Source organism: Bidens hawaiensis, unplaced genomic scaffold, assembly GCF_021521415.1.
Source record: "Bidens hawaiensis isolate Kalapana, Puna unplaced genomic scaffold, B.hawaiensis_p1.1 tig00011307_1, whole genome shotgun sequence".
Classification (NCBI taxonomy): Eukaryota; Viridiplantae; Streptophyta; class Magnoliopsida; order Asterales; family Asteraceae; genus Bidens; species Bidens hawaiensis.
Genome location: NW_027491881.1, coordinates 296,287 through 368,375, shown reverse-complemented (window position 1 = coordinate 368,375; position 72,089 = coordinate 296,287). Strand labels below are relative to the sequence as shown.

The 72,089-nt window shown below is 36.2% G+C and overlaps 1 protein-coding gene across 2 annotated transcripts; it reads right to left on the bottom strand.

Moving 5' to 3' along the window:
• Positions 1 to 36,232: 36,232 nt before the first annotated feature.
• On the bottom strand, positions 36,233 to 44,928 carry LOC143537707 (protein phosphatase 2C and cyclic nucleotide-binding/kinase domain-containing protein-like). 2 transcript variants are annotated; one of them, XM_077031412.1, is made up of 15 exons: positions 43,859 to 44,928; positions 42,827 to 42,958; positions 42,528 to 42,761; positions 42,320 to 42,445; positions 41,783 to 41,845; positions 41,593 to 41,675; positions 41,273 to 41,504; positions 40,133 to 40,440; positions 39,537 to 39,624; positions 39,389 to 39,455; positions 38,482 to 38,759; positions 38,328 to 38,393; positions 37,510 to 37,631; positions 37,246 to 37,402; positions 36,233 to 36,685 (listed from the first exon to the last, which is right to left on the bottom strand). In XM_077031412.1, exons 1-15 carry the CDS (start codon positions 44,864 to 44,866, stop codon positions 36,440 to 36,442), a joined length of 3,210 nt encoding a protein of 1,069 aa, XP_076887527.1. In that variant the 5' UTR covers positions 44,867 to 44,928; the 3' UTR covers positions 36,233 to 36,439. The 2 variants fall into 2 exon arrangements, with proteins under 2 accessions (XP_076887527.1, XP_076887528.1); XM_077031413.1 differs by having other exon boundaries at positions 42,528 to 42,758.
• Between the last annotated feature and the right edge of the window lie 27,161 nt (positions 44,929 to 72,089).

The window sequence follows — 72,089 nt, the reverse complement described above, 5'->3', positions numbered from 1 at the left end:
CCATTCAAAGACAAAGACAATGTCTTTGAGTACGATTCCGAGTGCGACTGAAGATGGAAGCTAACAAGACAAATACCAAAGATTAGAGGGAGATTGTTAGGCCCATTTTTTAGTTAGTCTTTCGTATTTGTATTTAATGTTGTGCATGTTATGTTAGCTTGTTGGACTTGTTCTTTTGTATGTTTGAGCCCAAGGCCATTTGTATTTGAGCCCATTGGGCCGTTCATAATGAAAGAATGGTGTATGAGATTACACACTATATATAGAGTGTGTAACTCATACACAACTTAACCTTTTGCAAAACCTTATCTTTACAACCTTCAAACTCTCTCTTCTATCTCTCTTTCTCACGGAAATAACGAACACCAAACAAGATCCAAGATCTTGGTCCTCACTAGTGATTGTAGCTAGTTAGTGTAGAGGTTGATCGAAGATAACTAGTAATAGTGTTGTTTGATCCGGTCATGGGACCTACAATATCAATATTTGATAATTATCTCTTAATATGTTCGTGAACGTCTTATTTAATGTTAATGTTACGGGATTTTAATACTTCCAGAAAAGTTAAAATTAATCAAACTATTAAGTCATTTTATGATTTCTTAAATTTTGACATACATATTGTTTTTATTTCTAATTTTATTTTCACTTTGTGGTTGATATTCTTTTCATGGTAACAGTGTCACCAAGTGGATTCATAAATATTCAACTAACTTTCTTTATATTATTTTCTATGATAGTATTTGAATGTGATAGGCTAAATCAAGAAGAGTTTAAAGATCATGACAATGCTTACATTCTTATTTGATCATTCTCAAAGAAAGTTTAGTGGGTACTTAAGTAAATGAAATAGTTTCATAATATTATAATTATTATGCATGACTTTCAACACATTCTATTTGTAGAAACATTTCAAAAACATAACATTTATATAAAATTATTCGTTCTTATAAATACAAAATTTACAATATATTTCAATATATTAACATATATTTATAATTGACGTCTTCTTCTATATAATTGTCTCCCGTGCAGTACATAGGTCACTAAACTATAACCTACTAAAGCATATATATTCGAAAGATTTTCTTAATGTTACAAAGTTTTTGGGCATGTAACATGTGAATTAAATAGATTTTGCACTTTTTTCATAATTTATAGTTTTGGTTCATGGTTTAAGTTATAAAGATGATCGAACTTGTAACTTTACTCTTACAAATACCTTACAATTCATATAGAATTATATTTTATTTTTTTAGAAATACAACTTTTTACAATTCATTCTAGTGTATAACATATACATATATATGACATATTATATATTTAACACCTGTTTGGTAAAAGGTTCTTTGATTTACTAATCCGTGTTGAGCATTTCTCTTTTTATTTTAAGATAATATTTTGTCTTACAACCAAATATTAATCTTTGTGAATTTATATTTTAAATCCGTGACATCACTTTTTTTCTAGATATCATTTTTATACACACAAAATGTAATATAATAATATCGATATGAATATTTTATTTTTAAAATGAATCACGCCAAATTTTGGTTTGCCACTTAGAATTGATAGTGCATAAATATATCAAAAACTTAATAAAAAGTCATAAATAAATATTATTATATGAAATAACTGAATTTACATATTACATATAATAATTGTCACAACTCAAGGTGGATCTTTAAAACATCATTTATTATTTTTAATATTTTTTATGAAGAATCTAAATTATAAATAATTTAATTAGATTATTTTTAGCACAACAATTTTCTTACTCAACGACTCATAATCAAGTTTGGAAATGTTAGATAAAAAATAATGAATTAGTTGAAGACAATGTTGGATTCTCAAAATCATTTGGTTCAAGGATACAAGATGGTAAGTTATTGTTTTAAAAATGATCCCGGTATGGATTTACATTTGTGCATTATTGTAACAAGGCAAAAAGATGCAAGGACTTACAATATGCCAAAAACTTCTAAAGTTGCTGCGTTAATCGTTGGTGATATTTGTGACACAATAGATAAGTGCGATATAATTGTAACAACTCAAAGCAAATCTCTAGCAAGAGATGGAATATATATATATATATATATATATATATGAGAGACCTGTTTTTACTTATGGTCAACTATATGTTGTTTTATCAAGAGTGAAGAGTAGAAATTGTATAAAATGTTTATTTTGGATAAGCAATGTAAAGTTACAAACAAGACAACAAATATAGTTTATAAGGAAATATTTAGCAGTTTATGAATTTGTAATTTTTAAAATTTTAAATTAGGTTTCCAAACAATGTATTATGAATATTCTTTTTTAATAAGTTTATGTTTTAAGTACTTTGTTTACATACGAATATGAATTGCAATTATATCAAATAATTCTCCCAATAAATATATATAACAAACTTTTATCATCTTAAATATGTCTTGTTGACGATTTATATATTTCCACATGTGTCGTACAGGGGTGAATAACTGATGGCCAGGTCTAAATCATGTATTTATTTGTACAATTTTGTAGTTTTTAGTTGGTTATTCGTAAGAACTTTGGTACTTCAAAAGTGCTTTCGTGGTTCAGGTTGGCTAGAGTTAAAATACATATTGGAGGCATTTATGAGTATGCTTTGGAGTCTTGAAAAGTTCGGAAAGGATCACACGTGTTCTTGATTAATAATATATAAACAGAATGAAAGAAAAAGCTAGATATATAGATATTTAGTCTTTTAGTTTAAAACTAATAAAATAATTTATGTGATAATGGAGATATGGTGCACCTGTATACATTCGATATTCATTGGAGTTAAAATAGAATGTCAGATAACTTTTGTTACATTTTGGGCTGCACAAGTAAATTGACTTCTGGTGGGCCACGAGCAAATATGACTAATGACCCAAGACAAGAGAATTGATAAAAAGGGGTAACAGGGCTGACACACTTGGACGTGAGGGAGGCGGCTGATTTTTGGAGGTGAATATTTCTTTGGACGACAGGGGTTTTTGACGAGGGAGAGAAGGCAGCCTAGGGCTGCGTGTCACACAGATCAAGACAGCATAATCATAATGAGGCAAGACTAATCTCGTTGTAACTTTCTTCGGGTAAATGGTTCATATAGGTTAAACACTCAATTTTGTTTGTTTATGTATTGGATTTGTTTATGTGATGACAAACATATAGCAAATTGAAGTATTAGTTAATTAAAAAGTTTGTTGGTGTTTTGAGTTCTTTCTTTACTATCATGCGGTTGATGACAAAACCTAGAAGCGGGTTGGGTGACTAAAGGGGGTTAACTTGATACTAGTTGTAACACCCCGTAACCGCAGCGGAAACGTACACGGGATGCAACAGACACATCTGATATCAACAGCATTGTTTATAAAGAAAACACCACTACATTAATTTAAACGTATTACATTGTTCTGAGTTTCATAACCATCTAAGCGTTATCACATAAGTGTTACCGATAGTACATTAACATATTTAATGCAAAATATAGATCTCTAGACTTCCACAAAATAGCACACAGCATCGAACACATATCACTCATTCCAATTTGAGTGTACCTAGAAAGCATGTAAAGAAAACGGGTCAACTACGAATAGTTGGTGAGTTTCACTAATTTAAATAAACCATGACAAATCATTATAAAAATCATAAATAAGCGATGTAATTATACTGAGTTCACAAGTGAAAACTCTGTTAACCCCGAAACACATCAAATTACCCCTGGGGACACTGTTAACCCAGAAACATATCTAATAACCTTTGGGGACACTGTTAACCCAGAAACATATTTAATAACCTCTGGGGGCACTGTTAACCCAGAACATTTCCAATATCCTCTGGGGACACTGTTAACCCAGAAATACATTTAATAACCTCTGAGGACACTGTTAACCCAGAACACTGTTTCGGGCCTTACAATATTAGCAACTCAGTTAATTACCATCTTAATACATTACCGTACGATTTCCGTACAATAAACATTATATAAATACATTCGTTTCCATGCGATTAGCATGTACTTAAACACTTTGATAGAAACATGCTTTCCGCACCGGGAAAATATTTAAAATAGTTCAGTAAAAAGGGGCTCGTGAAAACTCACCTTCTTGTGAGCAAGATGTACTACGATGCACGGCTACTGGTACAGATCTGTAATACGATCCCCAAATCGTTACTACACAATTTCTATCAATATAACTTAAATTCGTGTTAACCGGTACTTCTGGGGACACTGTTAACCCAGTACCGTACACGATCCGGGGACAATGTTAACCCCGAAATACTTTTCAGGGCTTAGATTGTGATATCACCTAGAGTTCTTTAGTCAAAACTACCGTTAGTTTGTTTTCTTGTTTTGCGTGCCAAGCACGGTTATCCGTCTTTATGTTTACAAAATGAGTTTGACCACACACGACCCAAAAATAGTTATTATTGATATTTTCATTAAAGTGGTGAAATTAGAGCTCGGTTAGACACCCCGTTTGGCCGCGGGGCTCGTTTCCGCCTTTAATACACCGGAAACGGTTAAATCGGGTAAAATTACCCAAATCATCCGAATTATTTTCGGATGATTTATTTTTACTTGATTAACTTAGTTTCATGAAAATAATCCATTTTTAAGGTTTTTATGCACCAGTCAGCTCGCTTAGGCGAACTTCGCCGGTTTACTCGTTTTAAGCTTTAAAAGTTTGTTTTTAAGTTCCATTTAGCACAAATAAATATCCGTTTAGTCTCGGACCTTGAAATTTTGTACAAACCATATTTTGACAGTAAGGAATTTTATAAAATTTTTCCAGAAATAATTTTTATATCTAAGGTTTATTTAACCATTTTTAAACGTCATTTAAACACCAAATATGACGAAAATACCAAACGACCTTCGAAAAATCCCAAATTTTTCTGGGATGACCCCTGTCACCCACATAGTTCCCTGTAATTTTTCCAGAACCAAAAACTTATTTTTCATGCCATTTTTACCAAAACTGAGCTAGAAATCCCTAGAACTCGTTTTACCGAAAAGTCTACTTAGACTTCTCCAATGAACCTGAAATTTTGTGTGTGACTTTTATATGTTATAAAAAGCTTATCTTAAATTTTCCAGAATTTTTCATGATGTTTAGCTATTTTTCACCATTTTTGGCCAAAATAGAGCATTAAATTCACCAAATATTCATCCTTTATCCAAAAATTCACAGATCTCATATTTTCATGTGTAGATCATCTCTGTGAGATTTCGTGACCCAACTCTAGGTCTATCACAATCTGTCCAAAATAACTAAATCATACGAAAACCGAACTACTTTGTGTTTTCTAGCGTTAGATCACAAAGATCTTGGTTTCTAGCCTTTGCTAGCCACTAGATACAACACTTACAAGCACAACAACACCACACCAAGCAAGTTATACCCACAATCAAGCCATTTCTTTCATGGTTTCGATTAAAACATCAAAACAAAGATTTTGACCGTAAAAATTCGTTTTTGACCCTTTTAACTACTTTCTTAGACCAAGATCCTTTGTATAACTTGTATACATCACTTGATCCTCCAAGAATCGGTTTCATCTCGGGTTTTCACCCATTTTTCATTTGAAACCTCATTTTCTCAGGATTATGGAATCAAAACTAAGAATCAACCATTAAAATCATGTTTTTACCTTATGATTCTTGTTAAAAATCAAGAGTTTGGATGAAGGTTGAAGAGAGTTGAGAGGATTTTGGAGTTAGGAGATTAGAAAAAAGAAAATGAGGTGTGTATGGTGAGGCTATGGACCGATCGGTCCATAGTAAGGTGGGGAGGGGGGCCCACAAGTCCAACCATGGCCACACATTTGGATTGTGTAATCCAGATAACGTTGTGGATAATCTGGTTCAGTTCGTTTTTCGGTTAAACGCTTAATTCGGCTTAAACGAGGCTAAAACGGTCGTTTTTCGGCTTAAAAATAAAATTTATATAAAACCGATTTAAAATCTTTAAAAACTTAAACCATGACATTTATTGACTCAACACATCATATTGTCGGTCATTGTGCATCTTTTTCGGCTTGATCGATCGTCTCTTGCTTGGTTTGATGTTAAAGGTTTCGTTTAACGTACCGACGTACTAATAAATCGAAATCCTTTTTCTGTGCTATAATTCACTTATCCCGAAGCCTTAATACTTCGTAAACCTTACTAAACATCATATATTCCATCTATGACGTAATCCCCGATTCGTTCGGGTTTCAATAATCGTTCATCGGTTAATCGTAATTCTAATACGACTAACTGTTCATTCGAGTATAATTCGTACTGTGAATCTTATATACTCGTATAAACACATTATAATTCATATATTCAGTATTGAATAACACGTAAATAGTATATTCCGGCTAGGGTATACCTGAATTTGCCGGAATCGTTACATTCTCCCCCCGTTATAAAAATTTCGTCCTCGAAATTTTACGCGTCAACTACTTCCTTTTGAGGAAATAGGTGTGGGTATTTCTTCTGAAATTCGTCCTTTCGTTCCCATGTATATTCTGGGCCTCGTTGCGAGTTCCATCTAACTTTGACCAACGAGATCTTATTGTGTCTAAGTTGCTTGATTTTCCCGTCTACTATTTCTATGGGCTCCTCTACAATGTTGAGCTTATCATTTATTTGAACACCCTCTAAGGGTAACACCGATGTCTCATCCGACAGACACCTTTTCAGGTTCGACACGTGAAACACGTTGTGAACTGCACTCAGTTCATCAGGCAGTTCTAATCGGTATGCTACAGGACCGATTTTTGCAATAATGTCGAATGGTCCAATGTATCTAGGGGCTAACTTCCCCGCATTTCCAAATCTGACTACTCCTTTCCAAGGTGATACTTTCAAATACACTTTATCACCTTTCTCAAATGATAATGGTTTTCTACGGGTATCGGCATAACTCTTCTGCCGATCCCGTGCGGCCTTCAGATTGTTCTTAATTTCAAGAATTTTGCTGGTCGTTTCCTGGACCAGATCTGATCTAATAACCTGTGTGTCGCCCACTTCAGTCCAGCAGAGTGGTGATCGGCATTTCCGACCATACAATTCTTCATACGGTGCTGCTTTTATACTGCTATGGTAACTGTTATTATAGGAAAATTCAACGAGCGGGAGATGTTGATCCCAATTTCCCTTAAAATCTAGTACGCATGCACGAAGCAAATCCTCAAGGGTTTGAATGGTCCTCTCAGACTGACCGTCGGTCTGAGGGTGGTAAGCTGTGCTTAGATCAATACGCGTTCCCAGCGCTTCTTGCACAGCTTGCCAAAGTTTGGAGGTGAAATGGCTATCCCGATCGGAGATGATCGAGATGGGTATACCATGACGAGACACAATTTCATTTATATAAATCTGCGCTAGTCTCTCTATGTTATAATTATTTCTAATAGGAATAAAATGTGCTGATCTGGTTAATCGATCCACGACTACCCAAATTGCATCATGTCCTCGGGACGTCTTGGGGAGATGTGTCACAAAATCCATCGTGATCTGCTCCCACTTCCATTCGGGAATTTCCGGTTGTTGTAACATTCCCGAAGGTTTCTGGTGCTCCGCCTTAACCCTCGCACACGTCGTACACTTGCCGACGTATGTGGCTATATCCTTTTTCATACCCGGCCACCAGTAGAACTCCTTCACATCCTTGTACATCTTATCCGAACCCGGATGTATGGAATATTTTGATTTATGCGCTTCGTCCATGATTAATTCACGAAGGTCATGGAGGGTCGGGATCCAAATCCGATTTTTAAAGTAGAGAATTTCGTCCTTGCGCTGTTCGAAATTATTCTCGTTACCGAAAAGTCCCTCTTTTTCCAATTGTTCCTCTTCCAACGCCTCGCGTTGAGCGACTCGAATCAAATCCGAAAGGTTCGACTGGACTATCATCCCCAGCGCTCGCACTCGCAATGGCTTAACCCGATCCTTCCTACTCAAGGCATCGGCTACGACGTTAGCCTTGCCGGGGTGATAACGGATGTCACAGTCATAGTCGCTTAATAATTCGACCCATCTTCGTTGTCTCATATTCAGTTCTTTCTGATCGAATATGTGTTGCAAACTTTTATGATCGGTGAAGATGGTGCACTTTGTACCGTAGAGATAATGTCTCCAGATTTTAAGTGCGAAGATAACTGCTCCCAATTCTAAGTCATGAGTAGTGTAATTTTTCTCGTGTACTTTTAACTGTCGGGAAGCATAGGCTATGACTTTATTATTCTGCATCAACACACATCCCAATCCTCTACGGGATGCGTCACAATACACGACAAAACCATCGTCTCCGTCGGGGAGACTTAAGATCGGCGCTTGGCACAATCTTTGTTTTAGCGTTTGAAACGCCGCTTCCTGTTCTTCTCCCCAATCATACTTTCGATCCTTTTGAGTCAGGAGGGTTAAAGGTTGGGCGATGCTGGAAAAGTTCTCTATAAATCGACGATAGTATCCAGCTAAGCCTAACAATTGGCGGATTTCCTTTGGCGATCTAGGCGCTTGCCAATTCTTAACCGCTTCAACCTTACTTGGATCAACGTGTATTCCTTGGTGATTTACAACGTGACCAAGGAATTGCACTTCTTGTAGCCAGAAGTTACACTTGGAGAATTTTGCATACAACTTCTCCTGATTTAGAAGCTCTAAAATTAATCTTAAGTGTTGCTCGTGGTCTTCTTTACTCTTCGAGTATATCAAAATATCGTCAATAAACACGATGACGAATTTATCGAGGTAGGGTTTACAGACTCGATTCATGAGATCCATGAATACTGCTGGTGCATTTGTTAGCCCAAACGGCATAACTAAGAACTCGTAATGGCCGTAGCGAGTCCGGAATGCGGTTTTTGGGATATCCTCCTCCTGGATTCTAACCTGATGGTATCCCGATCTAAGATCTATTTTTGAGAAGTAGCTCGCACCTTGTAGCTGGTCGAACAGATCATCGATTCGGGGGAGAGGATACCTATTTTTGATTGTCAACTTGTTCAGCTCCCTGTAATCAATGCACATTCTAAGGCTTCCGTCCTTCTTTTTCACGAATAGTACCGGTGCACCCCACGGGGAATAACTAGGACGTATAAATCCTTTATCCAACAATTCTTGCAATTGGTTGGATAATTCTTGCATCTCTGATGGTGCAAGTCGGTAGGGTGCCTTAGCAATAGGGCCAGCTTGAGGTAATAGATCGATTCTGAATTCGACCTGTCGGGTTGGCGGTAATCCAGGAAGTTCTTCTGGGAAGACTTGTGGAAATTCGCGTACCACTGGAATATCGTCCACCCGTTTTTCCTCAGAATCAGTGGCCGTCAGGCTCGCTAGATACGCCACACATCCCTGACGTATATATTTTAACACCTTGAGGTGGGATATAAATGGTATCATGGTGCCGGATTTTTCTCCTTGCACTAATACCTCCTCGTCATCCGACACCCGGATCTTGACGATTTTCTTTTCACAGTTTATTTCTACCCTGTTACGTGCTAACCAATCCATTCCCACTATCACGTCAAAACTACCCAATTCTACCGGTAACAAGTCAATCAGAAAGGATTGTTCGTTCAGAATAAAAAGGCAATTCCGAACTATCTGATTAACTATCATGGTTTTACCGTTAGCGACTTCTACGGTGTAAGGTTCTATGGTTTCACCAATAGGAAGGTTTGATATCGAAAGGAATCTAATGGAGACAAAACTTCTATCGGCGCCTGTATCAAATAATACAGAAGCGTAATGATCAGAGACGAGGAATGTACCTGTCACTACGCTGGGGTCCTGGCGTGCCTCGTTCGCCCCCATCACGAATGCTCGGCCTCACGCCGGATTGGACGACGATGCCTGACCCGCGGGTTGCCGCCCATTTCCTCCCTGGTTCAGCTTCGGACAGTTTTTCTTGAAGTGATCTGTGCTACCGCATTCAAAGCAAGCACGACTGGTGGTCATCACTTGATTTCCTTGTGGGTTTTGCTGTCGGGCTGATTGGGTCCTAAATGGCTGCGCACGGATAGGTTGCGGTTGCCGATTCAAGTTGTTCAGGTTTGTCCTACAGCTCGGTGCGTAGTGCCCAATCCTGCCGCACCGGTGGCACACCACCTCTTTGCACACGCCACCATGGTGGTAACCACATTTCCCACACTTAGGAAACGTTCCCTTCTGCGGTTCTTGCCTTCCGCCCGAACTAGTCATGGCGTAGTTCTGGGCAGTGGGACTAGCACGTTTACCCTGCTGCTTTTCCTGGGTCCTCTGGTCATGTGAACTCCGCTTCCCCCCAGCGGACTCTCCTGCCACCTTCAGTGACCCGCTCCTTACGAAATCATACGTGACGATACCAGCTTGCGTCACCGCACCCTCATACGTCTGGTGTCCCCCAGAATTGACTATACTCCTTACAACTGGAGTTATCCCCCAAATATAACGCTCCACCCTCTTCGACTCTGGGGTGACCAACCATGGTACCAAACGCGACAACTCATTAAACCGGTTCGTATAACCCAAATGGTCTGCCCCATGCATCTCCAGGTTCCACAATTCATTTTCTAACTTTTGCAATTCGTTTTTCGGGCAGAAATGTTCCAGTACAAGAGCCTTGAGCTCCGTCCAGGTCATGCGGTTTGTCATCGCCTGGCCCCGGGTCTGCACTATCGTGTTCCACCATGTCAAGGCATGGTTCGTGAATGTGCAGGTAGCATACTTAACAACACAATCCTCGGGGCAGTTGCTGATATTCACCACGGATTCTATTTTCTCGATCCATTTAACTAATCCATTTGGTCCTTCAGACCCGCTAAACTCTAGAGGTTTGCACAACATAAAGTCCTTGATCGAACATCCCCTGGATGCACGAATCGGTTCCGTACGGTTCGTCTCTACCGTAGGTATAGGGCCATTACTATCTGTAACGACCACCCTAGGCGGTGCGTCATTACTCGGAATCGTGTTATCATTCTGCGGAGGATTAGTATTTCGTTCCCCGTCATTATTGGTGGTCGTTTGATTGCTCGGAGGGGTTGGATTGGTCGAATTGTTAATACTGGCGGCGATGCGCGATACTATATCCGGTATCGCCACCTCCAACTGGCGAGCAATCAGACGGCTCACGTCCACTTCCGACAATTGGGCTGAACGTTTTGGTGCCATTCTACACAACATCAAGAAAATATATATAATCAATACAAGTTCCAATCATAAAACACAACAAACATTCCATTCATTAATAAACGTTAATACATATTACACAAACATCCGTTCATAATACTTTCCTGTCACTATTACATTAGTTAAGTTTTCATACGCAGGGCCTATGTCGGCATCATCTCGACATAACCCGCAACGGGTCAGTGCTTGAATGATACCCAAAAGTATCTATACTGATATGCCCCAAAAGAGACCCACCCTAAGGGCCAGTGGTTGTATTATAACTAAACAAGATTCACTCCATGTTAGCATCAACACTAACTGCTTACACAGAGTATCAAAAAAAAATGGTCCCTGTCTATTCCCATCCCAACACAACTAAACACGGTGGTAAACCAACCCCACCAATATCGCCACCAACACCACCAACACAACCATCATAACCCGGACCCGCATCTCCATCCGGCCGAGCATCCATTGGGAGTATGAGCACTCCCTCTTCAGTTGGGCAATCGCATACTGATGGTCCAGTATGCAATCACCCAAGTACATCCTCCTCTGGACTCCCACCGTCAGGGCGGCGGAATGCTCGTTCACCTGTTCGGTGAGCACTCGGAGCCAGGCCGCCGCGTCCCGTTCCTGTCTAGGAAGACCCCACACAGGTGGAGTCGCAGGCTCGGGCTGAGAGCGGGAGGACTCGCCCCTGCGGGTAGCAGGTCTGGGTGGGGGCGAGATAGGTCGGACATGTGGGATACTGATCCGCGCCGTGAGGCGGGGTCCGAATCCGGGGGGTGTAGGGGCGGCCTGTGGTGCTGGTGGGGTCGGGGATCTGGCAATCCTAGCTGGGGAGGACTGGCCGGAACTCCTAAGGCTAGCCTCGCTAGGCTCTGTGCTAGATGCTACGAGTGGGCTCCCAGAGTCCCCGGAGCTGACCTCCTCCGGGTCCTCCTCAATCGACAAACTGGGGGTTCTTGACATTTTACCTGCACACAAGTTAACAAACATATAGTTCTTTCCATAGTGTAAATCATAATCAAATTAATATACACTTACTTATACAACTTGACCACATAACAATATTATCACATATTTGCACGTATGTTGCCAATTTTACCTATTAAAGTCCCCCGTGACTTTCCCTGAATTCCCTCGTGCAGACAAGTATGTTATTATGTTCCGGACCATAATAACCCACTTGTCCATCCAAGTTCATCCCGATCTCGTCACAATATATTATTAGTTGATATTCAGATCCTATAATACTTGAGCTACTGGTTATATTTTAGGTATCTTTAAAAGACATCCTAATTCTTTATAACCAATGGCTCTGATACCAAGTTCTGTAACACCCCGTAACCGCAGCGAAAACGTACACGGGATGCAACAGACACATCTGATATCAACAGCATTGTTTATAAAGAAAACACCACTACATTAATTTAAACGTATTACATTGTTCTGAGTTTCATAACCATCTAAGCGTTATCACATAAGTGTTACCGATAGTACATTAACATATTTAATGCAAAATATAGATCTCTAGACTTCCACAAAATAGCACACAGCATCGAACACATATCACTCATTCCAATTTGAGTGTACCTAGAAAGCATGTAAAGAAAACGGGTCAACTACGAATAGTTGGTGAGTTTCACTAATTTAAATAAACCATGACAAATCATTATAAAAATCATAAATAAGCAATGTAATTATACTGAGTTCACAAGTGAAAACTCTGTTAACCCCGAAACACATCAAATTACCCCTGGGGACACTGTTAACCCAGAAACATATCTAATAACCTCTGGGGACACTGTTAACCCAGAAACATATTTAATAACCTCTGGGGGCACTGTTAACCCAGAACATTTCCAATATCCTCTGGGGACACTGTTAACCCAGAAATACATTTAATAACCTCTGGGGACACTGTTAACCCAGAACACTGTTCCGGGCCTTACAATATTAGCAACTCAGTTAATTACCATCTTAAAACATTACCGTACGATTTCCGTACAATAAACATTATATAAATACATTCGTTTCCATGCGATTAGCATGTACTTAAACACTTTGATAGAAACATGCTTTCCGCCCCGGGAAAATATTTAAAACAGTTCAGTAAAAAGGGGCTCGTGAAAACTCACCTTCTTGTGAGCAAGATGTACTACGGTGCACGGCTACTGGTACAGATCTGTAATACGATCCCCAAATCGTTACTACACAATTTCTATCAATATAACTTAAATTCGTGTTAACCGGTACGTCTGGGGACACTGTTAACCCAGTACCGTACACGATCCGGGGACAATGTTAACCCCGAAATACTTTTCAGGGCTTAGATTGTGATATCACCTAGAGTTCTTTAGTCAAAACTACCGTTAGTTTGTTTTCTCGTTTTGCGTGCCAAGCACGGTTATCCGTCTTTATGTTTACAAAATGAGTTTGACCACACACGAACCGAAAATAGTTATTATTGATATTTTCATTAAAGTGGTGAAATTAGAGCTCGGTTAGACACCCCGTTTGGCCGCGGGGCCCGTTTCCGCCTTTAATACACCGGAAACGGTTAAATCGGGTAAAATTACCCAAATCATCCGAATTATTTTCGGATGATTTATTTTTACTTGATTAACTTAGTTTCATGAAAATAGTCCATTTTTAAGGTTTTTATGCACCAGTCAGCTCGCTTAGGCGAACTTCGCCGGTTTACTCGTTTTAAGCTTTAAAAGTTTGTTTTTAAGTTCCATTTAGCACAAATAAATATCCGTTTAGTCTCGGACCTTGAAATTTTGTACAAACCATATTTTGACAGTAAGGAATTTTATAAAATTTTTCCAGAATTAATTTTTATATCTAAGGTTTATTTAACCATTTTTAAACGTCATTTAAACACCAAATATGACGAAAATATCAAACGACCTTCGAAAAATCCCAAATTTTTCTGGGATGACCCCTGTCACCCACATAGTTCCCTGTAATTTTTCCAGAACCAAAAACTTATTTTTCATGCCATTTTTACCAAAACCGAGCTAGAAATCCCTAGAACTCGTTTTACCGAAAAGCCTACTTAGACTTCTCCAATGAACCTGAAATTTTGTGTGTGACTTTTATATGTTATAAAAAGCTTATCTTAAATTTTCCAGAATTTTTCATGATGTTTAGCTATTTTTCACCATTTTTGGCCAAAACCGAGCATTAAATTCACCAAATATTCATCCTTTATCCAACAATTACCAAAAATTCACAGATCTCATATTTTCATGTGTAGATCATCTCTGTGAAATTTCGTGACCCAACTCTAGGTCTATCACAATCTGTCCAAAATAACTAAATCATACGAAAACCGAACTACTTTGTGTTTTCTAGCGTTAGATCACAAAGATCTTGGTTTCTAGCCTTTGCTAGCCACTAGATACAACACTTACAAGCACAACAACACCACACCAAGCAAGTTATACCCACAATCAAGCCATTTCTTTCATGGTTTCGATTAAAACATCAAAACAAAGATTTTGACCGTAAAAATTCGTTTTTGACTCTTTTAACTACTTTCTTGAACCAAGATCCTTTGTATAACTTGTATACATTACTTGATCCTCCAAGAATCGGTTTCATCTCGGGTTTTCACCCATTTTTCATTTGAAACCTCATTTTCTCAAGATTATGGAATCAAAACTAAGAATCAACCATTAAAATCATGTTTTTACCTTATGATTCTTGTTAAAAATCAAGAGTTTGGATGAAGGTTGAAGAGATTTGAGAGGATTTTGGAGTTAGGAGATTAGAAAAAAGAAAATGAGGTGTGTATGGTGAGGCTATGGACCGATCGGTCCATAGTAAGGTGGGGAGGGGGGCCCACAAGTCCAACCATGGCCACACATTTGGATTGTGTAATCCAGATAACATTGTGGATAATCTGGTTCAATTCGTTTTTCGGTTAAACGCTTAATTCGGCTTAAAACGAGGCTAAAACGGTCGTTTTTCGGCTTAAAAATAAAATTTATATAAAACCGATTTAAAATCTTTAAAAACTTAAACCATGACATTTATTGACTCAACACATCATATTGTCGGTCATTGTGCATATTTTTCGGCTTGATCGATCGTCTCTTGCTTGGTTTGATGTTAAAGGTTTTGTTTAACGTACCGACGTACTAATAAATCGAAATCCTTTTTCTGTGCTATAATTCACTTATCCCGAAGCCTTAATACTTCGTAAACCTTACTAAACATCATATATTCCATCTATGACGTAATCCCCGATTCGTTCGGGTTTCAATAGTTAATCGTAATTCTAATACGACTAACTGTTCATTCGAGTATAATTCGTACTGTGAATCTTATATACTCGTATAAACACATTATAATTCATATATTCAGTATTGAATAACACGTAAATAGTATATTCCGGCTAGGGTATACCTGAATTTGCCGGAATCGTTACACTAGTAGACTGAGTAATTGAATTGTATAGGTTTGAAGACAAAAGCCCGTCTCAATATCTACTTTAACTAATTTCCAACACCATGTCTATGTGGTGTCCAATTAATCAAACGAGTTTTGTGTGAAACCTAGAACCTGAACCCGGAGAAGGTTGCATTTTCTTTAAATTGTTTTTAAAATCAATCTTTTAATTTTCTCTTGACATCGTTTGTCCATCTTAGTTAATTAATTTTATATTAAAAATCAAACAAACTTTGTAATACTGACCACATGCTTCTCGTGGATACGATACCCTACTTACTCTAACTATTAAGTTTAATTGGGTTTTTGAATGACTAAAACGACGGTCATCAAAATGGCGCCATTGCCGGGGAGCTAGTGCGCTTAGTGTTGCGTTACTTGTTTGATTAAAAATAAAAGAATATATATATATATATATATATATATATATATATTTAAAAAAATATTTTCCTTTTTATTTCTTTTTGTTTAAGTTTGGTATTACGCGTGGTATTGCTTGTCTTTGCTTGTGAAGGAACTTATTATCGTGTTGGCAACATATGTGTAGTTCGGTTATGAGTTATTACAGTAATCAAAGTCCACCAGGTAGCCCATTGTACCCGCCATTCTCACAAAAACAAAAATTTTCTAACTTTGACCTGCCACATCCTCAAACCAAAAACCAATATGAATATGAAGAGTTTGATGAGATTGTGCCTTCAGTGCCACCATTTAATCAAAGAGGTAAGAATCCGGTCAAATTCGGTCGGCAAAGGTATAATGGTGATCAACAGAACGATTATGGAGGACATCAGGGTCAGGATGAGTATATGGATGTAGTGCATAGGGCGAATCACAGAGCCCCAGTTAGAGGAGTTGCCAGTCATTTTGTGCCTATAGTACCAAAAAACGCCCCACTGTTCGAGCCACCACATCAGAATGCAAGATCTTTTGAGGCACCAATTCATAATTGTTATGAAGGAGGTCAAAGTAATTATCAAAGAAACTTTCAGATTCAAGGGAATTGGCAAACGGGTCAGCATGAGTCGAATGATAACTCCATCAATGAAAAATTGGATACAACTATTGAGTTAATGATGGATATTCAGAAAGGCAACGAGATTAGAGACAAGGAAATCGAGGCATTGTCGCAGCAGGTTGGACAATTAACTGAAGAAGTGGCAATCGTCAGAAGAGACCAAGGCAAGCTTTGTATTGATACTCATATATGTCCAGCTCATAAATCGTCTACCACAACGAGTGTCCACATAAATGAGGTAAGTACTCGTCCTCTTTCTGAAATTTCTATTGTTGAAACTCATTCACCACAATTTGTTGAGGGTGGAGTGAATGATATAACCGTGTCTAAGGGTGATAGTGAACATGATCAGGAAGTTAAAAGTTTTACAAAGTCTGAAAGTGATTCAAATAACATGTTTTCTGAAATTAGTAATTTGAATGTGAAAGTTCCATTTCCAATGGCTTTACTTGCACCAATAAATTTAAGTAAACGGGAACCTATGAGTGAAAAGTGGGAAAAATTTTGAAAAAGTGAAAATATATAAACCGTTGCTTGAACAAATTATAGCGAGTCCTGATCATGTTGAGTGTTTAGAAGAGTTAAGTACCCACAAGCGACGTCACAAGTTTCCTAAACAACTTGATTTAACTGCTAGTGTGAACGCCGTTTTGATGGGTACCCTTCCCCTGAAACTTCAAGATCCAGGAACACCTATTATTTCAATACAAATAGGTGATTTTAAATTAGACAGGGCTTTGTTGGATCTTGTGTTAGTGCATGGTTCTGCGTCTTGAGTCTTTGTATTTATCGTTAATGTTTTTGTTTATTAATTAATGTAATAATTAGTTTATTTAATAGCCAGATCACTAAGTTAAAGGCTAGTTCGCTAAGGAATGTTAGCGAACTAGCCAAGTAATGTATTCCCTCCTGATTCGTTAGGGGATGTTAATGAATCAGGGGGTGTTTCGCTAAGCTTATGTATGTAACTAAGGAGAGGCTGGTTCACTAGGGGATGTTAGCGAACCAGATAACCTTCTATATATAGTGAACTCCTGTTCACGTTTTTATGGGTGAGTAATAGTGAGTAATAGTGTGTAATAGAGAGTTTTAGAGAGATTAATTAACGAATTGCTGTCCACACTCTCTCTCAAGCTTAACCTAATATTATACAGATAATATATACACATACATAACATTGAATCAAGGTTAATTATGAGCTAGATCCTTAATTGTATTAATCGTATATACACAGATCTGAGATCTGTTTGTTGTTACTGTTATTGATACGAGTTATTGGGTTCCAACAAGTGGTATCAGAGCTGTTGGTGCTCATACACTTGATTTGGTTTAATTGTTATCGTTTTTATTAATTTTTTTTCTGTTTTAGAGTTTTTGAATCGAATTTGGTTTGAATTGGTTGAATTATAAACGAATTGGATTGAATTCGTGTTGGTTAAGGTATTGTAGAGGTTCGGATTAGAGGAATTGAGGTGTGGTTTGGATTTGTTTTGTCTGGTATTGATTTCGGTTTAAGTCTGAAACAGGGTTGTGTTTTGGTCAAAATTGGTTTGGCTATTTATGTTAATCGGTTACGAGATGATGTGTATTGGATTAGGAATTTGATTACGAGAAGATTGATAGGTTATTTGTGCGTTTTGGTTGAGAAACGAAGTAGTATTACAAATCTGGTATTTCTGGGTTTCTGGGTTTGATATTCAAAATTTCTGGAAAATTGCTTTGAATTTTTGAAGATTTGAAGATGAACGTAATTCGCTATCATCTGTATGGTGATTCGCTATATGTTTATCTGTGATTCGTTATCAATTTTGCTACTTCGCTACCCAGTTCGTTAATCAATTCGAGTGAGTTATTGGTTCGTATTATCTAGTTCGTTAACTAGATTAACCGATTCGTGTGACACGTGTTCTTCTTGGAATTTGTGTCCTAACAACCTTTGCCACGTGGCATAAGGTGTTAGAGTTTGTTACAAACTGTTGTAACAACCTGATTCGCTATAGTGTGATTCACTAATTAACTGTAGCTGATTCGTTATCTTATTTCGCTAAGCAATCCTTTGTGATTCGCTAAACTAATCCTTTGTGATTCGTTTGGTCAATTCGTTAAGTTGACTTGTCATTCGTTATCTGTTTCGTCATTTGGTTGATTAACCTTATTTGTGATTCGTTAACTTTCAATCTTAACTTCGTTAAGACTTGATTCGCTACACTATTCACAGTTCGCTATAACTGTTCACTAATTCGTTAACTTGACTTGTGATTCGCTAAACAAGTTTCTCATTCGTTAAGTTACTTCGCCACTGATCGATCTTAACTTCGTTAAGGGTTGATTCGTTAGACACTGTTTATAGTTCGCTACAACTGTTTGCAGTTCGCTACAGTTACAGTTCGTTAAATCTTAATCCTTATTCGTTAAACCTTTAATTTGTTTTAAAAAAAACTTTTCAAAAATGGCCGGCATGTATGCATTAGCGTCTCAAAACATGTTGATGCAACAAATGTTGCAACTTGATACCGAGATAGGTTCGCATTCTAAATGTCCAAGATTGATGAAGTTCAGTGACTTTGCCAAGTGGGAAGCTCGGTTTCGTGCACATTTGGGATCTGTTCATCCTGATTGTTCTTACTGTCTTGATGAAGTTTATGTGGCACCAATGATTGGTGATGATACTATTGGGTATACTCCTAAAGCTGTTTTTCAATACTCACAAGAAGAGAAGAAAGCTTTAGAAATCGAGATAAAAGCCTATTCTACTCTGACTATGGCATTACCAGAAAATATCTTTCATCAAGTTGGTAGTATCAAGAGATGTACGTCTTTATTTCAAAATCTGCGTATGAGAAGCATGGGAAACACAGCTAAGAGTAAGAAAGTGATGCTCAAGTTTCAGTTTCGAAAATTTAATCTATTGAAGGGAGAAATAGTTGAAGAGATGACTACAAGATTTAGTCATTTAATTGCTGAAATGGACAAGATGAAAATAGAAATTTCTGAAAGGGATAAAATTGACACTATTAAAAGTGTGCTTCCAAGTTCTTACTCAACATTTCTAATGGTTTTGAAAAAGAATGACTATTTTGGGAATGAAGACTTGACAGCACTTGAATTTCTACAAAAGATCGAAGCTAGAGAATACGATCTTAAGTGTCAAAAATCCTCCAAAGAAAATCAAGATCCAGCTTTCTATGGTGGAAGTATGCCTCTTAGTTCAACGATCTCTCCAATCACTGCTTTTCTTACTCATGCTGCAAGTGAACAAGAATCAACTATGTTTAATGATCCAAAAGTTTGTTTCTACTCTGCTGGTAATTCGGGTGGTTATGGAAGTTCAACTAATACAAATCCATTTGCTACATCACCGAGTGTTAATATGAAGGAAGATGAGCAAAACTTTGCTTTTCTGACGGCTTTTATGTCTTCATATGAAAACTTAGTGAGTAGTAAGATTGCCACAAGTGATTTAACAGATGAGGACTATGATCAGATAGATCCAGATGATCTAGAAATCATGGATTTAAAATGGAACATGGCTATGATCGTCCGTAAAGTTAAAAGATTCATGCACATAACTGGAAAAGATCTTCCAGCTTTAAACAAGAAGTTGGGTTTTGACAAATTAAAAGTAAAGTGTTATAATTGTCAAGAATTTGGGCATTTCGCGAAGGAATGTGACAAACCAAGGAAAGAATACACTGGTCCTCGTGGTCAAAGTTAAAATGCTTCTACACCACGAGGAAGTGATACTGAAAAGAAACCATCTTCTTCTACAACACAAGCAATGTTAGCAGATGGAACCGACTGGTCACAACGGTTACTATGCAATGATGTTCAAGCAAATTTGGCTATGTTTGGGTTACATAAAGATTGTCAAGATGCAACTGGTAGTGAGATGTCTTCCGATAACGATTCTGGATCTGATTCTGACGACTCTTGCGACAAGCCTTCCGAATCAATGTTTGCTTGCATGGCCAAGATTAACGAGGTTAGTAATTCTATTTCTGCTACTTCATTTGTTAAAGCATCATGTGTTGACTGTGAATCTAACAAATCTAAGTTAGAAGCATTGAAAAATCAAAATGATAGTCTAATAAGAGAAATTTCTTCTCTTAAGGATACTTATCGACAATCTCTTGAATCTCAAAGGAGATCTCGAGAAAATATTGAAGCATTGTCGACCAGTAACCACGATCTCAAAGCGTAGTTATCTGTGAAAATGACCATTAATGACCAAAAGTTTCGGGAAATCTTGAAACATCGTTCTAAGATAACTGAGCTTGAGAATGAGGTTCTTGAGTTGAAGAACAAATTGGGGAAATTTAGAAATTCATCTTTTCTATTAAATGAAATCATTGAGGTATCTGGAAAACAAAAGGATTCCAAGAAAGGTATTGGTTTTGTTGAAATTCCACCACCTTTCCATAATGATTATAAAATTAATCCTTTTTCAAGAAAAGAAGAGGATTTGATTCAAAAAGAATCTGTGATTTCTGAAAAACCTAAATTGGTTAAACCTGAAATTGTCAAACCCCAAGTTGCTCCTCAAAAACCTCTTGTGGAAAGTAAAAAGGTCTTTGTTGAAAATGTTGACAAAGTGATTATTGAAGATGTGTTTGAACCTGAGATAATACACAAGAATAAGAACATTCCTAGTTCTAATCATATTCTTTGCGAACCTCAAGAGTTTGAGGAAGCGTTGTATGGTTCATTCAAATCTCAAGTGAACAAGGAAGAAACTGTGAAAACCAAACCAGTGAGGGCAAAGAAGTCAGTTAAACCAAAGATTTCTGACGAGGACTTAAATGCGTTTCAATAATCCTCCGAGTTCTAAGTCTTCATTAAAAATTGAGTTTTTAAGTTAAAAGGAATGGACATCATGTAAACTGAAAAAGATATTCCAATAAGTATCATCAAACCTGAACTTATTGAGAGTGTTTTTGTCAATGAAACTTCAAAAATTCAAGAACTTGAACGTGTGTATGCTCAAACAAAAACATCAGTTCAATCTGACCCATTAACTAAGGCAAAACAAATTTTAAAACAAGCTAAGAAAATTAACTATGTGAAGTCAAATGAGACAGATACACTAAAAAGTTTTTTGAACTGTTCTAATTTAGATTTTTACCTAAAGAAGAAATCTGAATTATCTGATGAGTTTGCAAAAAGTATGACCAAAAATGTGAGTCATCATCAACCGTCTGCATCATTCATTCCAAATACCACGCAACAACATCGTGTAGACATGCGAAGTTGTTTCTTATGCGGTCAACAGGGTCATGTTGTGAGGAATTGTAGTCAGCAGAACTATCAGAATCTTCATCCTTTTATAAAGGACAAATCTAAGCCAATTCCATTGGTCAAGGAGATTTTGAAACGACCTGTGTCGCATGCTGATGATACTCATATTTTGTTCTCTAATGTGAATCCTCGGAAGGTTCTTCATGTCAATGAGACACATGTTCAAGTAAAACCAAAATTCGTTCCAACTGAACCCATATGTCAGAACAAGAATTCAAACATTGTTCAGGCAGCTTACTTAAGACGAAAGTCTAGGAAGCCGATAACTTATTCACAAGTGGCTGAACAAAAGTTTGTTCAAGTTAATGATCAAAGAGAAAACCAAAAGGTGCCCAAGACCGAGGCCTGGGCTGCCTTTTTGAACTAATCACTTTTATTTGTGTGTAGGGTTCATCCAAGACCATTTCTGATGAAAACTGGATTATGGATAGCGGATGTTCTCGTCATATCACTGGGAATCTCGACCTGTTAACCAACGTAAGAAATATTCAAGGGGGTTATGTAGCGTTTGCTGGGAATTTCTGGGGGCATGATAACACAAGAGGGTGAAGTTTCAAATGGTCACATTACGTTTGAGAAAGTGAATTATTGCGACAAAGTTGATCATAACTTATTTAGTGTATCGCAGATTTGTGATAAAAAGTACACTACGATATTTACTAATAAAGAATGTCTTATCTTGAAACCGGGTTATGTTATTCACGAGGACATGGTTGTCATGCGATCACCACGATCAAATGATATTTATGTCTTAAATATGAGTTCTAAGGTATCCACATCGATCGAAACATGTTTTGTCTCGAAAGCAACTGAGAAAGACTCGATTCTATGGCATCGTAGAATGGGTCACATACATGTCAGAAAGATGAATTATTTAATGGCAAATGACTTAGTTGAGGGTGTCTTGTTAAAGAATTTTAAGTTATCCGATCACTGCGTTGCATGCAAAAAGGGCAAGCAGAAGAAGAAGAAGAAGACACATCCCTCTAAGTTATTGAATTCCATTGATACTCCTCTTGAACGACTTCATATGGATTTGTTTGGTCCTGTGAATCGTGCGAGTATTTCTGGAGACTGGTATTGTCTTGTAGTGACTAATGATTATTCAAGATACTCTTGGGTGTTATTTATGAGTTTGAAGGATCAAACACCGGTTTTGGTACAAAACCTTATTACTAAGATCGAATCACTGTATAAACAAAAGGTGAGGAGAATCCGAAGTGATAATGGTACTGAATTCAAAAACACTATATTGGATTTCTTCTGTATTCAAAAGGGAATTCACCGAGAATATAATGCACCTTATGTACCTCAACAAAACGGTGTTGCTGAACGGAAAAATAGAACTCTGATTGAAGCTGCACGCACTATGCTCGCTGATTCAAAGCTTCCTGTCCAATTCTGGAATGAGGCAGTGAATACAGCTTGTTATACGCTTAATCGAGTTCTAACTGTGAAATGACTCAAGAAGACAAGCTACGAGCTCTTAAATAATAGAAAACCTAATTTAAAGTACCTGGAACCATTTGGGTGTCCGTGTACAATGTTGAAGAAGGATTCGGGTAAATTTGAAGAAAAAGCTATCGAAGGGTATTTCTTGAGATATGCATCTCCAAAGAAAAGGGTTTTTAATTTCACATCAGGTTGTGTTGAAGAATGGTACCATGTGGACTGTCAAAAGTACACAACTCCTTCTCAAGGGAAAGGTCCAGACTGGATGTTTGACTACGATAGTTTATTTAATTCATTTACTCCTTCGACTGAACACATCGACGAAGATCTGGTTCGAGCATACTTTGAAGATCATTTGACCATTCCAAGATTTTCAAGTTCTAATGATGTTGAAGCTCAACAAGATGCTCCAACTGAAGAACCTCAAGTTGTTTCTCCAGTTGCTATTGATAATGTTTCTGCTTCTTCTGATGATGATCAAGCTGAAGATCAAGTTATTGATCTTGACAGTGATAATGTTTCATCTCCCGAGTTAGGTGACCATTACACTAACTTATTTGATAATGTTGTTGTTCCTGAGAATCCCATTCTTCGGATTCATGGATATCATCCATAGGAAAACATCATTGGAGAACTTGATGTGGGTGTTCGTACACGTCATCAAGTTACTTCGTCAAGTGATAATAACATATTGTGTGCTTACACTAACTTACATTCTTCGGGAACTGTAAATCTTACTAAGTTTTCCTGTTTTCTATCTCAAGTCGAGCCAACAACTCCTCGTGTGGCTTTACAAGATCCTTCTTGGGTAGAAGCTATGCAAGAAGAACTACAACAATTTTCTCGTTTAGGTGTTTGGGATCTTATTGATAAACCTGCTAGAGTCAAGAAGGCAATTCCGACTAAGTGGGTATATAAGTGTAAGAAGGATGATCGTGGAGTAATTGTGAGAAACAAAGCACGTCTAGTGGTGCAGGGGTTTCATCAGCAAGAGGCTATTAATTACACAGAGGTATATGCTCCAGTTGCAAGATTAAAGTCGATTCGAATCTTCCTGGCATATGCAGCTTATAAGAATATCAAGGTCTATCAAATGGATGTTAAAAATGCTTTTCTCAATGGTGAATTACACGAGGAAGTGTTTGTTTTACAGCCTCCTGGTTTTGAAGATCCTGATTGTCCGGACCGTGTTTACCAATTAAACAAGGCCCTGTATGGTCTACATCAAGCCCCGAGAGCTTGGTATGGCACGATCGCCGACCATCTGACTGATAATGGCTTCAAATGAGGGACTGTCGACTGCACTTTATTTCATAAAACTATTGGTGACGATCTTCTCCTAGTCCAGATTTATGTCGACGTTATTAATTTTGGGTCTACAAACGACACATTGTGTAAGGAGTTCGAGAAGTCCATGCAAACAAAGTTAGAGATGAGCTCGATGGGAGAGATGAATTTCTTTTTAGGGTTGCAGGTTCACCAGTCTGCTCACGGAATTTTTATTCACCAGACTAAGTATTTGAACGATGTCTTGGAACGGTTCAAGATTACTGCCGGAAAAATCCCTTCTACTCCTCTTCCAGTGGGTCACAATTTATCACCGGATGAATTGGAGGATACCGTTGATCCGACCCTTTATCGTGCCATGATCCGTTCTTTAATGTATTTAACGGCTTCTCGCCCTGATATTATGTTTGCTGTTTGTCTTTGTGCTAGGTATCAAGCAAGTCCACGAGTGACTCACCTAGCTGTAGTCAAGAGAATTCTTCAGTATTTGAGGGGAAATCCAGACATCGGGTTGTGGTACCCCAAGGATGATACTTTTGATCTTACTGCCTACTCAGACTCAGATTATGGATGATGCAAGATCAATTTCAAGTCTACTACAGCGGGATGTCAATTTTTAGGAAACCGGCTTGTTTCCTGGCAGTGTAAGAAGCAGACAACGGTCTCCACTTCAACCGCCGAAGCTGAGTATGTTGCAGCCTCGAGTTGCTGTTCCCAGGTTTTGTGGAAACAACAACATCTTCGCGACTACGGTTTGAAGTTTCTTACTACTCCTATCCAGATTGATAATTCTGCTGCTATTAGTATCACCAAGAATCCCGTACAACATTCTAAAACAAAACATATCAAACTTCGATATCATTTTATACGGGATTGCTATGAAAAGAAATTAATTGATCTTGAGAAAGTGCACACAGATTTTCAAAAAGCCGATCTGTTTACTAAAGATTTTGACAAAACACGTTTTAAATTTTTGCTTGATTTAAACGGATTGAAGACCCTCGCTGATATCCTTAAACAAGGATGACTATCTTTATTTTCTGTCATATTTTTCTTTTAAAATTTATTTTGGTTTTAGGGGGTGAAATTAAAGGAACAAGAAGAGTTGATTTTACAATTAACTTGTAAAGAAGATGCCATCAAGAAACTCAATAATGACGATGATGATCCTGACGAATCTGATGCTGGAGGTGAGCCTAAACAATCGCATGGTTCATCCTCTGGTGCTGGTGTTAGTGGCGGTGATGATTCGAGCAAACAAATAATTATTTATCAAGATCCAACAGCTGCCAAGCCAATTGAAATGATTGCAGCTAACACAGTGATATTTGTTGATGGATCAGGGGTGGTTAAGAGTGTGGTGAATAGAGATGAGTTAGAGGTTGGGGAGTTTGCAGAAAGATCGTTAACACGGACGCAGATTTCAATTTTGCTTGGGCTGAATGACGATCAGTTGACTGCTTTAGAGACTGAGCCCGATGTCGAAGTGATAACTGAGGAGGATTTGGAAGTTGATCCGTTGTTTATGAATACGGATTTTATTTATGAGAATGAGGACATTGAGATGGAGGATGTGACAGCTGATGAGTACCCGGACTTGTATCAACACACGAACGTTGATCAAGGTGCTCCAGTATTTCATGAAGAAGTATTTAAAGAGACTGAGGATGAATTGGAAAAGGTTGTGCAGCGAACAGTACCCTCACTCAAAGAAGTGACTGATGAGGACGTAGAAAGATGGTTCAAACGTCATAAAGTGGGTAAAATTATCAGTGCATATCGTTATGTAGATCAAGAAAGAAAAGATACTGCTGCTGCTTGGGTTAAGGCTAATTAGGTGGCTACCTTCAGACCGTTTCTAAGGTACATGGGGATATTGTCTCCTGGCTCTATGATTCTGACCTTAAAGTATGTATAGTCAAGTGGGAAAAGGGTGTCCAATACTACGAGAAGATAATGGATGTTCTGACATTACCGCGGTGGGATATTCGTACCCTCGCGAGACGTCCATTTATCAATCGTGGGGGTTACCGAACAGCTGAGTGGTTTCACCAACACTTACTGTTCGAGGTCAATCATGGCTTCAAATTCTTCAAGCCCCAGGTCCCAAGACGTAAGCGCATTGACGAGATTGATCCAAGGACCGGCTGGAAGAAACTTGTCTTGAAAGTGAAGCCGCCAAAGACGATGAAAAAGGTTCCTGTGAAGACAATGCCTCAAGATATTTATCTGCCTTTCAACCGTTGGTACTATGACAATCATACTGGCGAGGCCGTTATTGTTCGTGGTCGAGGACTGCAGACTGAGCTCATCAAGATAATCGACCCGATGTGGTTGGTTAATTTATCAGAGACAGACAAAGATGTGCTACACAGGAAGCAGATTTTGATCGAGCGCCAAGAAGATTACGACCTGGCTATGCAATTCCAACGAGTCGTTTGTGTGTGTCATGAACATGGAATTCATAGTTGCAGAGACTGGTAGTCCAAGCGCTTCAAATAAGTTAAAGACAAAGAGCTCAAGACGAGGGGGTGTCTGTTAGTGCATGGTTTTGCGTCTTGAGTCTTTGTATTTATCGTTAACGTTTTTGTTTATTAATTAATGTAATAATTAGTTTATTTAATAGCCAGTTCGCTAAGTTAAAGGCTAGTTCGCTAGGGAATGTTAGCGAACTAGCCAAGTAATGTATTCCCTCCTGATTCGTTAGGGGATGTTAACGAATCAGGGGGTGTTTCGCTAAGCTTATGTATGTAACGAAGGAGAGGCTGGTTCGCTAGGGGATGTTAGCGAACCAGATCACCTTCTATATATAGTGAACTCCTGTTCACGTTTTTATGGGTGAGTAATAGTGTGTAATAGTGAGTTTAATGAGATTAGTTAACGAATTGCTGTCCACACTCTCTCTCAAGCTTCACCTAATATTATACAGATAATATATACACATACATAACACTGAATCAAGGTTAATTATGAGCTAGATCCTTAATTGTATTAATCGTATATACACAGATCTGAGATCTGTTTGTTGTTACTGTTATTGATACGAGTTATTGGGTTCCAACATCTTGGAGCTTGTGTAAGTATTTTACCAGGGAGTTTATATGATCAGTATGATTTTGGGCCACTACAAAAAGTTAAAACAATAGTGGTGTTGGCCGATCAAACTCCCAAGTGTCCTAGGGGGATTGTAAAGGATGTGATTGTAAAAGTTGGTGAATTCTATTATCATGTGGATTTTCTCGTGCTTGATTGTGTAAAGAATACACAACCGACTGTTATTATGGGTAGACCGTTTTTAGCTACAACAAAGGCTATTATTAATTGTGCCAATGGAACTGTTAGAATGAGGTTCGGAGAAAAGAAAATGAGTTTAAAGGTGTTTTCTAATTCGTTTAATCATAAAACTGACAAGTGTGGATCTCCAGAAAAGAAGAATCAAACAGTAAAGAAAGAATGTTTTATGATTGAGAGGTTAAATGATGAGAACGTAAAGAAGAAGTCAAGAAGGAGAAAAAGAAAAAAGGTGGAGTTTGATTGTTACAGAGAAATGTGTAAATTCTATGATCTAATCTAGGACAAAACTAATGATGAGAATGGAACAAGTTTATGAGCGGAAGGAGGCAAGCACCCAACGAGACCACCATGAATGACACATAAGGTATGGACTGGCTGAAGACCTTAACAAAAAATTAGCGCTAACCGGGAGGCAACCCGGCCTTGTATTCAGGTACGTGTATATTATGTTGTATTTAAAACTTTGTGGGTGTAGTTTTCTATAAACCCTCACGAGACCTCTCTCGTCCACCCGGGCTACCGGGGGGTTTAAAGGGCTTGTTGCATATGCTAAATGCAATCGTGATTCCTATGAAAGTGAGTTAGGTCTTTTAACACTTATACTAGTTTAACAAATTTAATTATGAAATTTATTTAACTTGGCTTGGTAATCAAAATTAACGGTTTTGCAAACGGTTTAAAAGACCTATCCTAATGGTTGTGAGAAACGTGCTTCTACACGTGTGAGAGTTTGCAGATGCTGTTGAGTGAATTGAGGAGCCAGTTTCGTTGAGCGCAAGCAAGAGTATATTTGAGTGGCTTATTTTCCTTATCAGGTGATTTTGTTTTCATAACTCATTTTGTTTTCTTTGTTTTATTGTTAAAAGTGTAATTGTATAGTTGTATAATTTTTAGGACCATCACATTAAGCCCGGTTTTAAAATTAATAAAATAAGAAATAAATTTAACCCCGTCCTCGTTAATGTTCTTTTAAATGCTAAATTTTAAACATTGAGGACAATGTCAACCTCAAGTGTGGGGATGGGGGTAAAATTTATAGTGCCTTGATTGTGCGCAAAAGCCGGAATTGTAAATAATTTATTGCTATTATTAATGCCAAGTAGAGGTCTTTGGTCATGGTCAGTTTTTAAGCTTCTCGAAAGTCTTCCCATGCAAATGTTTTTCAAAAAGAAATTTTGAAAATGGGATCGTTTAGGCGGGGATAACAAGTCATGGGGACATGTACACATGTTTATATCGTCAACCCTATTCCTCTGGTACGTGTGTGAGTTGACCCAATAAATATAATACACATATAATATATAATACACACATGTCATTTGAGTGCATTCATTGATGTCATGGATTACGGGATCGTAGTTGGCAAAATGCAAAAGTGATACAGGCAATTAGGTTAAGCCTCGTCTGGATGAGCGAGAGTGTGGGTACTGAGGTGTTGGGGCCTCATACATTATACATATGGGGATGGTTAAAGTGAGGGCGGGGGGGTTGGGTCCCTTAGAAAACCTTTCTTGGACTTATTTTTTTCATTTTGTTAACCCCGATATTATGTTACGAGACGATCCGGCTTACTAGGTTTATTTGTAATTGTATTTGTTTTTGATTTTATATCTGTATTTGTTCCAGTATTAAGCATTACGTTATTATGCTTAAAAAATTGAGGAAAAAGCCAAAAATATGTCTGTGTATATTCAGTTATGTATTCAGCAGTTCATTTATTTAGAAAAAAAAGGAAAAAAAATAATAAAAAGTCAAAGAAAAGCTCAAAAAGAGTCAATGTTCTAGTCAGTATTGGTTGTAAATGAAAGTCAGTGAGTTTGTTTAGTTATTTAGTCGTTGGAATAATTTAAGTCATTGTTTATTTAGTTGTTTTGTAATAAGCCGGATCGGATCGTCTGAGCTACTTCAAAAATTCCCTTGCATACCCTTACACCTTGGTCCCGTTACAACACTTTTAAGACCTCTTGATTTGCATTTGTGTCAAAGCAGCTTTATGGTTGAATATTTGCTTATGAGTGATATTGAGAGCAGAGTGATACTAGCACATCTTTTGCTAGTCCAGATATTAAACCGAGAGGAGAGATGTTATATAATGAGGGGTATGACCATGTGTGCCTTAACCGGAAACAAAGTACACTCGTTTGGGCGGTTCCATAGTTTTAAATTGTAACATTAAATTATTTGGTGGGTTATCAACCTTGATAGTGTCAGTTCTTGGGAATTGGGTCTGACGTTATACCTCACTAGTATTAATCGTGGTAATTTATGAATCATCGATCGATTTATATGTGTTGCATGAGAGTTTGCTTGAGGGAAAGCAAAAGATAAGTGTGGGGATGTGATGGCCAGGTATAAATCATGTATTTATTTGTACAATTTTGTAGTTTTTAGTTGGTTATTCGTAAGAACTTTGGTACTTCAAGAGTGCTTTCGTGGTTCAGGTTGGCTAGAGTTAAAATACATATTGGAGGCATTTATGAGTATTCTTTGGAGTCTTGAAAAGTTCGGAAAGGATCACACGTGTTCTTGATTAATAATATATAAACAGAATGAAAGAAAAAGCTAGATATATAGATATTTAGTCTTTTAGTTTAAAACTAATAAAATAATTTATGTGATAATGGAGATATGGTGCACCTGTATACATTCGATATTCATTGGAGTTAAAATAGAATGTCAGTTAACTTTTGTTACATTTTGGGCTGCACAAGTAAATTGACTTCTGGTGGGCCACGAGCAAATATGACTAATGACCCAAGACAAGAGAATTGATAAAAAAAGGGGTCACGTAGAACAGGGCTGACACACTTGGACGTGAGGGAGGCGGCTGATTTTTGGAGGTGAATATTTGTTTGGACGACTGGGGTTTTTGACGAGGGAGAGAAGGCAGCCTAGGGCTGCGTGTCACACAGATCAAGACAGCATAATCATAATGAGGCAAGACTAATCTCGTTGTAACTTTCTTCGGGTAAATGATTCATATAGGTTAAACACTCAATTTTGTTTGTTTATGTATTGGATTTGTTTATGTGATGACAAACATTTAGCAAATTGAAGTATTAGTTAATTAAAAAGTTTGTTGGTGTTTTGAGCTCTTTCTTTACAACCATGTTCGGTTGATGACAAAACCTAGAAGCGGGTTGGGTGACTAAAGGGGGTTGACTTGATACTAGTAGACTGAGTAATTGAATTGTATAGGTTTGAAGACAAAAGCCTGTCTCAATATCTACTTTAACTAATTTCCAACACCATGTCTATGTGGTGTCCAATTTATCAAACGAGTTTTGTGTGAACCTAGAACCTGAACCCGGAGAAGGTTGCATTTTCTTTAAATTGTTTTTAAAATCAATCTTTTAATTTTCGCTTGACATCGTTTGTCCATCTTAGTTAATTAATTTTATATTAAAAATCAAACAAACTTTGTAATACTGACCACATGCTCCTCGTGGATACGATACCCTACTTACTCTAACTATTTAGTTTAATTGGGTTTTTGAATGACTAAAACGACGGTCATCAATAACCTAGTAAGAAACTTAAAGGAATGTTGCATGCTTAAAAAGACTTCTTATTTGGAAAAAAAATGAGGTCAAGGCATGACCCTCAAAATATGAGACTTCCTTAAGTTTATCATAAACATATGCAAACTTGTAAGATTTTTAAACCGATAAATCTTAATAACTCGATCATATATTTTTCATTTATATAAAGTGATAAGAATTCTATTCATAAAAAAAGTTTCAATAAAACATTTTTCATTGTCAAACCTTAAATATGCTCTTGAACTAGCAAGATTGTAATATACAATGTTTGAAACGTTCACCATAAAAGTTGTGTGATGTTAACGCATTCCCTAAAGTGAATGTGATGATATAATGATCAATGTGAAGGTCGTGATCATGTACATAATTAAAGAAATTGTAGTGCAGCTATCATTCAAGTTAACTTTCATGGTTTGTAATACAATCCTTGAAATGAATGTGATGATATAATGATCGGTGTAAAGTATGTGATCATGGTCTATAATAAATAATTTCTTATATTCTAGAAAATCTTGAAGAAACTTACTAAATTTCAAATATAGTCATATAAACGATTATCACATTAAAATCACGAAAAAAAATGATATTCAATATTTTCATGAGATGTTAACTAATGTGGCCAGAAGGTCATATTAGATAAACAAAATATCAACAAGAATATATAGCACATAATAACAAATATGGTAAGTAACCAGATGTTACTAACCAAATGCACTTTATTTGTTAAACATCCAGTAATTCATATTCACATATAAAGCAACTTAGCTGAATAATTATAGTTAATTGCTAACTACTCTTGATGAGATGCAAATTTCCATCTCCAGATGAGGATATATTACTGCACTAATAAGTTTAAAACCAATTGCTAAGCACAAGTACTCCCCAATACACCTAGCCTCCAAATCTAACCAAGTCGGTCTCACTTGAGAATATTATGTTCTGAGGTAGATGTACCAATACTGCCACAAAGAACGAAAATGGGACCGTATAACAACTTTGTATTTATGTTAGCTTTTACTCGTTGTCATTTCCAAATATTTATAGACATTGGCAGGAGACTTATTTACAACACATTATAATATGTTAACTCTCAAAACTTGAATATTCCCAGACTTAGGGGGAGGAAAGAATAAGGGAAGTTTGGCACATATCTTGAAATGCATCATCAACATCAAATTTTGGATCCCTGCAGTGATCAATGTGAATCTGGAGTCCAAAAGAGCGAATACATTTGATATGAATAGCAAATGAATTACTAAATGCATTTACGAAACCAAAGTAATCATAGAAAGATTACCAAGCAAAGAAACGTTGAAGACAAATCGGTTCTAAAAATAATACCGACGACCTTCAATACGAGCAGAAGAAAGCAGTTGGTGCAACCCCAAAACAGATTACATACAAAACATCTAGAAGATGTTATATATATAACCACGTAAGAGGTCAATGTCTCAAAAGAGACTAATACAAAACCCCCAGAAAAGGTTATTTTGTCAAATAAGTGACGGATACGATTATAGAAATTGAAATTGCTTCAGAAGAGGAACACAGAGTTTCAAAACAAACACCGGTATTAAATATAAATGAATCTCTACAATTTATGTACAAAATATTACAATATAGAACCAAAACAAAACACGTGTTGATAAAGTTTTTTCATATGCTATAGCAACAAATGTAATCAATAAAAATGATTACATGCATAAAAGTGTGTAAATGTACATACACATATATGATTTGCCAAAATGGCAAGATGCCTTGAAGGCTTCAATAATTCGCCCGACAAGCAAAACGTTTTCGGATCAGAAGTTCGAACACCCATAGACGTCAAACCAATTGGCTATAAATGAGTGTCTTTAAAATAAAAAGAAACAGAGAGAATGAGATTATGCTAATAAGGCACAAATTTTGACACAATGGATTTTCTCAAATGATACTAGTTAAATATGAGAAAACTTATATTTAATCCCTGTAGTGGATATGATAACCCCTTGATAATTAATTGGCCTTGCATTCTCAAAAAGACTCCACATAAAACTTATGAACATCGTCACCGCTTAATTGTATGGGACACTTGAAATATATGAATCCCTAAAAGATTAAAATGTCAGAAGCATTAAAAACATTACCTCGAGATGTTCTAATAAAAATCTCAAAGAATTCTGGTTGTATAAGGTACAATCGACTCATTATATATTGTTAAAAGAGAGCTAAAAGTTTCATAAAAATCAGGTATGTCTATTTATCAAAATTGTCACTCTAAAAGTTCATTATAATCGTAGTTTACAATGACGATTTAACCATCATCGAGAGGAACTGTGGAACTTCTAGTGATAGATTTTGAAAGAACAAATTCATACCTCGGCCTGGAGTTTGAGTATATTTTCCCATCAATAAAACTATACATAAGATGTTAGCATATTTTAATATGTGCCAAGTTTATTCGTTAACCACACTCGTGATTATACAATCGCTAAACAAACGTCCCATAGAAAGGGCGAAGAATTACTTGGTCCAGAAGTACCATACTTAAGCATGAACAATGCACTAACATATCTAATATGATATTACATCCCTTGTACATGTGCAAGCGGAATACGAGTTCAAACCCAACACGTAGACACTGAAACAGAATAAAAACATATATTCCTATATATTTGTAGGATATAAGACTTATATCTCCATTAAAATAATAGGGTCGAGTTATTCTACAAATGGTAACAAAAATAAGAAGTGTGAGAAGTCATAAATAATTGACATGTGTCAAGTAGGAACCAAAAGAAAAAGGGTATAGAGGTAAATGTACACATTTTCTCTCTCCACATGCAAGGCACATGTTAATACTGCCATCATTTTAGAATGTCTATAACATTTTCGTATGATATTTTTTTAAAAAAAATCATCATAATAACAAGCGTTTTTTTATCTTTAATATGAGTATGATTTTTTTATATAAAATTTAAAACAAAAATCACGTCATTGTGTCTTTTCGCACACCGTTGTATCTTTTCGCTTATCATTGTGTTTTTTTCGTCATTGTGTCTTTTCGCACACCATTGTGTCTTTTCGCGCACCATTGTGTCTTTTCGCTTATCATTGTGTCTTTTTTCGTCATTGTGTTTTTTCGTCATTGGGTCTTTCAATACTAATAACACCGTTGTGTAATAATAATATGTAAAAATAATGATAAAATAACAACAAATTATCTAATACATAAAACTCAATGATTAATACATGTTACACAATAACTTGAAACGTAAAACACAATGGTGAATAAGTATAACACAATGACATAAAACGTAAGACACAATGGTGAATACGTATTACACAATGACCTAAAACGTAAGACACAATGGTGAATACGTATTACACAATGACTTGAAACGCAAAACACAATGGAAACAGCATATTACACAATGACTTGAACGTAATATACAATGAACGCAATATTAGTTTTCTCAAATTAAATGAATTTGTCATAGTTAATCCGAATAAAGACAATGAACGTATTACACAATGACTAAAATTAATGATGAAAAAAATTGTGTTTTTTCGTCATTGTGTCTTTCAATACTAATAACACCGTTGTGTAATAATAATATGTAAAAATAATGATAAAATAACAACAAATTATCTAATACATAAAACTCAATGATTAATACATGTTACACAATAACTTGAAACGTAAAACACAATGGTGAATACGTATAACACAATGACATAAAACGTAAGACACAATGGTGAATACGTATTACACAATGACCTAAAACGTAAGACACAATGGTGAATATATATATAACACAATGACTTGAAACGCAAAACACAATGGAAACAACATATTACACAATAACTTGAACGTAATATACAATGAACGCAATATTAGTTTTCTCAAATTAAATGAATTTGTCATATGTTAATCCGAATAAAGACAATGAACGTATTACATAATAACTAAAATTAATGATGAACAAAACGACACAATGACGTAATCTTTGTTTTAATTTTTGTCTTTAATATGGGTACCAATTGAAAAATATAATGATCAAAATCTATAATACAATTTATATGAAAACTCAACTAAAAGACACAATGAACAACAAAAAAATACAATTAAAAAAACTCATTAATTTTTTTTTATTTTTGTATAACAATATGATACTCATATTAAAGATAAAAAACACTTATTATTATGGTGAATTTTTTTTAAAAAAATAATGCCGTATGAAAAAGTTATGGACATTTTAAAATGATGAGGGAATTGACATGTGCTTTACATATGGAGAGAGAAAGTCAACAAATTGTGAGTTATTACCTTCATGTCATTTCCATCAATTTTTATTTATTAAATTAATCTCAGTCATTCAAATCTAAAATCAATGGACTGGATTTCATCTCATTTTTATTGTCCTTTGTATTTTAACTTTACCCTAAAATAATAAATATAAGTCTCATCTAGTTGGGTATTCTTATGATAGATATAAACATATATGTATATAAAGGGAGTGAAATTAGGGATTAATGAAGTTACACATTTACTTCTCGCACTTCTCGCAGTAAAAAAACTTCTGAAATGATCCAATATCTATATATATATATGTGTGTATTGTATTTTTAAAGTAATATGAATAAAAATATCTTTCATTCTCTAGTTTATAACACTTAACTCCCATTCATTGATGATCTTTTTTCTGCCAAAACTTTAAATAGTGCAACTTCCTATAATAATACTAGCAAAATAAATATAAATACATTTAATGTTTAAAAGTCAATTTTTCAGAAATAAAAGATGTCCAGAAGCAAAACTCTTGCATACACAACCCATATACGCCTATTTACAGAAGTTGAAATATGAACTGAAAACCAATACCCTCCGTATAATGTCTGCTTACAAAGTTTATGCAAAGAAGATGGTCAACGATTTGACCCGACCTTCTACCAGTCTTCGAGCCATTCTGGCGTGTTGAGTTCATCCACGTCATCATTTTCCAAAACATCTGGTGCCGAGGTGTCAACAGGACGAGTTTCAAGATACTGATCAATACGAGTCAGGATCTCCTGTGGAACGGTGAAGCTACCATTTTTTACACTTTCCCAGTCGACACCATCAAACCACATATGACTTTTTACAGAGACTGCGCCTCCGCTTCCAAGTCTTTTGTTTTCGTCTACTACAAGTAACTAGAGGTTCAAAAAGAATAAAAATGGTTAAAAAAACCCGTATAACCAAAGGATTTAAAGAATCCATAACCGAATCCATAACCGTTTGACTAAGAATCCGAATCTAGTTTAATTTGTGAGGAAAACGAGGCAAATCAAGTTGTCAATTTCTGTAAATTTTAAAGAACCCGTATTAGTGTGCTGCTAAAATCGTAAGAAAAAAAAGAACCGCTGTTGACTTTTGCTACTCGAATAATGAGAAAAAAGATTCTGTTGACTTTTGAGGTCAAAGTAGTGGTCAATCGTGTAAGTTTTAACATACTCGTATCAGTTTGCTGCTCAATTAATGAGAAAAGATAAGACCATTGACTTTTAAAAAGAGAACAGTTTCCGACCAAGTATTAAGATTATGCTTTTCAGTTTGTGAAGAAAGAGATACGGCGGACTTTTAAAGTCAACAATATTTTATCAAATGTAAAGAACATATATCAGTTTTGAAGTTTTACAGCCATTCATTGACCTTACAAAATGTCAAACTAAACTCTTTTTTTTAAAATGAAAATTGATTAATTTAGGCGTACCTTGGTAATGAGATCAACAACTTCAGGGCTAAAAGTTTCCGGGAGGGTAAATTGACCTTTTGCAATCTTTGCAAAGGTATCAAGTTCATTTTGTCTCCATGAACCGAATGGCATTTCGCTTTGTAACATGAAGTAGATCAACACTCCCAATGCCCACCTGTTATATATTTATATGTATTCATAATTCAGATTATTGTTAAAATTATTATACAGATTGGTAACCATATTTAACACATTAACTAGTTACAAAGATTGATGTTTTACCAGTCAGCAGCAAATCCATGGCCTTTTGCTTGGACAATTTCTGGAGCTAAAGAGTCGACCATTCCACAAATAGTAAACGTTCTCTCACTCGATAGTTTCTTTCCAAATCTGAAATCAACCAGCTACAATACAAAACACATACACAGATTCATTTACTGATGAGTTCACAGATCCGATTTATCTTTATCTTTTTATCTCAAACGGGAATAATGAAACCACTGGCTAAAAATGAAACAGGGTTAAGGGTCGAACAGGCCGAAAGTCAGCTGATATGTATTCAGAAGGGCAATTTCATGTATGCCAATGAAAATTAGTTTGCTAATACGATATTTACCAATTCAAAACATTTGATCTACATTGTATTTGACGAGTGTATGTATTAACAGATTGCATTATATTTTTAAAGACAATCTTTTTATTACTAAGTATGTAACATTACATTTATTCAACCCGTACAATACATGGGATTTTTTAATCTAGTATCATGCATACCCATTTCAATAAATAAAATTTATGACATGACCACTATACCTTTCTCTTTCTCAATACACTACAACTTGAATATCCTAATGCATGCTTTAAGGGAAAGGTATAGATGCCATAAACTCAGAAATAATTATGATTTTTTGTCAGGCATATGATATTGTACCAAGTATTGACTGGGATAAATGAAAGTACCCCAATTTTTTTTAAACATAAAACACCGTAAATCATGTTATCAAATTAGATTATTAAAACTTCTGTAATTTTATATGAGAAACCGATAATCTATTTCGGGAAAAAAGACGAATAAGCTGGTCAATTAACCAGAAACACACCTGCACATGTCCTGTTTGGGCGAACATAACAACTTCTGGTGATACACCTCTGTATAGAATGCCAGCCTGGATTTACAAAATAAAAAATAAAATATCAAACAGATAAAATACGGGTGCGTAAGATACTGAACCAACTTGTGGAGGTTAATATGACCTTGTGTAAATCTTCCAAGGCTACCACCACAGAGGCAGCACAGAACCGAGCAGATTGCTCATCAAGTGGAGAGTGAAGTATAGAAGCAATGGGACATGAAATAATCGTGTTCAAAAGTATGCCCACGTGAGTTCGGTCCGCACACGTGGATAACACTAGTGGCACGCCACCCGATGCGCTTATCTCTTTGAATAGCTGTTTTTCCTTTAATACTTGCTCTTCTTTCCCAAGTTTCTTCAGCTTTTGTTTTGAAAATCTTTTTAAGCTGAACAAATGTTCTGGTTCATGAAATAAATGTATCAGTATTTGTTATAGAAAACGGTTTATTATATTATTTGGTTTTGCGGTTTTTGAAACCCTTCAGTTTTGGTATTTTGGGTATTTCGGTTTTACCATTTGGGCATGAAAATTTTAAGCAAGAAAAATATATTTGCAAAAATTTTGAGCCTAAATATTATTGTTAATTAACGATTAATGTTTATTACAAATTTGATACTATACTTTTTGAGCTAAACCATTATTAATTTCTTATAAACTACTTAATATATCGGTCTTTCAGCTTCGCTTTGGTTTTAGTTTTTCCGGTTTTACCATTTGGGGTTCAAAATTCTGGACCAGCAAAAAAAAATTGCTTATTGGCCTAAAATAATGAATTTGGGCCTGAAACTTTAGGCCTAAACATTTTTGTTAGTTAATGATTAGTTGTTAAATTTGAAACAAAACTTTTTGAGCTAAAGTGCTAAACCATTTATTAATTTCTTATAATCTACTTAAAATCGGTTTTTCAAGTTCTTTGTTTTACCATTTAGACTTAAAAAGATGGCACGTTTCAACCTGAACTAAATGTACTCCATAGTTTGACCTAAAGAATCTTTATTTGGAAACCGGAGACGATAAAAGTACAAACCTGAATCTTTTGGTTGAACAAGCCCGATCTCACAACAGTCTGTGGAATATAAGCATGTTTTCCATTCCTAGACAATTACAAACATTAGTTCATCATAATCTTGTTCTAAAACGCAAACACAGACTAAAACACGGTACAGTTTTCTTACCAAATCAGAGAGCTGCACTTTTGAAAGCAAAGATGTATCTATACTTTTGATGGGTTCCCTTGGAAAATCACTAGAAGTTTCTCTTGACCTAAATAATGTTTAAATGGAGCAGAATCAGATAATGAAACCATATTGTTGCCAAAAGCATATCTTATGTAATATTACATAGAACCTTAACAAAATTACATATATTTTTTCAGAAAAAAAATGTTTTTCTATAACTGTTCGCAAAATTTACACATAATAATAATAATACTAATAATAAATACTTTTTTGCAACTCTTAGACCTAAAAAAAGTTTTTTACAACTTTTTTGCAATTTTGAAACCAAAAAAAAGTTATTTATAACTTTAAGCAGTTTTTAGACAATAAAACAAAGTTACTTTAAGACAAAAAGAAAGTTTGTATATAACTTTTTTGCAGTTTTTAGACCCAAAAAAAAAGTTCCTCATAAGTAGTTTTTAGACCAAAAAAAAAGGCACTTGGTAATTTTCGGGAACTTGGCGAATAAAAACACTTCGGTCAACCCTACCCGTACCAAAAAACTAGCCGTGTTGAACCAAACCCAACTCGTTCAACCTGTTTTGAAACCATACCTGTATCCATCTTGTAAGATCTTTGGCAATGGACCAACAACCGACTCAAATTTTTCTTTTGTTAAAACAGCACACACCACATTCCCAACCGCAACAACATTTAAAGAATCTATGCGTTCGCCAAGCAGGGTCCATTCTCCAAAATAACTCCCCTCATTTTTCTCCATTGACAGCTCAGCACCACTATCTTCATCCAGTTTTTGAATATCAGACATGAGGCTCGATGCGTTTTCGCTACTTATATAAGAGTCAAAACTAATTCTCACTTTTCCCTTTTGGATCATATACAGGCCCATTAGATCATTACCCTAGGGAAAAACACATAGTAACATGTAATAGTAAGTAAGAATGTAGTTAGCAAAAACAGGTTCGGGTCAAAACAAACCATTTTGGTGTGGAACTGCTGATTGGGTTGGGTTGACCAAAAAGTATATTTGTTGACCAATACTTGGCGTCAAATATAAAAACAAATTACATAACCTAAATAATTATGTAATTTATTCAATAAAATGCTTAAGGAGATTTTGCTACACCCATTAGAGAAAACATTATGGTTTTCCATGAGATTTTGTTTCACCCATTGGTTAAGTATATATTTTTTTCAAATTATACAATTTTAGGAATAATCAAACTTTTTTTTATTAAAATGCATAAGGAGATTTTGTTTGACCCATTTGTAAAATATATTTTTTACAAATAATTAGTGTCAAACATGATTACGAAAATTATATAAACTTAATAATGGTCAACTTTTTTAATAAAAAAATTAATCTTATTTTTTAATAAAATTCTTAAGGAGATGTTCAACCCATTAGAGAAAACATTAGAATTTTTCAGAAAAGTAGATTTTGTAAAATTTTTTTGCAAATAACAAGTGTAAAATATGATAACAAAAGTAATAGAATTTTAATAATAATCTAATTTTTTTGGTAGAATGCTTAAAGAGATTTTGTTCAACCCATCAAAGATTATATAACTTTAAGAATAATCTATTTTTTAAATTCATTTGTAAAGCTCTCTTTTATAGCAAGATTTTCATGTTTTAGTGTCTGGACCGTTAGAAACAAAACCAAAGCTTGAATTGGCCTATTTAAAAATGAACGATCAAAATTATAACCTTTTAAAATTAATGAAATTTACCTTGGTGACTATCGTTTGCCCATTGGAGAATGATACTTCAGAAAGAGTATCAGCAATGAGACTGAGTTGTAAAATAGTCAACCTTGACAGAAGGTCAACGGACCGAAGTAACTTCAAAGATGATAAATTTGAAAACTCTGAAGTAAGAATCCCTCTAAAGTCTTCTCTTCGAAGGGCCCACAGAGTTCCATTCGTCACAGCCCGAACAGAAGCTTGTAACGGTTTATTGTACCTATTATAACATATCACAATCAAACTCTAAAATCAAAAAGACAAAAAATCTAAAAAAGTAGACATATTCGTGATAAAATATATCTCACATTAGTGCCAGCTCACCGAAGGACGACAGCTTATCGGCTGTGTACCGTTGTAAAACCCTAGGAACCGCTCCGGTTGTTTCTTCCTGTTGAGAGTAAAAAAATTTTAAATTAACCATAAATCTATTTAAAATTTAAATATTTGGATGAAAAGTTAACAAACTGATTTCCAAATATTTAAAAAAGTTATCACCTGTGTTGCAAAGACCTCAAATTCACCACTTCCAACAACATAAAAACAATCACCCTCTCCACCCTGCAACATAATTAACTTCATGAAAATGTGTAAAACCAACTTAACTGTCCAACTAGGGGTGTAAACGATCCGAGCTGTAACCTACTCGACATAGGCTCTCTAAAAACTTGAATCGAGCCAAGCTCGAGCCAAAGCCTCACATATCAAGCTCGAGTCAACTCGCAAGCCTAAACGAGCTTTTTATTATATAATGTATCAACTGCATACTATTTATAAAATAACTATTATTATATAAAAATTATGATTAAAATAACTAAATATATCATATACAAAAATTACAATTATAAACATATCCAAAAGTAATTAAAAATAAAAATAAATAAAATAATTATAAAAGAACTAACAAATAATAAACTAGCCAAGCCGGAGACAAGCTCGAGCTTGAAAAATTACTCACAAGCAGAGCTCCAGCTTACACCCCTATGCTTAGCCATGGTTTCTTTTTAATTGCAGGATAACATAAATAAAGATTACCTGTTTGACCACAGTATCCCCGGCTTGAACTTCAACTCTTTGCATGCAATCCAACAAAACATGACACTGGGAATCAGTAAGCTTTCTGAAAAGGAAATGGTCGTTCAGAGCGCGTTCAATGTGAGCCTGTGAAAAACATAAATTCAAATTATTAAATATCCAAAAACAATATAAACATGAAAAATAATTCAAGTGGTGAAAGCTTTACTTCTTCTTCCCAAGTTTTTCTATGGCCCGGAGACGGTGGGACCCACATTTGCCCGGTCTCCAAAGAATTTTCGATTGCTCGCAAACGCGTTTTCGATATATCAGTCCGTGCTCGCTGGTTTTTAGCGTGCCAGCTCATCGTTGTTGGAGACTCCGATCCCGACATTTCTACAATTTGAGGTATTGGGGGTCTTAAAGCCGTTCCTGAAATGGCTGGTTGACCAACTGTAGCCTGCTATGGAAACATAACATTAGAAATGGTAAAACAATAAAAAAATGTCAACAAGTTAAAAATGTTACCCCATTTAGTCCACTTATTTGGACTACAATAACAGTGATGTCATCGGTTCGGGTCTCGTATTGCAACCAGAGCCGATAAGATTCAGCTACAATTGCTGCACAAGCATCACGTGGATCCGTATAGCTTGAAACCTATTGCAGGATATAAGATGTTAAAATGGTGATTTTGAACAGGCTATTGATGAATCTGAAAGATTCTAGATATCCCAAGTAGAGCAGTTCAAAAAGCTCACGGCTCATAGCTCGCTCAGAAGCAGCTCGTTTTTAAACAAGTGAGCCCGAGTCAAGGTAAACTCAGTTTGTTGGCACGCTAAGCTGCTCATTAAAATTAAAGGCCCAATTGTTTATATATGTAACTTATAGCCCGAAAGTATAGCCCAAATTTTAGTATATATAAATTATTAATTTTAGTAGGTTACCAAGTATGCTTATTTGTATGTTTAAAAATAATATCATGCTATATATCAATATATGCAGAGATATTTTAATGAGCAGATATAAGATGTAACTATTATATTTTAAATAAACAAGCTGGCTTGACAAGTCATGAGCCGGCTGTAGCATTTCACACGCCGAGTTCGAGCTCAAAATTTCAATTCGTTAAGATAAGCGAGTCAATTCAGCTAAGCATGAAAGCAAGCCAAACCTGAGCTCAATTTCGCTCGGCTTGACGAGTCACAAGCCAAGCTCAAGCTCAACATTTCAGCTTATTAAGATAAACTAGCCGAGCTGTCTCGACTCGGTTTGTAAACAAGCATGGCTTCGCTTGGCTCGTTTACAGCCCTAACATTCCCAAGTGATTCCCTTTATCTACCCACAAAATCCCAAGATATATGACCACTTTCTTTATGATATCGACCATTTAAGTTACAAATACGCAATACTAAAGGAAACAAACAAATTCACATATTTGGAAAAGATTTAAATGCCGTAATTAGCTAAATCATTCTTTATCTTCATTCATTATCACGCGTACTTTTGATTGTTTAACGCATGTTTATAAACAAATTATTATTAGATAAGATACCTTACCATGTCAACCACTGCTTGACTAGAAAGAAACTCAAACACCCCATCACTAGCAACCACAAAAAACAAATGGTCCGGTGTCAAATCCAACGCCACAATTTCCGGATTAGCCACCACACCAATCGTCTCAGCAATCGAATCCCCAATACTCCTAGTGAATGCCGTCCCGGGATACATCCCATTCGGGACCCACAGCCGAGGCGGGTCCCCATCATCCCCTTCTTCCGTCCCCCAACATTGCACATCCAGATTCTTCAACCCTTCAATTTGATCCAATGTAAGAACCCGCGCCCCACAAAGCTTCACCCTTTCAAGCTCGTCATCTCTAAATGGCGTTTGATCTATCGACAAATCAACCGCCACAACTTCCGCCCCCCGTCTTTCCGCTATAACCGCTCGCGAATCACCCGAATTCGCAGCGTATAGTGTTTTCCCACGCACCAAAACGGTGATCGCCGTCGTCCCACTCATACTATCATCAATATCCATGTCAGCATGTAACTGAGCATTGGTGGACATAAACGCAGCGTGGCACGCGTCAACCGGATCAACATGAAACCGACTGTTTCTAAGCAAATTCTCACATAGCTTTTGCTTCACAAATTGTGAACATTGAGCACCAAACTCTCCATGCCCATCAAAGACTCCGAAAAAGTGATCATTGGGGTTGGTTCCAAAGGGCGTATGAATGCAAAAACTGTCTTGATTGGCTTTATCGAGGGCGTCCGGATAATACCCGCGTTGCGACAGATAAGAATACTGCAGCCTGTAATTTCCAGTGGGAACCACCACAATCCTGGAGCCGTCGGGGGGCAAGAACTGCGACGAAACCCTTCGTAACCTGGTTATACCGACCTCAGGGTTTTGATTGGGTTCTCCATCTTCATCCTTACTAGGCGAAAAGACACTGAGTTCGGAGGCATTTAGATTATCATTTTGTTTGGATTTAGCATCTCTTGGTGCACATATGTCACCGATACAGTTACAGTCTATAGAGTAAGCACAACCCATTATTGAAAACCCATCTTGAATAGCAAATCAGGAAACTAAAAATCCAAAATTGAACAAGAAATAAATAATAATAACAGCCAATTAGAATCAGAATCTTGAACTAATAAACAGAGAATCAAAAGTGCAAGAAAAAGAAAAGCCCCAAATAAATAAAATAAAATGTAAGTTTTTTGAATAATAATGAAAAAGGAAGAACTGAATGGTTGGATGTACCTTGAATGATAAACAGACAAAAACCACACAGCTGGGTTTGGTTTGATAGGGAGAATTGAGGGATCAAAATGGGATGCCACAAGGATGGATTGATAGATGCATATATGTGTGTGTGTGTGTGTGTGTGTGGAGCTCAGCTTTTTACTTGATGACTGATGCTGACACGCGCCCCTTATCTTCACGCGCCGCCTTACTTACTACTATTATATCATTATTATTACACCATAAATCCATAAATAAATAAATAATCATCTTTAAATTATTAATTAATTAATACACACATTGCTGGAAACTTAACTCAAGTAGGAGTTACTAGACTTTATATACAATCTTGGTTTCGTATTGGTCACTATGAATGGTTTGATATAATGCACATCAAGCATAAGAAGATAATATCTTATATTAACCAATACTCAATACAGAGATTCCAAAGATATAACATATACTTAAAAGTAAAGGGATTTGTATCAAAATAAAGATATCGATACTGAGAGTAAAAGATGCGAGAATCTGCATAAGAAGTAAAGTGAAGCAAAATTATGTACTAGAATGTAAAGAAACAGAATATGTACATTAGGACCCTAGGTTTAAGCTTGTGTCACTCTAGTGTTTTCGGCGATTATGATACTAAATGAGGATCTTTGAAACCGACATATATTTGTTGAGTATGTTGTTGACTATTGGACGTTTGTTGAGTATGTTGTCCAATTAGATCTAAAAAGAAACATGTCATGGCTTCATGTCATGACGGTGGTTCACAACGTCGACATAATCGTAAAGAAATAGATATCGCAAGAGGAGATTTCGCAAATGAGAGGGAGAACGAGTCAATGAAGCCTCATACAAGTGGATAAAGGGAGGTACATAATATATAGTATTAATATCGATGCTTTGATGACGTTACATTATGTTGGTCCGCATGGCATCACGTGGTTGTTCTTTTTTGTTTTTCTTTACAGAATTTCTTGTTGGTAATTTTTTTAGGTTTACTGATATATATATATATATATACACAATTTTGAGCCAATATCGTCAATACTAACTGAATCTGTATCGATTCGTCGCCGTTAGTATGTGGTTGTGCCAAACCAACTTCTATTTTGTTTAATTTTTCTTTTCATGCTATAGGGGCTTGCTAATTTATTATTTACGATTTAGTGTCGATAATGACCAAACCCGCGTCAGTTCACTATTGCAACGATATTATTTTTTTAGTTTATATTTTGGTGCCATAATTCGTTACCAACATAATTCGCGTTGGTTAGCCGCAAAAACACGCTTGTTTTGTTTTTTCAGGACATGTTAATTTGTTGTATTTGAGCATCGGTGAAACTATTTTTCAGTTTAGTTATGGTGTCGTAACCCAATATTGAACGAATTTGCGTCAACTCGCTGTCACACCTCGACCAAACGCAGCGGAACATGCCGGGGTGTAACATATTGATTGGACAGTAGCTCAAAAGACACTCATTAAAGCGATAATAATTATTTAATTTCATTAACATTAAACAAGTACACAAATTTAATAATAAGAAACAAATACATCATGTTTCAAATTTTGAATAATATCATAAGGTAAACCTAATTTCTTTGATCTTGAATAATATTAATTACTTGTACCTGTAGCATGTATAAAAATAGAGCTTGTCAACATGAATGTTGATGAGAATACATATGTTTTAGTTTTATATATGTAGATAGGTAAATCACAATTCATATGTAAATGGTGAGCTTTACAAATTTTATGAAAATGTAAACAACTAAATAGATGTGGACCCGTTCTTATTGATACAAAATCAATGTACTTGGGTAAATGTATAATCATGCTAGATGAGGATGAGATGCCAACCACAAAACATAAAATAAACACTTAAGTACATAGAGAATAGTCATAGATCATGCAATCATCACGCATAAACATAAATTGAATTGTGTTTGAATAGATGCGGTCAAAAACATAAGTAATGTAAAATAGGTATACGTACTACCCCCAAAATATAAAAGATGAAAAAGGGGTAAGTAAACTAGCATGAAATATATAGAGGGCGGTAACAAGTTGTCAGTTTAATTGAATTGAGTGGTCACGCGACAAATTTCAATGGATTGTCCCAAATTAAAAGTACGCTCGAAATAAGTATCTTGAACAAAAACGAGTAAGAACGACACTAGTGGATTCTAGGGAATATACCGAATTTGGGATCGTTGGGTTTCATATGTAAACTTTAGTTGGTTTAAACTTTTTATAAACGAAAGTAATATTATAAATAAATTAACCGATTTTTTTATCGAAATAAAGAGGCGATTGGTTTAAACTAATAAAGAAATATTTTAGTGTCGGGATGTTTATAATTTAAAAGAGTGGCGATGTTTAGTTTGATAAAATGTGTCACTCTTTTTAATATTATTATTATTATTATTATTATTATTATTATTATTATGTTGTTGTTATTGTTGTTGTTAGAACATCTTTTTTTAGAAAGAAAAAAGAAAGAAATAAATGAAAAAGAAAACTAAATAAGAAGAAAATAACCAAAAATAAATTATTATTATTATTATTTTTGTTGTTGTTATAACAACTTTTTTAGAAAGAAAAAAGAAAGAAAGAAAAAAAGAAATAAAAAAACTAAATAAGAAGAATATAACCAAAAATAAGAAATAAAACCAAAAAAATGAGCACCTAGGGGTTCGAACTCGGGTCCCTGGGTGGCTCAGTGAATTATCACAGCACGCTGGCTGGTGTGTTAACTTGTAAATGAGTTGAAACAGGAAATATTTATAAACAACTTGCAATTAATCCCAATTCTTATAGAAACCCTAAAACAAGAATTCTCAAAAAGATGATTGATTGCCCTCTGTCACTTGAAATTGACAGGGGGCATTTGTTCCTCGCCCTCTGTCACTTAACCTCACTCGAGTCACCTTTCCCGTTCTCATCAATCTTCTTACCATCCTCCCCTGACCTCTCAGCGGTTCTTGCATGGCTTTCAGCAGACTTACTAGGATGCAGATTCTTCACTGCAGCAGCCACAACTTGGGCAATGGCGGCTTGAACAGCAGGGTTAAGTTGATACCCTTCATTGTTGCTCTGATCTCGCACCATTGCACTTCCTTCTTCTCTCGTGTTAGTAACTGGTTCTTCAGAAGGTCCTCGGACAATACGTGGCCTACCACAACGTCCAGTACGACCTCCTTGACCAATAACCTTTCTTGTTCCAGCCATTCGTATTCTATATGGAAACACAAACGTCATCACTTAATTAACTATTTAGTACAAGGATAGTAAGGCTAACAGGTAATAACAATGACCAGCTGTGATTAGCTTATCACATTTCTCTCCATGTCCAATACACTTCCCTTTGTGAGTCCACTTGTACTAGGTTCAACCACCATGGCCTAATCAATCAAACAAATAATCAAATAATCCTATCCTTAGCAATTAAGCTAACTTTCTTACGTATACGCCGTATATCTTTCTTTTATTTGGAAATTCACTTAGGCCCGTATATGTTTTTGAGCGTATAAATCATTTCAACGTATAAGTAGACAAGCAAATAAGTTGGCCAGTGTATAACTTATGCGCCTACATAAGTTATACGCCCACATAAGTTATGCGCCCTCCATCTTATATGTCCCTAATTATGCGTTGTCATACATATACGCCTAAACATATGCGCATGTATAGCATATACGACGCATATGTTGAGATCTGATTTTCCTTAACGCGTTTCACGGATTTTTCCTCAATTCCGGCGCCATCATCCGCTATCGTGCGTTGTGTTTGGTCAGGTTTTGGTCATTTTTGATCTAGGTAGGCTCTGGTGAACCATATATGAGCTGAGGTGACCATTAAGCACGTTTATCAACCGTTTAATCACCCGGTTCGTTTCTAGATCTAGAATCCGATGATCCAAACGACGCCCCGTGGTTGCGGTGTCGGGTGCTATGTTTGGTTAGTTGAGATAAATGATTTCATACCTTCGGTTAGTCTTGGATCGTTGAATAGAAATAGTGTAGAGAGTTTTTGGCTTTAGTGTGTGTTTTTATGGTGTAGGCTAAGGTATAGAGTGATGGAGATGGAAATGATTTAGGGTTTAAGGTGTATTTATACTCCCTAAGCCCATGTACCTTAGGCCCATCTTCATTCTAAGTCCATGAATTAATTCCCTCTATTTTAGCCTACCATCCTTTTATCTTTATTATTATTTTCCTACTAACTCAAATTAATATTCATGGAAATTTCGGGATGTTAAATAGGAGCAAGTAGTTTGGTTTTGATTTACGGGGGTGTCAGCAGCATTTATGGTTTGGAGCTGAGAGATGATTGTTGGGAGGGCTTTCACGATTCCCTTCGCAATGCGGGATGACATGCTACGTCCAGAGTTTTCGGTGCAACGGTTACGGTTGATTAGGCGGGAAGAAGACATGCTACAAGGACGAAATGTGAAAATTTATTAGGTTTTAGGATAAATTGTATAACTATGCGAAATTTTGAGTTTTGTGAAAATTCATGAGTGTACAAAATAAAAAATTGATGAACCTTACCTTGGAGTATTGATGAAATTAATAATTAAGTGAAATAGTAAAACTTAAATAGTGGGTTGAGACATACATGAATCATCATGAGCTTGAGAAAATAATCATTCCTAACAAAATCAAAAGTTTAAACAAAAATCTCATCATTGAAGTATCCATGTATCACCATGGCTTAATTTTCCAACAGATCTAAAATTGATTAAAATTGAGATGAGAGCGTCAAGGTGAATGGTTGGGGTATCCATGTATCACCATGGCTTTTCCCACCCATTCTTTCAACTAAAACATCATCAAGAAGACCCGAGTTTAGCCATGTATCACCGTGAATTCAGTTAGCATTTAAGGGTGCACATGACCACGTTTGATACAATGAGGTAAGTAGATTCGTGGACGTTTTAATTAGTTTCACACCTTCGCTGAACCCTCCAAGAAAGAAACCGGGTCTCACGGTTGATTGAGATGTATACGCATTGCTTTTCCTTAGGCTCGGAAACCTTGGTGACAAGGGTTCGAAGAACAAGTGTGTCCCCCTTACAGTTACTACATATCCGTCACACGAATCATTCCCAAGGTGAGGGGAGTAAAAATGGTGGGAATTCTTAAGGAATTTACAAATTTAAAATAACATCTAGGGATGATTTTGAGAGTGAGGCATAGCCTCGGAGTTGTGTGTGCTTTTGTGTACAAGAATAATATTAAATCATTAAATAATATTTAAGCTACAGCAATCAATAATATAATTCAGGTTGCAAACATGTAAAGACATGTCACGTATAGAAACCCTAAGCATGCTACTAGGTCGTTAAATCTAACCACCTATCTTATAGCCTTCGACTCTGATACCAATCTGTCACGCCCCGACCAAATGAGACAGAACATGCCCGGGTGTAATGTATTGATTGGACAGTAACTCAAAAGATACTAATTAAAGCGACAATAATTGTTAATGTTAATGGAATTAAATAATTATTGTCGCTTATTACTGTCCTTTGAACTACTGTCCAATCAAGACGTTACACCCGGCATGTTCCGCCGATTTTAGTCGGGGTGTGACATTCGCCCCTACACCATGCGAGTTTTACCAACCGACCATAAGTTGCTTTAAATATATTTTTTATATATTGCAAGCTATACGAGTGTTAATACTATTTTGTATGTTTAATGCTTTAGGTTATTACTGTGATCATTACGAACGTAACTGATGTCGGCTGAATTCGTGTCGATGCAACCCTGCAACGTGGCGAGGTTACTGTTACCTAATTGTTCTTTAAATTGGATGATTTTGTATCAACCAGATTATGGGTTCTCAAAAATATTCGTATCCGAAAATCTGAATATGAATTTCTGAAAATTCGGATATCCAAAATTTCGGATATCCGAATCTCGTCTATATGAAACTTTGGATTTGAATTCAGATGTTGATTTTGAAATTTTGGATTGTTAAGATATCTTAACTGTTCGAAATATATTTTTTAATTATGAAATAATAAATATTATTTATAACATTTCGGATAATTCGAATAATTTTCAGATATTACGGATAATTTTTTGGATATTTCGGATATCCAACATATTTTAAAAAGTAGTTTTTAAAATTGGTTTATATTTTTTTTTTCAAAATGCGGATAATCATTTGGATATCCAAATCTGAATTCGAGTCCAAAATTTTTGATATCAAAATTTCGAATACGGTTTCGGATAGTAAAATCCACCATGCATTTGGATATCTGACTTTGAACACCCATTAGACAAGATTATGTAACGAATGCAACTTGTATTAGATTGACAAGAATCTCTACCAAAGCAATAGAAATTTTCATTTTAAATGACTTCACAACAATAACTTTGAGGTCAAACAAAAGCTATAACATTATATACCCTCTTAATAAATTTTGAGTTATTACACTATTAATCCCTGTATTGTTTTTATACTATAATGTTTAGATTCTATGTTTTATTCGAATCCTATCACATACCTAACATGTGAAGGTATTTTCATTACTTTTTAACTTTATTTCCCAAATTAAACCCAAAATCGTCTTCCCTATTATAGAGGTCCTACAGCTCTTCAAAAGTTTGGCTCGTATGTTCATAGCCCAAACTCAGGCGCCAATAGCTAGTGATTGTAATGCATGGAAATCGGAAAGATGTTTCGATTACCATATATATCATAAGTATTATCAAAAGGGTTTTTTCAATTCATTGTGCGATTACATACATATTCATCTCTTTAACTAGAGTTTCAAGGTTGTTCTTCAAAATCCGTAGGCCATAAATGAAGGGGCATGAACGAGAACACATGGGAGGATCAAAGTACATGGAAAGTATGAGCTTTGGTTGCTGAAACAAAAGGAGGGTTTTTAAACAATATTGCAATTCAATCATGGATGAGATTTGAAATACATATAAGTTGAAGGCAAATATAAAAATAACGCCCAGGGTTAATGTAACATCATGATTTTGATAATATTAAATAAAAGTAATTTCCGTTTACTTACGGGTGTGTTTATATTTAGTCAAGATTAAATAAACAATTAGAAGGTGGGCTTGGACTTTAAAAGATGGAATAAGAGATGGAATAGGCCTTAGGTCCATGGGTCTAAGGGAGTATAAATACCCCTTAAACCCTAATTCTTTCCATTTTCATCCATCTCTACACCATAGCCTACACCTTCAAAAACACACACGAACACCATCCTATATTCCGAGCCAAGATCCGGCAGAAAAGACCCGAACCGGTTGGTTCTAGAACGTCGTGATGAACCAAAGCAACATCAAGACTAGATCGTGTTCTTAGATCGACTCATTTAAAGGTACGTTTATAACGAAACACTTGTCGGCTCGTTTAGTATTCCTAGATCTACATAAAAATGGTAAAAACGAATCAAATGCAATGAATCTCGTCGAAATTCATTAACAGCTGGTGGGTTAATTAGTCACATGTTAGGCCGTAAGTATTTATCAATCAAATACGCCATGTAAACACGATCTTTGGATGTTTGGATGAGTGGGGTTTGTAGGCGCTGGGTATGCGAGTAGAATGATACCAGATTCGCGTTGTTTCGTCGTGATTTGGAGGTTAATTGGAAATCTGGGGTCTGTTGACTGTTGTTGTTCATATCAATTTTGACTTTGACAACATGAGTCAAAGATTGGATACCATCTGATATCCATTCGTTATGATATACAAAAATGGTTGATCATTCATTAAGCAATCATAACGAATGAGATACATGCGTATGCACTTGAAACGAATGAGCCCCCATTCGTCCTATAGGAGTCACGAATGACCTTATTCATTCGTCATCCAATCATTCTCCATGAGGAGACAACGAATGGAGCCATTCGTTATAGACACATTCGTGTGCTCCTGTAATGAATGAGCCTTTCATTCGTCTTATAGGAAGCACGAATGGCCTTAGTCATTCGTTATGCATTCATTCATCTTAGATCAGACCATTCGTTGCGAAAGGAACCGTTCGTCAAAATGAATGGGATAATGAATGAGGCTTAACCTAGAGACCATTCGTTATAACGAATGGGTTAACAAATAAAATATTATTAAAAGAATTCTAATAGAAATTTTGTTAATAGCAGTTAAAGATGGGAGTTACTATTAACTCTGAAAGGAATCGAGCTCAGGTGAGTTTCTAGCCCCATTTCCTTGTTATGTATTTGGGGCTGTGTGCATACTCGATGTGATTAGTTAATACACTTAATTAAGTGGTAAGTGTATGCTATGTGAATGTTTATGAATGATGTATGTATGATATATGAATGTCTCTGAATGATGTATGAATGATATATGAAAGTTATAGAAAATATTAAGTGTATATATGAAAGTCATAAATATAAATATAAAGAAGATAATGTATGGTTGTATGGTGGTATGTTTAAAGGGTTGCTGACCCTAATAATATCTACGAAGGTTAAAGGGTTGCAGATCCTAAGAATATCTGCGAAGGTTATAGGGTTGCATACCCTAATAATATCTGCAAAGGTTACAGGGTTGCAAACCCAAATAATATATGCGAAGGTTAATGGGTTGCAGATCCTAATAATATCTGCGAAAGTTATAGGGCGAAATGCTTTTTAAAACGAATAGGTAGCTATGTATGTAATGTTAGGGCTAAAAGAATGAAAATATGAAAGAAAGAAAGCATGTATGTATGTATGCATGAAAGAAAGGTAACATTCTAAGTATGTAATATGTATCTTAGGATGCGTATATATGTAAGTATGTGAATGTATTGTATGTTGCTTGATTAACTAGAACTCACTCAGCATAGCTGACTTTTAGTATGCACGCAGATAAAGAGACTGAGACAGCTGGCTTGAGGGGGACATATGGCAGGATTGAAGAGGCTGGCATCTGAAGATTTGTCATGATGTTTGACACTAAATTTATGCTATGTTTTAAAAAAGACAAGTTATGGATGTTTGTAATGAATGGTTGACTTTTATTATTTTTCCGAGAAAGTTTTAATTCACTATGATATTTAAGAACTGTGTTTATGAGTAAATCTAACGTCCAACGACCTTCCACATTTACAAACAACCATACTAGACGAATTTGTAAGTAATATATTAGACGGGTTGGAATTTGCAGGTGGGAAATGTCGTCAGGATAAAATTTTAAAGTCTTAGAAGTTGTACAATGGTGAAGATGGGTTTGGGTTTAGTTGAGCAATTCATTTAAAAAGTGATGAAAATACCCTCACATATTAGGTATGTAATGGGCCTCTCATTTAAGTTTTAAACGCTTGTTAGAGTTAGTACCTGAGTGTGTTATAAAAAGTAAAGCATAAAGTGATAAAACCACTTGACTACATTAATACACTCTTAATACACTCTGTAAATTATTATAATTCAACTTTGAAGCTTACTTCTTTTTTTAAGAAAGAAAATCATATTATTCCGCTGCGTATTAAACTCTGATAAAGACAAATAGGTATCAAATGTCGGTCACCCATCTAGGCTCTTAAGGACGTTGATTTTTCACCGATTTCGGGAAAAAAAAACCTCAAATCCTGGAGAGCATGCTAAGTTTTTTTTTCTTTTTTCACCTAGCTCTTCACGGTTCTCCATGACAACCGCTTCATGTGGCCTTATATAGTTTTATGTCAATGTTATTGAACTGGGCAAAGATAAGATTGAAAATGTTGCCATCTATATTAAAGCATTCACATCCATTCTTTATCTATATAATTAAGAAAAATACATATTTTTCTCTAAAATATATTTATTTTTAATGAATATTTCACATTTTATAAAATTACAATTAGAGAGTTGACAATTGCTCTCTATATATAGAGAAGTATGCGCATAAATTAAGTGTTTTTTTAACATTTTTTTAAAATTTAGAGATAAAAAGTAATTTCATTTTTGTTTTTGGTTTGTTGGTTTGTTTTGTTGTTTTATATTAAAAAAACTAGCTTTTGAACTCGTGTATTACACGGAATTTTTTAAATAATAAAAAATAAGGTTTGTTATTTGAAATAAATAAACAATAATAAAGGTAAAAAATAAATGAAATACATTTTAGAAATATTAAGAAGTCTGAAATCTCAAATTTATAAATTTGATAATATATATATATACACAACATTTGTTGTTTAATCACAAGTATTCAAATCGTAATCCAATATAAACAAATTTAAACAATGTCTGCTACTTACCCTGAATAATGCAACATATAATGTTTATGAGAAAAATACTAGGCATCAAAGAAACAAAGCAGCCTTAGAAAATGATTGTTCTTTAATATTTTCTACTTGTTTTTCTTATTTCTACTTGCTTGATCTTCAATCAATATTTTACTTTTAATTTTGTTATTATTTTATAACCCGATTGCCAAAATGGTTTCTGCCCATGATCTATTGTAGCTAGTATGAATGAGATGAAATATTAGAATGAAAAAATTGGCTATTTTATAACCAGTGGTGGATCTAGACTTGAAACATACGGGTAGCGCTCAAAATTTGTTTTCCCATATTTCATATAATGTTAACGTAACAAATATAAAAAACACGACAACAAATAAATTTAAACGCGTGGGCTGTAAATATCTCATCTTCTGTTTTTGAAAGCTTGAAACCGAGCCATTACATCTTCTTCATTTACTTTATCAAATGTTTCTCTTTCGACCGCACAAATTAAAACATTGTTCAAATACTCATCACCCATTCGATTGCACAAATCCGTCTTGATAAGCTTCATTTAAAAAAAAAACATCTTTCAACGGTTTCGGTTGCAACCGGTAAAACCAACGCTTGCTTCAATATCCGATAAACCAAAGTGCTTTTCGGTTTCCACCATTACACGAGCAAGATCACCTATTCCACCCAGTTTTGCAAATTTATCATCTTCCTTTTAAGTCTAATAAAGGGTCGTAAGATCACTCGAAATACACCCTCTTTCTTCGTTTGTAAAATCATTCGGATACATCTCTGAAAACACCACTATCTTAGATATGTCAAGAGATTCATAAAGGTTCTTTAACACCGGTATGTTTTTTGCAACAACCACAATCACTAACTGAAGTTGATGAGAAAAGCAATGTATGTAATGTGCCGATGGATTATCTCTTAAAATCAAAGCTTTTAATCCATTAAACTTTCCTCGCATGCTGTTTGCACCATCATAACCTTGACCCGTGACCTGTGTGAACAATTATAAACTATAAGTATAAGATACATATATAATATATTTTATTAAAGTTTATGTAACAAAAGTATGAAACGTATTACTTACTTGATCAATGCTCAACTAGTTATTTGATCATAAAGAAACGATGGCTTCTTTATGAGTTGCAGAAGATGTATTATTTACGTGAGCAACTCCAATTAAACTCTCTTTAACAACTCCGCGTTTATCAACATATCTAACAACTACGACCATTTGTTGTTTTTGAGAAACGTCACTAGACTCATCGACTAACAACCCAAACACATCATCTTTAAATTCTATCACAGAGCATTTTGGTTACTTCTTTCCTAAGGCAATCGATAATCTCTTTCTGTATTGATGGAGCTATCACTTGTTATTCTTTTTTGCATTCCCTAATCAATACTAACCAATATCCTGGTTGTTCTCATAAATCAACTTTAAAACAACAAGGAAGAGATCTTTAGAAAACGAGTCTTCAGGTTCATTATGACCACGAAATGATAAACCACAAGAACAGAACCCAATAATCTATAACAATTTGCAATCTTTTCTTCATTACTATGCTTAGTGACATTCGCCTTATAGGATCGCTTTTGGTTCAAAATATTGTCATATTTTTACACCGAATTATTATAAACACTATCAACTTCCCTAACATGTTCCTTTAAGGCACCCTGTTTACTCCAATTACAAAAGCCTCCATAACAAAAGTCTCTTTTCCACCTTGATTAGCAACACTTCCATTAAACAAGTAATAATATAGCAATATGTTTTTTTTTGTTTAGTGCTATACTCCAACCAATCATATCACACCCCAACCTAGGCGGAAATGCCAGAGGGTGAACTGATTGTCACAGCTCTCAAGGTACTATCATGCAATGTTAAATGTGGCAATATCTATTAGATTTAATTAAATAATCATTTACATCAAAATTAACAAAAGTACATAAATTAAATTTAATCAAATGAAACAAAATCAAATATTCTAATTCTTGTATCTTCTTCTCTAGCATGCAACCTACGTTTTCTTCAAATACAAGCTTGAGAATCACATCACATGATAAACTAAATATGCGTTAAAAATACAATAGGTTTTGTCAACACAATGTTGAGTGAGTATAACACCAGATTTGAGACACTATATAATAATAAGTAAAAGTGCAAACTGTTCCTATGAGATATACAGATAAGCCATAGCACATAACAATCAAACAACTATAAAGAAAGCAAACCATAAAGAAAGGGCTCAACCAATCCATATAAATGGACATTGGCTACCAAGAAAGGACTAAACCGCACCATAAAAATGGACATCGGTTGCCGAAGTAAGCAATATCATACAAATAAGCAAGTAAGCAAATAGCAAGTTAGGCAAACTGATAAACACACAAGGATAAACAGTTGCGGTTGAGTACTATATAATATAAAAATATCTATGAACGCATATGTCCCCAAAGCAGTTAAAAATAAGTAAAAGAAGGGGAGTGAAATACTCACCTTAGATTAAAGGCAAGCGAGTATAATTAAGAATAAACGAGTAAACGGATAAGTGAGTCGTCCAATACGCGTCAAACGAGATAACTTATTAGAACCTGAAACTTTGTGATATGAAACTATAAATAAAAACTAACTTAATGCTGCTGGAATTAATCTAAAAGGATGAGTAGAACTCTAGTTATGTCGAATTATACGTTTAAGCGAGCCAGTACTGACCAGAATCCGAATAGCGATTCGGAAGTCAAGTTTTGGTCAGTAGCCTTAAAATTTCGTTTTGAGAATAAAAGTATTTTGGACCGAACATTGAATCCGACCAGAAGTATGAGAAATTGTTAAGTCAAACTAGTTGACTATTTTGTTCTTTAACGAGTTTTAAACGATTTGACCAATCAACACCCTTCAACCACCAAAACTGATTGAAGGTTATTGACTAGGGAATATATATGAATGATTTTTATGTTTACAACTTACCCGGAAAGTGAAAGAACCAACGGAAACGATGAGTCAAAGGTCCATACGTATGCAAAGTCAACCGGTTATGAACGTATCTTCAAACAATAAGCAAAAACCGAAGAGTTTGAGGAGGGTCAGAGGAGGGTGACGGCTGAGAGTAGTGTTTTAGGGTTTAGGGATGATTTGTGGTAGAGAAATAATGATATGTTTATATAGGATACACTAAATCGATCTAAATATGGTAACTTACTAGTTTAAGAACCGAATGGGTCTTTAATGATTAAATCAATGTTATAAGCTGTAAATTTCGTTCTTGATCAAGGGTTTATGTACATGGACATATATTTTAGTTGTATTAGTTTTCTTGGAGCTTAATTCACCCAATTTATGCCTAAAATATGTGATTTTCATGCTAAAAACGAATTACGAAAGAAAATGATCAATTAATAACAAAATCGAACCAATTAATAATAAAAATTCGTTTTTAATATTTAAGGTAAGAAAATGAACATGTTATAATATTATATAACTTATCTTGGGGTATAAGTTTCGAAATTTGGGTCAAAAATAGTCCACGTACTTTTATAAATGCGATTTTTAGCCGTTTTAACTGATTTTAAGGGTTTTTAAGAACTATTTGGCATAAATGAAAATTATGAAATTATAAAATAATTTAAACCAAGTTAAATACCAATAAATACAAGTTTTAAATACTTCGAAAGATCCGAATTGCGTTCCCGAATCGATTTAAATTTAAACGAATACAAATACGAAAAATCCGAGATGTTACAAATCATACTTATCAAACCATTCGACATTAAAACGTCTCTGGCCACTACAATAGTTTAACCATTTTAAGTTATAACCTCGTGGTTGAAAAGCTTTTTTTAACAAGATATGCTTTTCTTATGTCATCTATTTGATTAGGATGATAACTAGCCATAGGTGGTCTATCGGCGGGATCCGAAGGAAGATCATCCAAGTTGATTTTTAAACGTATTGAAGGACTAGAAGCCGATATTCTCATTTTCTTGCAAATCATTAACCATATTTGAATATGAAGTTGGAATATTTAAAGTTGGTGATGAACCAATGTCATCGGTTTCTTTTCTTTGACGTTTATAAAAATTGCTAATAAGAGGTTGTTTACTCATGTTCCAAGAATCAAAGTTCCCTAAACAAAATTTGAAACAAAAACCTAATATCAATAATCAATTTCAATTTGGAAATTTACACATAAAACTAAAAGCTAATCAATTTCAAAAACATAAACCCTAAATACCTAATAAATTCCAATTAAAACATAAACCCTAAATCCCAAACTAATTCTAATTTAAACAAGAAAATGATACTAGAAAGATTGAGAGGTGGGTGGTGGTTGTGGACTGTGGTGACTAGTGTGGTGTCGTCTGGCGATGTAGACGTAGTCCGGCAGCCAGCGTTGCAGTGTGGAGTGACTGACCAGGCGACGACTGGCGTTGTGGTGTGGTGTGAAGCAATGAACTCAAAACTGTGAAGCAGCTGCTGTTGTTGTAAATGGATTAGTGCCTGCTGTTGTTATAAATGGATTAGTGAACCAGTTTTGTTTTGGTTTGGGTTGGGTTATTAGGTTTTTTGGTTTGGGTTTGGGATTTTGATGGGTTTAAAACTTAAACTGGTTGGGCTAAATATCATAGGGATACCGTTATTTTTTTCAGGAGTAACGAAACACGAAAACCGGCAAAAAAGTTTTTTTTACACTGCCGTTAAAAAGTTGAGGGGTAGCGGAGGCTACCCTTGCCCTCTATGTATGTCCGCCACTGTTTGTAACCCAATTTCCAAAATGATTTCAACTTACGATCCATGGATTAAGAAAAATAGATATTAGAACTTAGGATTTAGTGTGGCTATGACACATCATCAACATTATTTTTTATTTATTAGTAGAGTAAGATAAAATTTTACTTTTAAAACTAATTGGTTAGGAGTTAGTGGGTTAAGTAATAGTACACATTTTATCTCTCCACATGTAAGTCACATGTTAATTCCCCTATCATTTTTAAACGACTATAACTTTTTCATATGATAGTTTTTTAAAATAAAATTCACCATAATAACAAACGTTTTTTTAATAAGAGTATGATTTTGTTATATAAAAATAAAAAAAATTACGTCATTGTGTCTTTTTTGGTTACCATTGTGTCTTTCTGTTTGTTAATGTGTTATTTTCCGCCATTGTGTCTTTCAACTAATCATTGCGTTTTTTTAATACTAATAACACCGTTGTGTAATAATATGTAATTATAATGAAAAATACCAACAAATTATCTAATACATAAAAAACAATGATGAATACATATTGCACAATAAATAGAAACGTAAAACATCATAATGAATACATATAACACAATGAGCCGAAACGTAAGACACAATGGTAAATACATATAATACAATGACCTGAACCGTAAAACACAATGGAATCTACATATTACATAATGACTTGAACGTAATACACAATGAATATAATATTATTTTTCTCAACTTAAGTAACTGCTGAGCACAATGACTAAAACACAATAATAAGTAGAAACACAAATGTTGAGCATAAAGACACAATGACGAATAAAAAGACACAATACTGTAATATTTGTTTTAATTTATATCTTTAATATGAGTATCAATTGAAAAACACAATGACCAAAATCGATAACACAATGCATAAAAAAACTCAATTAAAAAACACAATGGACAGCCAAATAACACAATATAAAAAAACACACTAATTGTTCTTTTATTTTTATATAACAATATTATATTCATATTAAAGATAAAAAAACGTTTTTTTATTATGGTAAAAACAATTTCTAAAAAGCATGCCGTATAAAGAAGTTATAGACGTTTTAAAAATGATGGAGGAATTACCTTCATGCCAATCTCATCAATTTTTATTTTTAAATTAATCTTCACCATCTAAATTTAATATTAATGGATTAGATTGCTTCTCACTCTTTTCATTTTTGTTGTAACTTGTATTTTAACTTTACCCAAGTTAGTACCTTCACTTCGAAACACATATTTTATGACCCTAAATCTAAATAGAAAACGATTACATGTCAACCGCATGTGTTCCAAAACATATTTTATACTTTTATTTTAATTAATTCTGTTATAGATATATTAAAAACCAAGTTTTAACGTACTTAGTAAACTTACTATTCATCAAAGTTTGAGTATGAACCACACACGTGCTACTATTGGCTGCAACGTGATCACTTTTCCACCGTCTCTCTCATTTGCATTGGTCGGTATCTTACCGTGCTGATGTCTTGCTGCATACGTCTTTTCGTCTGTGTCACACCCCCAAATTTCCACTAACGGAGTTTTACCGTAAGGCGGGTGACAAACCAGGATCCGAACACATTAATCACACCAAACGACATCTACATGGTCTTAAAAGTTTTAACAAATCAAAATAAAATGTTCAGAGTACTTAAGTGCTAGTGCGGAAGCTAAACAAAGTGCGGGAGCCATCTCCCAAACAAGTTTAAATAATTCATGGCGCTACAAGCGCAAAACCAATATCAAATAAATGTTTTCAAACTTAAACCAATGCGAGTCCATGCATGCAATGTTATCCTATTCCAAGTGCTTGCTAGTGACCTGAGGAAAACATGCTAAAAAGAGTCAACACATATCGTTGGTGAGTTCACAGGTTTTCAAAGTAAGTTATGCTCTATCAGTTCATAAACATTTATAAAGAAAAGTGGCCCATGGTTAACTACACTTAGTTAACTCGTTGCCGCATAGTGTTATGTTTCCATCAATACCGAAGCCGACTAGTTATTGCCTCAAGTCAAGTATTGCCAAAACTTAACAATGTTTGGTCAAAGTTACACCCTGTTCGACCTCCAGTCGAGAATAATGCAAGGTGGGGTTTGTCAAACCCAATAGTACTATTTAAATTTACCAAGCCAGTTAACCTTAGTTAACGGTCTGATGTTCGTGAGGACTTTCCATGGCAAAGAAACACTACGTTATAAGCAACCAAACGGTTGTGTAAAGATTTAGAGCAAGTAAAGTAAAACAGTTTTGCATGTTTCCTCCCCCAAAGGAAAGGTATAAAAGTGGGGCCGTAAACTCACCTTGTTGGTGCTTCGGGTATTACACAAATCCGACCGAAGTAAATGCGTCACGTGCTAAGACCCTAAAAATGCAAGTACGTAAGTAACTTGTGGGATGGTTCCTAGAACCACTAGTATCCAACAATCTCCCATTGTTTTTAAAAAGACTTTTGACCAAAGTTTGACTTTTGTTGACTTTGACTAAAGTTTTGACCTTTGACTAAAATATTGACCTTTGACTAAAATATTTACCTTTGACTAAAATATTGAACTTGACTAAAAGGTTGGACTTAGAATGTTTACCTTATAATTCTAGTCACACTTAATCAATCATCAAGTATACACACTTAGCCATATTCCTTGCAATTCTATGATCAATACACTTTCACAACATCACAAGCAAGACTAACTATTTAGTCAACTAGTTCTAAGTTGACTTAAAAAGTCAAAGTTCTAATTTACCACAACTAACATATCACAATTTGCAATTATCTCAATTCAACTAACACCTTTATCACCTTTAACAATTTATACCACCTAAACCGATTTTTCTCATCAATCAAAACTCACAATTAAATTACCAAATAAATCACACATATACACATCAGTATTAGGTTCAACATATATTTTTCTCACAATTTTTGGATTTACAAATTCGTCTAGAATATTCATATACTACAACAACATGATTTATATTTCTACAACAACACAGCAGTAATCAAAAATTTGTCAAAAATTCCATATTTGTCCAATTGATTCAAGACCAATTGTACTAGATTCCTAATTCAATTTACAACATCCTAGAAGTAGAATTATATCCATACCTATTTTTATCATCAAGTTATGAAATTTACAACTCAACTCAGAATTATTTTCTCTAATTTAGATTTGCATCTTGATTTTGTAAATTAATAAAAAGTATTCAAACAGTGTCCAAAAATTAAGATTCAGACTTTCTGAAAACTAGATTCAAAGTACATGTTCATAGAATCAAAAATCGATCAAAAACTCAAACATATCATCAAGTTATCAACAATCCAAATCCGTAACATCTAATCTGCCAATAAACAGTTTTAACCACAATCAACTACATATCACAACTTTTCTATCCTTTGGTTCAACAATCATCAAGAAACATTCTTACCAAATCAAATTGCATGTCTTATTTTTATCCATTTGATTTCATAATAAGAACACAAGTATTTATAAAGGACTCAAAATATTAATCAAGACTCATACAAAAATCCTTTTTATTTGTCAAACTTTGATCATCCCCTTTCATGATCCAACCATTTGGATACAAGGTTCATATGAATTAAAAGAAAAAGAAACATATAAACATATTAATCTACTCACTTTGCTTGATGAAATGCTTAAACCCTTGTTTACTAATAATCACCAACTTGTTTGTTTTGAAGATGATACTTGAAGATGATTGTTTGTATGAAAGAAAATGAGAGTATGTGTGTGTGTGTGAGTATCACGGCCAAAGAGAGAGGAAAAGGGAAAGGAAAAGGTGTTGGCATCCAATAGCTGTAACCTCCTTGTTATTAACAACCCCTTTATGATTGATTTAATGAATATGATACTTAGGTTATCTTTTATTTATTTATTTGTGACACGGTACATAATTTAATAAACATTTCCTATGTAACATAAACTAAGGTTCCATTTAAATAATAAACATGTTACATGACATACAATATAACCTATTTAATCATTTAGCTTACTTACAATCACATCATCATGTAATAACCATAATATAACATATTAATCACATAGCACATTATACTTATCATACATGTTATATGATATGTTTATTATAACATGCAAGACGAGTTTATTATCCTAGTTATAATTAGTCACTTATCCTTGTTTAAGTCACCAATGACACGTTGACTTAAATATACGCATACATGACATCACATGTACAAGAGTTCATACTCATAGTTAACAGAACTAACTGAGTTTACTGACACAGTCAACAGGATTTAACTGGGTTTAGTTAACAGAGTTAACCTGAAATTTGCAATTGTCACATCATCCCCTTGTTAAAATAATTTTCGTCCCAAAAATTAATGTGATGTCACCACTAGACTGGGACATGAAAGGGATAGAAAAGAAAAATTTTAGGTTTGTCACATCATCCCCTTGTTAAAAGAATTTTCGTCCCGAAAATTTAAATCGTACCTATGGTTTGGCTTCAGGTTTGAATAGGTGTGGATACTTTTCTTTCATCTGGTCTTTGCGCTCCCATGTGAACTCTGGTCCACGCTTAGAGTTCCAACGAACGCGAACAATAGGAGTTTTACTGTGCCTACGGGTCTTTACGTCCTGATCCATGATTTCCACCGGCTCTTCGATGAAACGTAACTGTTCGTCCACTTCTAGTTCCTCCAAAGGAACTATCAAGTTTTCGTCAGCCAAACACTTTTTAAGATTTGATACGTGGAAGACGTTATGTACCCCGCGGAGTTGTTCCGGTAAGTCCAACCTATAAGCCACTGGACCGATTCGTTCCACGATTTCGAATGGCCCTACGTAACGAGGGGCTCAACTTTCCCCGTTTTCCGAAACGAATGACACCCTTCCACGGTGCCACTTTTAATAAAACTTTGTCCCCGACTTCAAATTCCAAAGGCCTTCTACACTTATCAGCATAACTTTTCTGACGATCACGTGCTGCTGCCATACGGTTTCGGATCTGAACTATCCTCTCCGTCGTTTCATGAACTATTTCAGGGCCAGTTAGTTGGCTCTCACCCACTTCCGCCCAGCAGAGTGGTGATCGGCATTTACGCCCATACAGAGCTTCAAAAGGGGCTGCTTGTATGCTCGTATGGTAACTGTTATTGTAAGAGAACTCAACCAAAGGCAAGTGCGTCTCCCAACTGTTCCCAAAATCGATGACGCACGCCCTTAACATATCCTCCAATGTTTGTATTGTTCGCTCGCTCTGACCGTCTGTTTGTGGATGATAAGCCGTGCTCATATCCAGTCGTGTACCCAACGACTTTTGCAACGATTTCCAAAAGTTTGAGGTAAATCTAGCATCACGGTCCGAAATAATCGATATCGGCACACCATGACGGGAAACGATTTCTTTAATGTAAATGCGAGCCAGCCTATCCGTCTTGTCCGCTTCCCGGATGGCTAGAAAATGTGCGGATTTGGTCAATCGATCCACTATGACCCAAATCATGTCGCAACCGCTGGGTGTCTTGGGTAGTTTGGATATGAAATCCATGGATATCTGTTCCCATTTCCCCATAGGAATTTCGGGTTGTTGAAGTAATCCCGGCGGTTTCCTATGTTCTGCTTTCACTTTGGCACATGTCAGACACTTAGCCACGTACCCAGCAATTTCCTCTTTCATACTCGGCCACCAGTATAGCTCTTTTAAGTCATGGTACATCTTATCTGATCCCGGATGTACTGAGTATCGGGATTTGTGTGCTTCGTCCATGACCAGTGTTCTTAGATCCCCATAACACGGTACCCAAATTCGATCATGGTAATACCGAATGTCATCCAACTTAACCTCTGAGTTCCCGTCTACACCGCGCAAAGATTCGGTATCGAAATTCTCGGCTTTCAGAGCTTCTAACTGGGCATCCCTGATCTTTTCGGGTAGACCAGAGTGAATCGTTAGTTGTAAAGCCCTAACCCTCCTGGGCTTCAAAGTTTCTTTTCGGCTCAAGGCGTCAGCCACCACGTTGGCTTTACCCGGATGATACTTAATAGCACATTCATAATCGTTAAGCAACTCGACCCATCGTCTCTGCCTCATGTTCAGTTCTTTCTGCTCGAATATGTGCTGGAGGCTCTTATGGTCTGTGTAGATCGTACACTGGGTTCCATAGAGGTAATGCCTCCAGATTTTTAGTGCAAAGATGACGGCTCCAAGTTCTAAGTCATGGATCGTGTAGTTCTTTTCAGCGGTCTTCAGTTGTCGAGACGCATATGCGATGACCTTTTCCCGTTGCATAAGCACACATCCAATTCCTTGCAGTGAAGCATCGCAGTAAACAACAAAGTCTTCTACTCCTTTGGGCAGTGATAGGATTGGCGCACTACACAGCTTGTCTTTCAGAGTTTGAAATGCCGTGTCATGTGCCTCGGTCCACTTATACACAATGCCCTTGCGGGTTAAGGATGTGAGTGGTTGAGCAATCTTGGAAAATACTCCAATAAATCTGCGATAATAACCAGCTAATCCCAGAAATTGACGGATCTCGGTGGGAGTTTTTGTAGGCTCCTGGACGGATCGTACACGGGATGTCGCTATCTGCGCAGGTGCGGAATCCCTGCGTAGGTAGATACGAGTGCAGAATATGTATAAATCAAACACACAAGCAATAACCGAAACACGTTATATTGATAACCGAACACGTGACTCGAGGTCACTATTACAGACTCTGACTTGTAAACACGTAACTCACTGATACACGAAAATGAACTAGCTCTCAAAACGCTCAACTGATTAACCCTAAACTGTTACGGCTGAACAGTTTAAATAAGCACGACAACTTTGCCTCAGGCGAAGTTGTCCATAACTTCGCTTTTTCAACAAGTTCGCCTGAGCGAACTTGTTGACAACTTCGCTTGTTTGACAAGTTCGCCTAAGCGAACTTGTTGACAACTTCGCACATAGAAAAACATAAACATAATCATAAACATAATTACATTACAGACTCGATTACAAATGGTAGACTATGAACTACTGACACACATGTACCAACAGTTTTCGGGTTTGGCCAATCCTTGATTGCTTCAATCTTGGACTGGTCCACTTGGATTCCCTCCCCACTTACCACATGGCCCAAAAATTTTACTTCACGCATCCAGAACTCGCACTTCGATAATTTGGCATACAGTTGTTCCTTCATGAGTAGCTCCATCATTAATCGCAAGTGCTCTTCATGTTCCTCCCTTGTCTTCGAATATATCAAGATGTCGTCTATGAACACAATGACGAATTTATCCAAATAAGGCTTACAAACACGATTCATGAGGTCCACGAATACGGCTGGGGCGTTTGTTAACCCAAATGGCATAACGGCGAACTCATAGTGTCCATAACGAGTGCGAAACGCTGTTTTCGCAATGTCTTCTTCTCGAACTCGGAGTTGGTGATAACCTGACCTAAGGTCGACCTTCGAGTAGTAACTGGATCCTTGCAGCTGATCGAACAGATCATCAATACGTGGCAAGGGATACCGGTTCTTGGTCGTCACCTTATTAAGTTCCCGATAGTCGATACACATGCGTAGAGTTCCATCCTTCTTCTTCACGAATAGGACTGGGGCTCCCCACGGGGATGAACTGGGGCGTATGAAACCCTTATCTAGCAGTTCTTGCAACTGCTTAGACAGTTCCTCTAACTCCTTCGGAGCAAGGCGATACGGTGCACGAGCTACAGGAACAGCTCCTTGTGTCAGGTCGATTTGGAACTCCACTTGTCTGTGAGGCGGAAGGACAAGTAGGTCTTCGGGGAAAACCTCAGGAAAGTCTCTAACAATAGGGATCTGGTCGATTGAGACCTCCTCCTCCACAGCCTCGTCAGTACCTTTGTCAGTGATTAGGGCTAAGATCGCAGTATGGCCTTTACGCAGTAACTTCTGTGCCTTCATAAGAGAAATGATCCCAACTGTCGCACTCTCTTTCTCAACATGAACAATGAGAGTTTCTCCCCCAGGGAGAGGTACGCGGACGATCTTCTCGTGACAGACAACCTCGGCTCGGTGCTCTGACAACCAATCCATCCCAATAACTAAGTCGAAGCTACCAAGTTCAATCAGCATAAGATCTATGGGAAACAAATGACTAGACAATTCTACGGTACAACCCTTCAAAATATGGGACACTTGGATGGTTTTACCATCTGCTAACTCGATAGTGTACTTAGACTCTAGGGCAGATGGGGTGCTATTAACCATTTCACAAAATTTAGTTGACACGAAACTTCGATCGGCCCCGGTATCAAATAAAGTTAGCGCATAACAACCATTCATTTTATATTTACCTGTAATAGTTACGGAGTCGTTAGAAGTCTCACCTGAACCACCACCAATAACGACGGCTCTTCCCCTGCCTTCACCTCCGTTGTTACCGTTCCCATTGTTACCATTCTTCCCGTTGCCATTTGCCCCTCCGTTACCAGCATTCTTCAGTTTGGGGCAGTTTCTCTTAAAGTGACCCTCCTGTCCACACTCAAAACACCCTTTCGAGGCCTCTTGAGGTGGGGCTTGTTTCTGGGGGTTATCTGCTCGGAAAAACTTGGTTTCGTGGCCATGTCTGCCACACTTGTTGCAACGGTACTTATCACATTTCCCCGCATGATGGAAGTTACACTTGTTACACTTTGGGAGTTTCCCCTGATATCCTCCCTGTTGTTGGTTCTGGCTCGGGTAGTTGTTCCTGCGAGGAGACTCAAACCGTCTCTGTTGATTGTGGCCTGAAGAGGTGCTCTTGTTGTTGGAGTTGTTATTGCCACTACTCTCCCACTTGCGTTTATTATCGGATGTGCCAGTAGCAGACTTCTTGGACGGGAGAGTACCTTGTTTGACGGCTTGATCAGTTAACTTATGAGCTAACCGGACGGCATCGTGAATGTTGGCGGGATTTGCCGATGTCACCATACTCTGGATCTGCGGAGGTAAACCGTCAATATACATTTCGACCCTCTTATAAGCAGGATCGACCATTTGAGGGCACAGTATCGCTAACTCATGGGATCGTGTCGTATAAGCCTCAATGTCGGAACCCTCCATCCGCAAATTCCAAAACTCATGCTCTAACTTCTGCACTTCACCACGCGGGCTATACTCGGTCTTGATCAGATTTTTGAATTCCTCCCATGACATAGCATTGGCCGCATTTAGACCCAACAACTGAACTTGGGTATTCCACCAAGTAAGTGCTGACTCCTCGAGAGTCCCTGTAGCAAACTTCACCTGGCTCGCAGCCGGGCAATTACACATAGCAAATACCGATTCTGCCTTCTCTATCAGCGCAGCAAACCGACAGCCCCCTCGGTGCCTTTAAACGCATGGGGTTTACAATCAATGTAGTTCTTAAAGGTGCACCCCGCGGCTCCTAGATTTTTGGTTCACAAAGTAAGTGTTAGTGCCTGAGTTTCGATAGGTCATAATGACAGCAAAGTGTATACTTACCCCCTGCCGCCTGCCTCGGAATCTGGGCGGCTGCAATCGCTGCGGTCACATGCTCGTTGATGAGTGCCGCCAGTTCTGCTGGAGTGAGGTTGATGCTGCCCCTGCCATGGCCACGTCCACGTCCCGACATAATCCTACGCAGTCGTGAACATAGACCGAATTAATGCCTTAATTCTAGTACATCAATAACAATCAAACAACTAATTTATGAACATCACAACACAATTTAAGAAAACAATACTTGAAAAGATAACTTGTAATCCGATTACAATCATTCAATCCAAACATCATAGTTCAAAAATATCCTCTGTTGGATGGGAACAACCCTCCCACCTAGGTTCATAAAAGAAAGAAATCCAAACGAATACCAACTGACGATATCACTCGTCAGATACTCCCGATGACCCGCTCACCTCGGGCTCCTCCTCGGGGTCTTCCTCCGGATCCTCCTCGGGGTTCTCCTCTGGGTCTTCTTCAGGGTCCTCCACTGGGTCCTCTGGAGGTGCCAGCCGATCCTCCAGATCCCGAATACGGTTACGAGTAATGTTCAGTTCGTTAGTCAGATCTATCACCCTGTCTGCAAGCATCTGCATCTTCTCACCTAGTCTCTTAACTTCAAAGGTTAACTTGTAGTGCATCTCTGACCTCCGATCGCAGAGATCCCTCAAGAAATCCATCTTATGCTTGGCTCCACTCTGTTTATGCGATAGCTTAGCAATGTCCGACTTCATACCCTGTTTCCCACACTGCGCCTTATCCAGGCCAGAAACAAGTGCAGCTATCACCCGCTCAGGAGGGCATGGCAGGGCGGGTAGAGTAGGGCAAGAAGGATCTACAACAGCTAGGGGTGGAACCTCCTCTTTCTCAATCATCATGGTCACCACCTCTGGGTACCATTCCCAGTCGCACTGGAGCTTAGGCAAGAACGTGTGCTCGGGTGAAGACTCCTCAGCAGTAGATGTGCCAGCATCAGGGATGGTCCGCTGCCTCTTTCGGTCTCGGGGACGCAGGTGGTGTGCTCTCCTCAGCGATGATAGGTGCTTTCTCACGGGCGTGATCAGCTGACGACGAAGACATACTGTGACACAAGGGTTGGGGTTGGGATGAGTGAGTGGTATCTCATGTATATATGTGCAGTGTAACTAATGCATCATGAAAAGCTATAGACCGGACTGCAACCTATATGAAATGGTATGCAACCTGGTTCGCTATAACCAATGGCTCTGATACCAATCTGTCACACCCCCAAATTTCCACTAACGGAGTTTTACCGTAAGGCGGGTGACAAACCAGGATCCGAACAAATTAATCACACCAAACGACATCTACATGGTCTTAAAAGTTTTAACAAATCAAAATAAAATGTTCAGAGTACTTAAGTGCTAGTGCGGAAGCTAAACAAAGTGCGGGAGCCATCTCCCAAACAAGTTTAAATAACTCATGGCGCTACAAGCGCAAAACCAATATCAAATAAATGTTTTCAAACTTAAACCAATGCGAGTCCATGCATGCAATGTTATCCTATTCCAAGTGCTTGCTAGTGACCTGAGGAAAACATGCTAAAAAGAGTCAACACATATCGTTGGTGAGTTCACAGGTTTTCAAAGTAAGTTATGCTCTATCAGTTCATAAACATTTATAAATAAAAGTGGCCCATGGTTAACTACACTTAGTTAACTCGTTGTCGCATAGTGTTATGTTTCCATCACGACCGAAGCTGACTAGTTATTGCCTCAAGTCAAGTATTGCCAAAACTTAACAATGATTGATCAAAGTTACACCCCGTTCGACCTCCAGTCGAGAATAATGCAGGGTGGGGTTTGTCAAACCCAATAGTACTATTTAAATTTACCACGCCAGTTAACCTTAGTTAACGGTCCGATGTTTGTGAGGACTTTCCATGGCAAAGAAACACTATGTTATAAGCAACCAAACGGTTGTGTAAAGATTTAGAGCAAGTAAAGTAAAACAGTTTTGCGTGTTTCCTCCCCCAAAGGAAAGGTATAAAAGTGGGGCTGTAAACTCACCTTGTTGGTGCTTCGGGTATTACACAAATCCGACCGAAGTAAATGTGTCACGTGCTAAGACCCTAAAAATGCAAGTACGTAAGTAACTTGTGGGATGGTTCCTAGAACCACTAGTATCCAACAATCTCCCATTGTTTTTAAAAAGACTTTTGACCAAAGTTTGACTTTGACTAAAATATTGACCTTTGACTAAAATATTGACCTTAGAATGTTTACCTTATAATTCTAGTCACACTTAATCAATCATCAAGTATACACACTTAGCCATATTCCTTGCAATTCTATGATCAATACAGTTTCACAACATCACAAGCAAGACTAACTATTTAGTCAGCTAGTTCTAAGTTGACTTAAAAAGTCAAAGTTCTAATTTACCACAACTAACATATCACAATTTGCAATTATCTCAATTCAACCAACACCTTTATCACCTTTAACAATTTATACCACTTAAACCGATTTTCTCATCAATCAAAACTCACAATTAAATTACCAAATAAATCACACATGTACACATCAGTATTAGGTTCAACATATATTTTTCTCACAATTTTTG

Excerpts from the sequence above, each read along its gene's own strand:
- LOC143537707 (XM_077031412.1), bottom strand. The coding sequence starts at position 44,866 with ATGGGTTGTGCTTACTCTATAGACTGTAACTGTATCGGTGACATATGT. Across the intron at positions 42,762-42,826 it reads AAATAAGTGGACTAAATGGG|CAGGCTACAGTTGGTCAACC; the intron begins GTAACATTTTTA and ends ATGTTTCCATAG. Across the intron at positions 37,632-38,327 it reads CCCAAACAGGACATGTGCAG|CTGGTTGATTTCAGATTTGG; the intron begins GTGTGTTTCTGG and ends TTTGTATTGTAG.